Source organism: Hemitrygon akajei, unplaced genomic scaffold (genome assembly GCF_048418815.1).
Source record: "Hemitrygon akajei unplaced genomic scaffold, sHemAka1.3 Scf000058, whole genome shotgun sequence".
NCBI lineage: Eukaryota > Metazoa > Chordata > Chondrichthyes > Myliobatiformes > Dasyatidae > Hemitrygon > Hemitrygon akajei.
In genome coordinates, this window is record NW_027331944.1 from 2463152 (window position 1) to 2535240 (window position 72089).

At 45.1% G+C, this 72089-nt stretch overlaps 1 protein-coding gene across 1 annotated transcript; it reads left to right on the top strand.

Annotated features, from left to right (window-relative positions):
• Nucleotides 1–11765: 11765 nt before the first annotated feature.
• Nucleotides 11766–43712, top strand: LOC140721617 (cell adhesion molecule CEACAM3-like). Its single transcript, XM_073036429.1, has 7 exons — nucleotides 11766–11817; nucleotides 12020–12340; nucleotides 24112–24429; nucleotides 32708–32994; nucleotides 36222–36260; nucleotides 39190–39241; nucleotides 43627–43712. Exons 1-7 carry the CDS (start codon nucleotides 11766–11768, stop codon nucleotides 43710–43712), a joined length of 1155 nt encoding a protein of 384 aa, XP_072892530.1.
• Nucleotides 43713–72089: the final 28377 nt, after the last annotated feature.

A 72089-nucleotide genomic window follows, 5' to 3' on the forward strand; every position in this document is an offset into this window, starting at 1 on the left:
GACTTGTTGGGGAGAGATGGTGTTTTGGCCACCGAGAAAGAGTTCGGGAAGGCAGTGTTTTACCTGAGGAATGATGAGTTGGTGCATCGGGCCCTCAGTAGAGGGATCACGGTGGAGAACATCTTTCTACAGATGGAGCTAGTGACAGCTCCCACACAACGCATCGTCCTCGGTCACGTACAGCCTTTCATCCCCAACGAGGACCGCACTGGCCCGCTTGGGGCAAGTACGGTCAGAAATAACTGCCATCAGGCACAAGTTCAGGAGGCGCACCCTCCGGACCGTAATCTCTTTCCGGCGACAGGTGTTCATGAAACTGGAAAGGGAGGACGAAGTTGAGGGCCGGTTTACTGTCCGGCACGAGGGGGTAGATTATCAGGTGTATTGGAGCTCTGAGCGCCCACGGTGCCATGCGTGCGGGGAGGTGGGGCACTTTCGGAGGGATTGTCCGAACACCCGAAAACCCAGGGAGTCCACTTCGGGAACTAGTGCCCCAGCTACCTCTGCCCCTGATCCTATTCCTGCTCCTACATCTGTGCCGGCCCTTGCTCCTGCCCCTGACCCTGTCTCTAACCCTGGCCCTGTTCCTACGCCTGTTCCAGTCTCTGCTCCTACCCCTGTGGTTCAGGCGACTGTTCCTGAGGCTACTTGCAGGGAGGTTCAGGCGAGGGACGGGGTGGAGCCTGTGCGGGGAAAGAACGTGAGGAAGAAATCCAAACACATGAATAAGTCGGCCCCCGAGACCGCAGAGTTCACGCCCATTTGCCCTGAAGTGGAGCGGGAGGCTCGGGGAAGTGCACAGTCGGGCGGGGTGATGGAAGCGGAGAGTAACGCTCCATCGGTGAATCCCGCACCTGTGTGCTCCTCCGGCTTGAAGAGGAGAAGGGAATGTTCCCCCAAGAGGGCAGAGAGTGTAGATGAGGGGGAATCCCAGAAAGGGGTGGGAATCCGGGTGGAAGTTGAGTCTAACCTTGAATCCCCGGATGTAGCCACCAGTCCCGTGGTGGGTGGTGTGGTTGTGCAGGAAGCTAGTGCTGGGCCTGTTTGCACAACTAAAACAGACCTGGAGCCTTCCACCCAGGACTTAGCAGTAAGCGCCTCCCTGGTGGCAAATGTATCAAATAGGACAAGCGGAGAGGAGACCAAGCTCTCTCACTGTCAGCATCAGGCAACCGGTGAATCCATTGGACCAGAGCTGCTGGGGTCCCCTTCATGCCTGTCTCCTGGGGAGGGTGATATACCCTGCATGCCGACCCCATCAACTAATGGCCTGCAGGGAGTCCCTGGGGACTTTCCCTCCATCGTCGCAACTGTGGATAAGACTGATGCGACGGTGGAGCGGGAAGGTATGAGGTAGGTACCCGCTGTCCAGTGTGGGTTACAGGGGCAGCCACCTTATACACCACATGAGGAGGAAGATGGGGGATCTGTCTGCAGTGAGGGGTTGGAGGGAGATTCTATTGATAGCGAGACAATGGACATTCTCACCCCTCCTGAAAAATCCCCATTGATAACTGTGGAGGAGATCAGAGAGTTTATTCACTCCTCCGTGGGTGCAAAGCATCGGCCTAAACTAGCCTCGCTTCGCTGGCCTAGCGTGCCGAGGCTGGTGAAGTCCCTACGAGTCATCCTCGGACGGAAGTGGAAGGGGAAAGGGAAGGGGAGGAAGAATGCTGTGTCGGGGAATGACAGACGGCAGCTGAAATACTTCCTGGATGACCTGGTGAGGGACATCAGGGTGAGAAATAGCCTCGCTCCTTCGGGAGATGGGTCACAGGGTAGCGATGGTAGCAGTCGGGCCCGGAAAGCAAAGAATGCTCTTGGTTTTCTTCGGGATAGTGCGGCTGAGGGCGCCACCGCTCTCAGTGGGAAGGGGACAGGTGCTGAGGCCCAGTGTGCTCCCGATATGAAACCTACCATAGCTAGTTTGAATGTAAACGGTAGCAGGGGCTTTCTCCGCAGATATAACAATCTCTCAGTCCTCAGGGATGGGAGATACGCGGTGAGTTTCCTGCAGGAAACCCATACCACCCCGGGGGACGAGTCCGCTTGGCTCCTGGAGTGGCAGGGCGGGGTCTACATGAGTCACCTTAGCTCCAACTCAAGCGGGGTGGCGATCCAGTTGGCCCCAGCCTTCCGGCCAGAGATCGTTGGGGTCCAAGATGCTTTGCCCGGCCGTCTGCTCCACCTGGCTGTGCGCCTCGATGGGGTGCCGCTGCATTTTATCAACGTGTATGCTTCGAGGCGCGGGGTGATGCAGACGCGCCTATTCTGTCAGCTGTCCACCTTGCTGAGTTCCATCGATCCTGGGGACTGCATCATCCTCGGGGGAGGCTTCAACTGTACACTCGAGGTGGAGGACCGCTCGGGCCTCCAACGCGACCTAGCATCGGCGAAAAAGTTAAAGGAGCTGGTCGGCTCCTTTGACTTGGTGGACAGCTGGCGGAATCTTCATCCCGACTCTAGCACCTTCTCCAGAACATCTAGAGAGGGGGGTTCCCGGATAGACCGCCTGTATATCTCTCGGGCTTATGTCTCCCGCGTGTCGGCGTCCTCCATGCGGCCGGTGTCGTGCTCGGATCATCACCTTGTGTGCATGGAATTTACTCCTCTGCACCCTCGGGTGGGATCCGGGTATTGGCACTTTAACAACCGGCTGCTGGAGGACAGCCGATTCCAGGATTCATTCTGAGCGTTCTGGGCCACCTGGAGAGAGAGACGGAGAGAGTTCAGCTCCCTACGGCTGTGGTGGGATGTGGGCTAGGCCCACATCCGGTTTTTATGTCGGGAGTACACTAGGGGGTCGACAAAGAGGCGGGGCTCTGAGATTGAGCGGCTTGAGAGAGCGTTGCTTGACCTGGAGTCCCGTCTTGGTCCGACCGGTGGAGACAATCAAATGTGGCAGGAATACCAGGAGAAGAAGGACGCACTCAGACATCTGCAGCTTCAGCAGTCCCGAGGTGCATATGTGAGGTCGTGGATCCAAATGCTGCAAGATTTGGACCGCGGCTCACCCTTCTTCTACTCGTTGGAGAAGTGGCGGGGAGTTCAAAAGCAGCTGGTGGAGCTACTGGCTGCTGATGGCTCCTCCGTCACGGATCCTGAGGAAATTATCAAAGAAGTCCGCACTTTCTATCGGTCCTTATTCTCCAAGACATTGGAACCTAGGCCTACGTAACAAGAAAACATTGAGCAAACATGACCAATTGGGAGAACATTGTTTTGGTGGTCAATGGGAATAAAGGTAAGGAGGTATGAACATTGCTACTACACTCAGAACAAGAGCTGACCTGATTAGTCAGAGGAGTCATCATCCCGTTCAGTCAAATTCAACAAGTCCTTCCAGTCAAACTGACAATTCCAAGAATAATCATATGCAGCAACCAGCTAAGATAAGGATCTATACGTAGAATAGATTAAACAGTTTGTTATAGTTAGTGAGGGTACTGACACGACTTGCTGAATGTTGCAATGCACAACTCAAAATAAAATTATTCTGCCCCTTTTTCCCCAGTCCTGATGAAGGGTCTTGGCCCAAAGCGTACACTGTTCATTCCATTCCACAAAAGCTGCCTGACTTGCAGAGTTCCTCCAGTATTTTGTGTGTACTGCTCAAGGTTTGCAGCACCTGCTGAATCTTCTGTGATTGTATTTGATTACTGGATACAACTTGGCTGCGTTTTGTAAAAGTATAAAGTTGAAATTCTAAAATGGTTAGGTTAGCGAGGTAATACTCAGATGAAGATAGATAGATAGATAGATAGATACTTTATTCATCCCCATGGGGAAATTCAACATTTTTTCCAATGTCCAATACACTTATTGTACAAAAACTAATTACATACAATACTTAACTCAGTATAATATGATATGCATCTAAAATCACCCTCTCAAAAAGCATTAATAAATAGCTTTTAAAAAGTTCTTAAATAGTTTACTAAAATACATTGAATGGTAAGTTAAGCTCAGTCCTAACCCCGGCACTTTAACATATCCTACCCCTGGCACAATAGCTCTGTGCTGACACACTCCTTGCAGATGAAAGGTAAAGACTGCGCGTGGAGCTTCAACTTCTGTCAAAGGTATCACCACTGATAATAGTTATTTAAAAATTATTGTAAATCAAATAATAACTTCTTTAAATATTTTGAGTTGCTAACGGGAACAAATTAAACCATTTGCAAATAATTAAATATATTACACTGAAGTAAAATAATTAAAATAAAAGCCTGCTTCTTTGCTTATGAATCTGCAGGCAAAGACTCTTCACTGAAATCAACGGAGCCTCCAATTTTATACCAGATCTGAAATAACCTAGGATCCGAGAGGTGATGCCCCAGCACAAGATGATGCTCTTCAGTTAGATACCCCATGGAGTGGCATATGCAGTACCGTTAGTGATTCAGTAACTCTTGGCTTCTACCCTTGATAGTGTAAAAGCTTTGAAGAATTCTCAAGTTTAAACGCCCGTAATTCCAATCAGCAAAACTTAACTATTGCACTAAGCTTATAGAGGACTGGACGATACTAATCAATATCCCTGAAGGTTTGGTTTGTCACCCTGAGTCAGCTAGTAGCAGTCGCACCTCTAGATCTTAAGTCCCACTCCAGTGCATCTATGCTGCCTCCCCAGGGTAACAGTCAGACTCTGTTAGATGTCCATCTATTAATCCAAGGTTTACGCTGCTCTCATACGAACATGAAGACTCAAACATCATGGTGTAGCATGATGAGCGCAGTACGATGCCATTGTACTGACTGCTACTTATGAGTCTATCACTGCAAATGGGGCAGTTTAGACATTGCTGAATCGTCACTTCTTGAGCCCTTTTGTGCAAAGCTGACTACATGAAGGCTGGATACTTAGAGATGTGGGCAATTAGAGAAGGCTCCCACACCCAGTCAGAGTCTGTGATCGGCTTGGCTTTTGGAGTTTTGATCAATGGAGTATTTGGGCCTTAGGACATTGGAAAATGGTTATTATGTGGCATTCCGAGGAAAGCGCACTTTCAGTTGCTTAGCACTGAATCCTACAGCACATCAGCACTACAGTACATCAGCTCTCTAGGCCGAAGAGTGTCATGGACTCGCTTCAATGATGAAGCAGGAGCTGTCCCAAGTATCCCACAGACATCATCATCATCATCATCAGGTGTCGTGTCCAGTCTGAGCTTTGACTGTCATGGCCCACACACTCCTGTTCCGGTCAAGTGGATCAATTCATTGGTATTCATTTCCAGTTCTCTGGCTGCTGTCTCCATCATCATTTGTCTTTGCTTTCCTCTTGCTTTCTTCCCTTCAATCGTTCCCATAGTTATCGTGCATTCTAACTCCTCTTTCCTAATCACATGTCCAATGAATCCCACAGACAACTCTAAAACGCAACTACCTATTCATTATCACATTTTGGTCTGGAAGAGCTTGATAAGCACAAATATGAAAATGTATTTCCTGCATTGGAAATTGTGGCTACACTTCAGAAGTACTTCGTTATCTAGGAAAGCATTTTCGGACTTCAGGAAAGGATGTGAATAACTAATTTTTTTTCTTGAAACTGGCTTAATTCAACCTGCCTGGCTGAAGCAATATGACGAGACAAATGGGAGAAAAGGTGAGAGTTGTGCACATAAATAAAGCCTTAAGTTAAAAAAAAAACACCAACCTATCCAAAGAGGGAAAATGAAACCCCGCTTTATGGGTTAAGTAAAAACGTCTGCAATGGTTAGAAACATACTGACTGGCTGATAAATATCACATCATTTTAGTTTTCTAAGTTTGGGTTGGGAGAATCTGAGATAACAGAACAGCTCAAATGTCATCATGTGCACAAATTAATAACTTAAACCAGCTTAATTTAAAGTGGATAATTTATCTGGTTGGATGTAACCAAATATCAAGTGAAAATAGGATGATCCTTCTGATATGAGACAGGTCAGGGATGGCAGGGCAGATGTTTTTGGAATTTCAGTGTGTGGTAGCTAGTGGAGACCAGGAACAACCTTCAGTAATTTGCTTTATAACTCTAGCAGTAGTGCAGTCAAGGACCCAGGAAGAGTGAATGCTGCAACCGAGATGTCAGGGTTCAGTTTTCGACTTGGAGAGTGGTGAGTGCGTGGAATGGGCTGCTGGTGACAATGGTGGAGGCGGATGCGATAGGGTCTTTCAAGAGACTCCTGGCCAGGTACATGGAGCTCAGACAAATAGAGGGCTATGGATAGCCCTAGGTCATTTCTCAGGTGAGGACATGTTGGGCACAGCTTTGTGGGCCGAAGGGCCTGTATTGTGCTGTAGGTTTTCTGTGTTTCTATGAACCTTACAGGTGGTGAATCCTCATAATCCAGGTACCAGTATCAGTAGCCAGGATGCACTGCGTCATTACTCTTCACATCTTCTTCATCCCACTAAATATCATCTGAGGAGGATATCATTTATTTGCCTCGTTTCTCCTGCGCGCAATTTCAGCTCATTTGCGGTGCAATTATGTTAAGATCATATAATGTTGGACAGTTCAAGGTTTATTCAGGCATCTTTGTCATTCCTTTGACCTGTTCAGTCACACTTCATTTTAACACTGACCACCTATTAACGCCGTCACTCTATCATAGTCCCAAACCGAACTACACAACGACAATTCACAACCTCATGCCCCAACACAGTCCCCTCACCCCAATTTCGGGCAACGCACCCGGTTATACTGAACTTTCCCGCCCCCTGACCCTCAGCAACACCGAATGATCTTCAGGACCCTGACCCACTCCGCAAATGTTCCAACACATATGCAATTCCAACATAAAGCCAGACCCGATCCCTCCCCCACCCTCGGGACCACAATTGTCAGCTCATTGGTTATGGGACGAGCATGAAGAGAATATGTGCCGTTATTCCATTTTGTTCAAGCGTCCGATGGTTGAGGGTGAGTAACCATTCTTGACCCCGGCGCTCCGAGCCCTGAGACACTCGTGCCTTCTCCCTGATGGCAGCAGCGAGCAAAGAGCGTGTCCTGGCTGGTGAGCGCATTTGCTGATGGTTGCCACCTCTCCAGGGCAACGTTTCAAATAATGTTCTCAGTGGTTGGGGGGGGGGGGGGGGGTGGGCTTTCCCCGTGATTTACTGGGACAAATCCACTGTCTTTTGCAGGGGTTTCCGGTCAAAGGCATTGAGTTCCCCACACCAGGCCGGAATGCAGACAGTCAGCACCTTCCTGCCGCACCCCTGCGGATATTTGCCAAGGTTTTCGATGACATGCCGAATCTCCACAGACCCCTGAGGAAGAGGAGGCGCCGTTGTGCTCACCTTGTAATTATATTTATATATTTGGGCCAGGGCTGGGCCTCTGAGATGGTTACATCCGGGAACATAAAGTTACTGAACCTCTCCACCTCTCGCTCTCTCTCTCTCTCTCTCGCTCTCTACCTCTGTCTCTCTCTCCCTCTCTCTCTCTCTCCCTCTCTCTCTCTCTCCCTCTCTCTCTCCCTCCCTCTCTCCCCCTCTCTCTCTCCTCTCTCCCCTCTCCCTCTCTCTGTCTCCCCCTCTCTCTCCCTCTCTCTCTCCCCCTCTCCTTCTCTCTCTCCTTCTCTCCCTCTCCCCCTCCGTCTCTCTCTCCTTCCCCCTCTCTATCTTTCTCTCCCTCCCTCCCTCTCTCTCTCTTTCCGCCCCCTCTCTCTCCCTCTCTCCTTCTCTCTCCCCTCTCCCTCTCTCTGTCTCCCCCCTCTCTCTCTCCCTCTCTCCCTCTCTCTCTTTCTCCCTCTCCCTTTCTCTCTCTCCTTAATGCAAAGACGCGATAATGCAGAGGTGTCTCTCATTTATAGCCCAAATATAATTTCCTGCATATGAGAAGGGTATTTCTGTATCAGGCAGCTTCACTTCGAAGAATTTCAGCAGCTGGGCATGACAAAAGGAGAAACACAACTGCACCCGGCGATAAATGACACCGGCGGCAATACAGTGACGGCCAGACTTTCACTGGCAAGGTCCTAAGGGCATCAGTGCAGAAGTCAGACAGGACGCTGTCACCACCAGGGGGCAGTGTGGGAGATACAGACTCGAGGTGAGAATGGATGCATTGGTCATGCGCGTCCCTGAGCCGCTCCACCAAGCAGTCTCCTTCAATCTCGAGTGTCTTTTCTGTGTCCTTAACATCGCCCGTCCGATTTAAAAACATTGCACCACTGGCGATATAGGGCGACAATTTCCGTCAGCTCACTGATCTACAAGACGTACATTTTCTGCACTGTTATCGCCGCAGTCTTCTGCCAATTAAGTACAAAAACAGACACGCGAATTCTCTACATGCACCAGCGATCATACGAACTCCACGTGAACAGTAACGACTCGTCGAAGATAAACTCCCGGCAATGCAACCATTGCACCTGGAAGAGAGGGGAATTCCGCCAGAGAAGCGAGGTCGACCAGGGGAGGACGGAGTGCGGTGGGTATCAGTCCAGAGTGAAGCTACGGGAACACGACCACTGTTCCATCGCATCTTCCTGGCCAATGTACATTCACTAGAGAGCAGAGCACAGGGCGTAAGGACAAGATTGCTGTTTCGAAGGGGCACAAAGGATTTCTGAGTCCTCTCTTTCACCGAGACGGCTCGCTGCCACACTCTGAATGTCGCGCTCCAGCCCAAAGGGTTCTCAGCCCACCAGGCAGACCGATAGGCTGCATCAGATAAGAACAGAGCAGCGGCGACTTCTTCATGATAAACCATGGATTCGGAGCGCAACTGGGTGTCTCTTCCATGTCCACTGAATATGCGTTCCGATCCTCTAATTGAGGATCCCCAATCGCTATTGCACTCCCCTTTCACCATCCCCTTCTGGGCCACAGAGCCGGTCTCAGTACCTTCCTTCTCGTAATCTCCACAACCGGCAAACCCACCAAATGCATCTGAAGCGGTACACCTGTTATTGAGGGTATGGCCACAAGGGGACACTGTTCTGGCGGTCTATCTGCTTTGCCTCTCGTACAGGTCACTTGTGATACGGTCGCCTTCATCTCGGGTGGCTGCCTCCCTGTAGCTTCTACCTATCACCTCCTCATTGTCCCGTGTGAATCGAAGCTCATGGACCAGCAGCTCCCGTTCTTTAACATGCTCCCTCAGGAGCTGCACCGGATGGACATTGTGCGGATCTATTTATGCGGGACAGAGGCGGTGTCTCAGTTTCTCTAAATCTCACACATGACACTGACTCGGCAACTACTCTCAGAGTGGACTACTTGACAGATAGACCTCAGTATGTGCGGTTGGGAGACTGTAGATCTGACACGGTGGTCAGCAGCACAGGAGCGCCGCAGGGAACCGTACTCTCTCCGGTCCTGTTCACCCTGTACACATCAGACTTCCAATATAACTCGGAGTCCTGCCATGTGCAGAAGTTCGCTGATGACACGGCCATAGTGGGGTGTGTCAGGAATGGACAGGAGGAGGAGTATAGGAAACTGATACAGGACTTTGTGATATGGTGCAACTCAAACTACCTGCGTCTCAATATCACCAAGACCAAGGAGATGGTGGTGGACTTTAGGAGATCTAGGCCTCATATGGAGCCAGTGATCATTAATGGAGAATGTGTGGAGCAGGTTAAGACCTACAAGTATCTGGGAGTACAGTTAGACGAGAAGCTAGACTGGACTGCCAACACAGATGCCTTGTGCAGGAGGGCACAGAGTCGACTGTACTTCCTTAGAAGGTTGGCGTCATTCAATGTCTGTAGTGAGATGCTGAAGATGTTCTATAGGTCAGTTGTGGAGAGCGCCCTCTTCTTTGTGGTGGCGTGTTGGGGAGGAAGCATTAAGAAGAGGGACGCCTCACGTCTTAATAAGCTGGTAAGGAAGGCGGGCTCTGTCGTGGGCAAAGTACTGGAGAGTATAACATCGGTAGCTGAGCGACGGGCGCTGAGTAGGCTACGGTCAATTATGGATAACTCTGAACATCCTCTACATAGCACCATCCAGAGACAGAGAAGCAGTTTCAGCGACAGGTTACTATCGATGCAATGCTCCTCAGACAGGATGAAGAGGTCAATACTCCCCAATGCCATTAGGCTTTACAATTCTACCGCCAGGACTTAAGAACTTTTTAAAAGCTATTATTAATGCTTTTTGAGATAGTGATTTAGATGCATATCATATTTTTTACTGAGTTAAGTATTGTATGTAATTAGTTTTTGCTACAACAAGTGTATGGGACATTGGAAAAAAGTTGAATTTCCCCATGGGGATGAATAAAGTATCTATCTATCTATCTATCTATCTATCTATCTATCTATCTATCTATCTATCTATCTATCTATCTATCTATCTATCTATCTATCTATCTATCTATCTAATTACAAAAAAAATATCAACTTACTTGGAACTTCACTCCTTACTTCGAGCATGCGGCTGTGTTTGTCCAAGCGTGTTCTCGCCTAAGCCTGTTTCACAAAAGCCGGACCACTCTAACGATTCACCACTCCAGCAATGGCCGTTCCAACAATGGAGAATCCTTCTATATCTGGCTGGCCAATTCAGAGAAGTCCCGTCATTACTGTCATAACCGCCAGGTGGCGCATCGCGTACTCAGATCATTAATAAGTAATATATGCATAAAAGATGCAAAGTATTTAGGTAAATAAACAAACGAATGAACGAATAAATTAACTAATGAAAAAGTAAATGAATTTGCAAATAAAAAATAAATTATGAGGTCGCTTCCATGGGTCCATGGACCGTTCAGAAATCTGATTGCAAAAAAGTTAGGTAAATCTCTGAGCCTGGGTTTTCAGAGTCATGTACCTACTTCCGGATGGTGGTAAGGACACGAGAAAATATCCTGGATGGCAGTAATGAGACAATAGCATGTCTCGACTGGTAGTAATGAAACGAGAACATATCCCGGATGGTACTGTTGGGAAGAGAGCATATTCAGGATTATACTAATAGGAAGGGTGTATATCCCGAATGGTTGTAATGAGACAAGATCATATACCTGACGGTGATCGCCCTTAATTATTGACCTGGTATTCCTGAGGAACCACCTTTTGAAGATTTTCTCGATTATGAAGAGGCTTGCACTGTGACGAATGTGATTGTTGTACACAAGCCTCTGCAATCTGTGTCGATCCTGTGCATTGCAGCCTGCACACCAGACGGTGATGGAAACAGTCAGAATATTCTCCGCCTTGCATGTGCGAACATTTCCCGGTTTTTGGTGACATACCGATACCAAATCACTTCAAGCTTTGTGGGTCGAAGGGCCTTTATTGTGCTGTAGGCTTTCTCTGTTTCTATGTTTCTATCACCTAATGGAATACAGCCGCTGACGTGCCTTTCTTTGTGAATGTATAACTATGTGAGGCCAAGCAGAGATTCTCTCAGAAGGAGCTTAAACCTGCTCACCCTCACCACCGCCGACCCTTCAATGAGGACTGGTGTGTGATCTCCCGACTTCTCCTTCGCGGCGTTCACAGTCACATCCTTGGTCTTGCTGTCCTTGTGTGCAAGATTATTGCGGCGACAACACTCAGCCAGTCTACCTATCCCGGAGGGAAGTAGTTTCGAGGAAATTTCCACGTGATCTGGCGGAGGACGACGCCAGAGTATCGAGGGCCGAATAGCCTTCTGCTTCTCCAGCGTTTTAGGTTCGTTCATTCTCCGCCTTCTCGCTCTGCGCTCCAGTCAGCTCCGGCTTTTCAGATAACGGGCTCTCGGGATCTCTCATGGACACCAGGAAATGAGGCTCACTCTCCGAATGTAACAGAGACAGGCGCCGCTCTCTCGGGATGTCGGGACTGCCCTTCGCAGCTCTCGTTCTTTGTCTCCTCATAACGGCGGGTGAGTGTCACTCTCTCGAACCCTCAGAGGTCGGATAACCATCAGACTGGCGGGTGTAGGAGGCATGAAGATCAGGTTATAATGATCGATCTTACTGAGCTGAGAACAGATCCCGGGTATCTGTACAGATTGAGTTAAGTGCAGTTCCCAAGTCTATCCGCGTCTGTCGCTTTTCCCTCATATGATTTTTTTTCTTTCTCAGGTGAGTCCCAGCAGTTTACTATTATCGTTGAGCACAGCCAGATAAATGTCACCGCTGAGACTGAGGCGCTTTTTTCAGTCCGGCCGTCGTCGGATAATGTCAGCAGTGGAAGCTGGAGTTTTAATGGGAGAACAATCGCCCAGTGGATCGGTCAGACCGGGATTCTAGATGATGAGTACCGAGCACGGGCAGAGCTATTTCCACACAACGGGTCGTTTCTGCTGAAGTCGTTGAACGTGTTGGACAGCGGGGAATACCGTGTGAATATGGTTCCAATTAGTGGCTCCCAATCCTCAGCGACCGTCACTCTGCGTGTCACTGGTAAGTGAGATAGAGTCATGTGATGTCGGACTATACCTTTCATTTTATTACTATGGTGAAAGAATACAATACAACCTTTACGGTGGTCGCAGAACCTGGACTCCAGTGAACTCTGCCAGACCTGCTCTCGGACTGTTCAGTTCTCACTGTTGAGCGTGGCTGTGTATCGCCGATTCTGTTTGCGGGCTGCTCGCTCTTGTCTGTGCCGGATGTCAGTTCCGTCTTCAAGGCCATCAAGTAATCATTTGTGCTGTATTTTACTCTATTTTTGAAAACGACTGTTTCACAAGTCAGCTGGAAATGATTAATTCTAAATCATCTACTTGAATGTTTAACGATGTTCCCCTCCCCAGTGCCACCTACATGTCTATGACAGTATAGAAACATAGAAAAACTACGGCACAATACAGGCCCTTCGTTCCACAAGGTTCTGCCGAACATGACCCTACCTTAGAAATTACTAGGCTTACTTATTGCCCTCTATTTTTCTAAGCTCCATGTACCCATCCAAAAGCTTCTTAAAGGACCCTATCATATCCGACTTCACCAAAATTGTCAGCAGCCCATTACTCTCTGAGTAAAACACTGACCCCTGACATCTCCTCTGTACCTACTCCACTGCACCTTAAACCTTTGTCCTCTTGTGGCGACCATTTCAGCCCTGGGAAAAGCTTCTGACAATCCACATGATCAATGCCTCTCATCATCTTATACACCTCTATCAGGTCACCTCTCATCCTCCGTCGTTCCAAGACGAACAGCCGAGTTCACTCATCCTGTTTTCCCTCATCCAGGCAATATGCCTATGAATCCCCTCTGCAAACTTTCTATGGCTTCCACATCCTTGCTGTAGTGAGGCGACCGGAACTGAGCACAGTACTCCAAGTGGAGTCTGACCAGGGTCCTATATAGCTGCAACATTACCTCTCGGCTCTTCAACTCAGTCCCACTATTGATGAAGACAATACACTTTACGCTTTCTCAAACACAGAGTCAACCTGCACAGCTACTTTCAGCGTCTTATGGACTCGGAGATCCCTCTGATCCTCCACATTGCCAATAGTCTTACCATTAATACTATATTCTGACATCATATTTGACCTACCAATAAACCACTTCACACTTAACTGGGTTGTATTCCATCTGCCACCTCTCAGCTCAGTTTTGCATCCCATTATTGCTGACTGCTCTCTACACTATATTGACAGCATTCTGTAGTTTTATATCTGATCTGTGCATCTGTAGTAATTTGCTTTAAGCAGAATATATCTCCTTGGAGCCATCATTTCAGCAAGTACGTTACACGTGATACATGATCTGTGGTATTTTTACAGAAGCCGTATCCAGGCCCAACTCCACATCGAATGACGCTGACTCAGTAGAACGCAATGACACTGTTAGTTTGGAGTGCACGGTAAGAGGGGATTATGCTTCCTATTCGTGTTTAACGGAAAGCAGGACAGTTAGCTCTGACGTTAGGATTACCGTGAGCAGCACATTGACTGAAAGTTTACCGCCAGTATCACTGTATTAGCCCATGTCTCATTGACACTGATTATATTTTAAATGGAGAAAATACAGCAATAAGAAAATGATGTGCAAAGGAACTTGGCAGTCCTTTATCTACGATAGCCTAAAGGGTAATTTAGAGGTTGAGTCTGATGTGAGGAAGGGAAAAGCGATGTTAGCATTCATTTCAGGGGGACAGGAATATAAAGGTAAACATGTAATATTGGAAGTTTATGAAGCATTACTGAGGCCTCATTTAGAGTATTGTAAACAGATTTTGGCCCCTTACACAAGAATGGATGTATTGAATTTGGAGAGGGTTCAAAGTGCGTTCACGAAAATGATTCCGAGATTGAAAGACTTGACATATTAGGAGCCTTTGATGTCACTGAGCCTGTATTCACTAGAATCCAGAAGAGCTGAGAGGAAGGGTGACATCATTGAAACCAGTGGAGGCACAGATAGAGTGGATGTGGAGAGGATGTTTCCTATAGTGGGGGAGTCTAGGACCAGAGGACACAGATAGAGTGGATGTGGAGAGGATGTTTCCTATAGTGGGGGAGTCTAGGACCAGAGGACAGAGATAGAGTGGATGTGGAGAGAATATTTCCTCTAGTGGGGGAGTCTAGGACCAGAGGACACAGATAGAGTGGATGTGGAGAGGATGTTTCCTATAGTGGGGGAGTCTAGGACCAGAGGACACAGATAGAGTGGATGTGGAGAGGATGTTTCCTATAGTGGGGAAGTCTAGGACCAGAGGACACAGATAGAGTGGATGTGGAGAGGATGTTTCCTATAGTGGGGGAGTCTAGGACCAGAGGACACAGACAGAGTGGATGTGGAGAGGATGTTTCCTATAGTGCGGGAGTCAAGGACCAGAGGACACAGATAGAGTGGATGTGGAGAGGATGTTTTCTGTAGTGGGGGAGTCTAGGACCAGAAGACACAGATGGAGTGTATGTGGAGAGAATGATTACTGTGGTTGGAGAGTCAAAGACAAGATGACACAGCTAACTATAGGGAGACCTCCTTTTAGAACGGAGCTGAAGAGTTATTTCTTCAGAAGAGATGGTGAATCTTTGGAATTGTTTGCCGCAAGCATCGGTAGAGAACATGTCTTTATCTATATTTAACGCAGAATTTGACAGATTCTTGATTGGTCAGCGCATCAAGGGATAGGGGGAGAAGGGAGGATGTTGAACAAATTAGGATTTTATTCTTTGGATCGTAAAAGGGTGTGGGGTACTTGACAGAGGTTTTTTAAATAATGAGGGGATAGATCCAGTTGACGTGGATAGGCTTTTTCCATGGAGAGAAGGGGAGATTCAAACAAGAGGACATGATTTGAGAGTTAGGGGGCAAAATTCTAAGGGTAACACGAGGGGGAATTTCTTTACTCAGAGAGTGGTAGCTGTGTGGAACGAGCTTCCATTAGAAGTATTAGAGGCAGGTTCGGTATTGTCATTTAAAGTAAAATTGAACCGGTATATGGGCAGGAGAGGAATGGAGGGTTATGGGCTGAGTGCGGGCCAGTGGGACTAGGTGAATGTTATCGTCGACACGGCCTAGAAGGGCGGAGAAGGCCTGTTTCCGTGCTGTAATTGTTATGTGGTTATATGGTTATTCGGGCGCAGAGGAAAATGGGATCAGTGATGATGAAATGGCGGCGTAGGCGCCATAAACAAAGTAGCCGAAATCTGCCCCTATACTGTCTGATCCTATGGTCTTATAGAATCAAAATCCAGTTTAATATCACCTGCACAGTTCGTAAAATAAGGGTTTTTTTTAATGGCAGCTTGCAGTGCGTTACTCAACAGTAAAACTATAAATTACACATTTAAAACATTTTCCCATCTAACCTGTGGATAACAGCTGCCATTTCATTTTTCTGTTTGCGCCTTTGAAACTGGTTCCTGAATTCCAGTGGTATGTTAATGGCTCACATTTTATTAACAAAACGAACAACGCCTCACCCTTGTTGACGTGTCATCTACTGACACATGCAAATAAAGACATTTATCAGGATAACCAGAGGATCGAGTTCAGCAACACAAAACTCTCCCGTATTAGGTGTGCTTTGTATGCAAAGGCTGTGGAGGTGTCGGATTTTTCTACGTTTCAACAGCGAAGTTGTGTTTGTGTTTTCTTGATGAGCAGCTGGTGTGGTGCAGTCTCCTATCGAGTAAGGGATCCTCGTTGATTATTAAGCTCGGTTAGGCTTGCAATGCACGGTCACAGATATTGCCCGACAGGTCGTTACCTGCTGATGGGCGTGACGAGTGTAATTTTCTCCATAGTACCAATGACGACACTGAAGTTTGTTTCCTTGCTGGGAATGAAAGAATGTAGACAAGTTCAGACCATAGCGGGTGTGTCTGGAATTCCCCTCATGCTCCCCGTGTTTATGTAATTGACCCTTGGCTCAGTGGAACTGGTCAATATTTCCTCTTTCTCTACTCCACTTTTGTGACACTCTCTTCAGTTTGTTCATGAATTGTGGGCCTTGACTGAGTCAGGGATGTTGATCACGGAAACAGATTCTGCCGCCCACCTGCTCCCTGATAACGCCACAGCTTCTTTATTGCTTGTCCCAGTTTCGTCTATTTGGGCAATAACCCTACAAGCTCCTCCCACCCATGTCGCCTCCCAAATGCCTCTTAGCTATTGTAATTCTTCCACTTCTTTGGCAGTTCACCCCAGAGGCATACACCCATCGGTGCAAATAAATGGCCTCTTAGTTCTCCTTGGAATATCTTGCTTCTCTCTGGTCCCTGCAGGTTTAGACTCCGAATCCCGTCGGAAAGCACACAACTGTCTACGGTATCCCGAGATTTCATCTGTCACTCCGTATTAGCTTGCGTTCGAATGGAATATCCTCGAAAATCTCTTCTTCCCTGTCTCCAGGTTGACATGTGTCTACGCTGTTGTAACTGTATCACTTCTTCAGGCAGCTCATTCCAGAACCAGGTGTAAAGAAATCCTCCATTATTTCTCCTTGCAATATCTTCCCTCTTCGTTTGTATCTGTGCCCTCTCGATTTAGAATCCAAACCCGTCCCAGAGATTACAGCTGTCTGCCATATCCCGCGCATTCATGGTTCATTCCATATTCGCCTATATTCGAATATGATAAATACTTCGCTTGGCCAACCTTTCCCTGTAATTCATGCTTTTATTCTCGGCAATATCCTGGAAAATCTCTTCTTCTCTGTCTCCAGGTTGACAACGCCTTCTCAATAACATGGTAGCCACACCTGCTGACAATTCTCCAGTTGTGGTCTCACTGAGCCATAATGTCCCGCCTCCATGAAATCTAGCGTGCTAAACTTCCTCCTCACCACCCTGCCTGAATGTGCGCCAGCTTTCAGCGAGTTCTGCAAAGGATCTCCTATCCCTCCGTGCCGATGTCCAAAATACATCTCCTCATGTTAGTATATTTTGATACCAATTTGTAATTCCTCGGATCGCCTCCCAGTCAGATTAAATCTCTCTGTCAATCAATCAATCAATCAAACCCGATGCACTCTAAACAAGACCACCTTAATTTCGTGTCGTCACTAAACTTACTAATTGAGCCATTTGCATTCACATCCGTGTGATTCAGATAAAGAAGGAATGACAGAGATCCGAACTGATCCTGTGGCATCCCGCTGGTCAGAGGCTTCCTGTCGGAGAATACACCTCAGTCATCGCCCCCTATCACTGAGCCAATTCTGAGTCAAACTCTCTCCTTGCCATGAATCTCAGAATGACTAAACTTTCGGAACAGTCTGCCGTGCGGGAGTTTGTCAATGGCCTTATTCAACTTCACTGAGTTAACTTCATACCTCCCCATCGTTACCAATACAAAAATAAAAATAAACTACAAAAGTTTCGAATCAGATTCACACACAAAAAAAAACAATCATGATAATTATTATAAATGATTATGACCTCATCCAGGTCATTAACAAAAATCAAAAAGAGCAGGATTCTCTGCTCCGTTTCTTGAACAAGGGAGCAACACCCTCAACCGGTCAATCCTTCCGGAACCTCTCCTCATTGATAATGCAAAGATCGTCGCCAGAGGCTCAGCAATCTCCTCCCCGTCGCCGCCCGGAGCAGACGAGGGTGCATCCCGTCTGGTCCCGGTGACTTATCCAGCTTGATGCTTTCCAAAAGCTCCAGCACATCCTCTTCCTGAATATCTACACGCTCCATGTGTTGTGGAGTAAACGTTGCAAGTGGATAATGCTGGCGGTGCATTGCCCAGCCTTATGAGAATCTGCTTTAATATCCTCACTTAAATTGTGCAAATGAGTTGGGCATTTGTTTTAGATGTTCCGGGATATCTACATCTCTCAGCCCAGATCTTGCCGCGTCTAGATCAGTGTCAAATGAGATTTCATTTTTCTGTTTGCGCCTTGGAATCCGGTTCCTGAATTTCAGTGGTATGTTAATGGCTCACAGTTTTTAACAAAACGAACAACGCCTCACCCTTGTCGACGTGTCATCTACTGACACATGCAAATAAAGACATTTATCAGTATAACCAGAGGATCGAGTTCAGCCACACAAAACTCTCTCGTATTAGGTGTGCTTTGCATAAAAAGGCTGTGGAGGTGTCGGATTTCTCTACGTTTCAACAGCGAAGTTGTGTTTGTGTATTCTTTATGAGCAGCTGGTGTGGTCCAGTCTCCCATCGAGTAAGGGATCCTCGTTGATTATTAAACTCTGTTAGTTAGGCTTGCAATGCACGATCACAGATATTGCCCGACAGGTCGTTACCTGCCGATGCGCGTGAGAATTTAATTGGCTCAGTGATAACACTGCGAACGCTGAACTTTGTTTCGTTGCTGGGAATGAAAGAATGTAACCGAGTTCAGACCATAGCGGGTGTGTCTGGAATTCCCCTCATGCTCCCCGTGTTTATGTAATTGACCCTTGGCTCAGTGGAACTGGTCAATACTTCCTCCTTCTGTACTCCACTTTTGTGACACTTTCTTCAGGTTGTTCATGAATTGTGGGCCTTGACTGAGTCAGGGATGTTGATCACGGAAACAGACTCTGCCGCCCACCCGCTCCGTGATAACCGCACAGTTTCTTTATTGCTTGTCCCAGTTTCGTCTATTTGGGCAATAACCCTACAAGCCCCTCCCACCCGTGACGCCTCCCAAATGCCTCTTAGCTATTGTAATTCTCCCACTTCTTCGGCAGTTCATCCCAGAGCCATCGGTGCAAATAAATTGCCTCTTAGTTCTCCTTGGAATATCTTCCATCCTTCCTTGTATCTGTTTCCTGTAGGATTAGACTCCCAATGCCGTCGGAAACTTTACAACTGTCCACTGTACCCCAAGCATTCATCTGTCACCCCGTATCAGCTTACGTTCGAATGGAATATCCTAGAGAATCTGCTCTGCTCTGTCTCCATGTTGACAATGCCCTCACTATAACCCGGTAGCCAAACGTGCAGACGATTCTCCAGTTGTGGTCTCACCATTGGCTTATATAACGGAACAGTCATGTCCCGCCTCCTGAACACCGATCCCTGACTGATGAAATCCAGCGTGCTGAACGCCTTTTTCACCACTCTGTCTGAGTGCTTTCGACAAACTCCGTAACGAATCGCTCATCCCTCCGTTCCACAGCGCTGATCGGTAGCCTGTCATTCACTGTATTGATTAAACCATGGCGTGAATGTCCAAAATACATCAACTCACTTTAAAATAATTTGATATCAATTTGTAATTTCACGGAACGTCTCCCTGTCAGATCAACTCTCTCTGTCATTCAATGTAACCTGATTCGCCCGAAACAAGACCCCCTAAATTCGTGTCGTCATCCAGTTTACTGACTGGGTGATTTACATTGACATCCATGTGATCTAGATAAAGAAGGTATTACAGAGATTCCAATGGATCCCGGGGTATCCCTCTCAACACCGGCTTCCTGTCGGAGTATCCACCTCAGTCATCACTCCCTATCACTGAGCCAATTCTGAGTCCAGCCCTCTCCAAGCCATGGATCTCAGAACAGCTAAACTTTCGGAATTGTCTGCCGTGCGGGACGCTGTTAATGGCCTTATTGAAATCCACTGATCAAACATCGTAAATCTCCTTCGTTACCGATGTCAATAATAAACAGAAAACAACTCCAAATGATTTAAATTAAATTACCACCCACCCACGCAATCCTGGTAATTACTGCTGAACAGGCCTCCACTATCCGAGCGATGGTAGCTCCAGCCCCTCGGGATTCTCAATAGCAATATCGCTACAACTGAAATCATACACACGGTCCTGTCCTTCCCGTGTGACCTGTGGAAGAATTTATGCTTCCTCCTGTCTCATAGAACTTCACAATAGGTGACGGTGAATCAAAATCTTCTCTGTACTCTCTCTCTATTTTGTTGATATCTTTCCTATAATTCGGTGAACAGAACTGCACGCAATAATTCGGCCTCACCAATGCCTAGTACAATTTTAACATTACATCCCAACTCCTGTACTCAATACTTTGATTTATAAAGCCCAGCATACCAAAAGCTTTCTTCACCACCCTGCCCACATGAGATTCCATCTTCAGGGAACTGTACACCATTAATCCTAGATCACTCTGTTCTACTGCATTCTTCAATGCCCTACCATTTATCATGTATATCCTATTTGGATTATTCCTACCAAAATGTCGCACCTCACAAATATTAGCATTAAACTCCATCTGCCATCGTTCCGCCCACTCTTCTAACTGGCCTAAATCTCACTGCAAGCTTTGAAAACCTACTTTAGTATACACAACACCACCTGCCTTAATAGCATCAAGTACATAGGATAGGACTGGACCAAGGGTTGAGATTTTTGATTGGAGAAAGGCTAACTTTGAGGAGGTGCGAAAGGATTTAGAATGAGTGGATTGGGACAATTTGTTTTATGAGAAGGATGTAATAGAGAAAGGTGAAATTTTGAGGGTACATAATCTTTATGTTCCTGTTAGGTTGAAAGGAAAGGTTAAAAGTTTGGGAGAGCCATGGTTTTCAAGGGATATTGGAAACTTGGTTCGGACAAAGAGAGAGGGATCTACAATAAATATAGGCAGCATGGAGTAAATGAGGTGCTTGAGGAATATAAAGAATGTAAGAAGAATGTTAAAAAGGAAATCAGAAAAGCTAATAGAAGATACGAGGTTCCTTTGGCAAGTAAGGCGAAAATAAATCCAAAGGGTTTCTACAGTTATATTAATAGCAAAAGGCGAGTGAGGGATAAAATTGGTCCCTTAGAGAATCAGAGTGGACAGCTATGTGTGGAGCCGAAAGTGTTGGGGGAGATTTAGAACAATTTCTTTCCTTCGGTATTCACCAAGGAGAAGGATATTGAATTATGTAAGGTAAGGGAAACAAGTAGGGAAGTTATGGAAACTATGACGATTAAAGAGGAGGAAGTACTGGCAATTTTAAGGAATATAAAAGTGGATAAATCTCCGGATCCTGACAGGATGCTCCCTAGGACCGTGAGGGACGTTAGTGTAGAAATAGCAGGGGCTCTGACAGAAATATTTCAAATGTCATTAGAAACGGGGATGGTGCTGGAAAATTGGCCTATTGCTTGTGTAGTTCCATTGTTTAAAAAGATTTCTAAGAGTAAACCTAGCAATTATAGGCCTGTCAATTTGGGTAAATTAATGGAAAGTATTCTTAGAGATGGTATATATAATTATCTGGATAGACAGGGTCAGATTAGGAATAGTCAACATGGATGTGTGCGTGGAAGGTCATGTTTGACAAATATTAATTTTTTTGAAGAAGTTACTAGGCATGTTGACGCGGGTAAAGCAGTGGATATTGTCTATTTGGGCATCACTAAGGCCTTTGACAAGGTTCCGCACGGAAGGTTAGTTGGTAAGGTTCAATCGTTAGGTATTAATATAGAAGTAGTAGAATGGATGCAACAGTGGCTGGATGGGAGATGCCAGAGAGTAGTGGTGGATAACTCTTTGTCAGGTTGGAGTCCGGTGACTAGTGGTCTGCCTCAGGGATCTTCACTGGGTCCAATGTTGTTTGTCATATACATTAATGATCTGGATGATGGGGTGGTAAATTGGATTAGTAAGTATGCAGGTGATACTAAGATAGGTGGAATTGTGGATAATGAAGTAGGTTGCAGATTGCAGATGTTGTTCCCTTATTCAAGAAAGAGAGTAGAAATAGACCCCGAGATTATCGACCAGTGAGTCACCTACACCTACAATGTTTGGAGGAGATGCTGAGAGGCTGGATTTATGAACATTTGGACAGACATATTCAGGATGACTTTGTCAAAAGCTGATCCTGCTTGATTGAGTTCCTTTGAGGATATGACCAAACACATTGATGAATAGATAGATAGATAGATAGATAGATAGATAGATAGATAGATAGATAGATAGATAGATAGATAGATAGATAGATAGATAGATAGATAGATAGATAGATAGATACTTTATTCATCCCCATGGGGAAATTCAACTTTTTTTCCAATGTCCCATACACTTGTTGTAGCAAAACTAATTACATACAATACTTAACTCAGTAAAAATATGATATGCATCTAAATCACTATCTCAAAAAGCATTAATAATAGCTTTTAAAAAGTTCTTAAGTCCTGGCGGTTGCATTGTAAAGCCTAATGGCATTGGGGAGTATTGATCTCTTGATCCTGTCTGAGGAGCATTGCATCGATAGTAACCTGTCGCTGAAACTGCGTCTCTGTCTCTGGATGGTGTTATGTAGAGGATGTTCAGAGTTTTCCATAATTGATCGTAGCCTACTCAGCGCCCTTCGCTCAGCTACCGATGTTAAACTCTCCAGTACTTTGCCCACGACAGAGCCCGCCTTCCTTACCAGCTTATTAAGACGTGAGGCGTCCCTCTTCTTAATGCTGCCTCCCCAACACGCCACCACAAAGAAGAGGGCGCTCTCCACAACTGACCTATAGAACATCTTCAGCATCTCACTACAGACATTGAATGACGCCAACCTTCTAAGGAAGTACAGTCGACTCTGTGCCTTCCTGCACAAGGCATCTGTGTTGGCAGTCCAGTCTAGCTTCTCGTCTAACTGTACTCCCAGATACTTGTAGGTCTTAACCTGCTCCACACATTCTCCATTAATGATCACTGGCTCCATATGAGGCCTAGATCTCCTAAAGTCCACCACCATCTCCTTGGTCTTGGTGATATTGAGACGCAGGTAGTTTGAGTTACACCATATCACAAAGTCCTGTATCAGTTTCCTATACACCTCCTCCTGTCCATTCCTGACACACCCCACTATGGCCGTGTCATCAGCGAACTTCTGCACATGGCAGGAAGAGTAGTAGATGTAGTGTATATGGATTTAATCAAGGCAATTGATAAGGTACCTCATGCAAGACTTATTGTGAAAGTAAGGAGGCATGGGAACCAAAGGGACATTGCTTTATGGATCCAGAATTGGTTTGCCCACAGAAGGCAACGAATGGTCATATACGGGTCATATTCTGCATGGAAGTCGGTCCCGAGTGGTGTGCCTCGGGGATCATTCTGGGACACCTTTTCTACGTGATTTTTTTTTTAAATGGCCTGGATGAGGAATGGCTAGTAAATTTACTGATGACAGAACTGTTGGGTGTGTTGTGAATAGTGTGGAGTGCTGTCAGAGGTTACAGCGGGACATCGATAGGATGCAAAACTGGGCTGAGAAGTGACAGTTGGTTCAACCTAGATATGTGTATGGTGGTTCATTTTGGTAGGTCAAATAAGATGACAGAATATAGTATTCATGGTAAGTCTTGGCGGTGTGGAGGATCAGAGCGATCTTAGGTTCCGGGTCCTTAAGACACTTAAATCTGCTACCGTTAGTGGCCGGATAATGAACAGAATGACGGGTGCTTGTAGGAAGGAAGATTAGAGCCAATCAGTGCTGCCGTTGAATACGACGGCATCCAGTTATCTGATCCGCAGACCCGGAAGTGCGGCTCAGTCTTGAGTGTAAGGGAGATCGGCGCTGCTCTCTCGGGGTGTCGGGGCTGCCCTTCGCTGCTCTGGTTCTTTGTCTCCACATAACGGCGGGTGAGGATCCCTCTATTGGACCGTTAATGGTCAGTTAATCAACAGAGTGGTGGGTCGTTAAAGGCATGAAGATAAATTTATAAGGGACGACCTTACAGAGCAATGTAGAAACCCCTAGTATCTGTAGCGATTGAGTGAAGTGCCGTTTTCGATTCTATCCGCACCTGTCGCTTGTCTCTCATACGGTTTTCCCTTCCTCAGGTGAGTCTCAGCATTTTACCATTTTCGTTGAGCACAGCGAGATAAATGTCGCCATCGGGGGAGATGCGCTCTTTTCCGTGCGGCCGTCAGCCGTGGTCAGCAGTGGAAGCTGGAGTTTTAATGGGAAAACAGTCGCCCAGTGGATCGGTCAGACCGTGGCTGTACAGAATGAGTACACATCGCGGGCTGAGTTATTCACCTCCAACGGGTCGCTTCTGCTGAAGTCGGTGAACATGTCGGACAGTGGGGAATACCGTGTGAACATGGTTCCAAACACCGGCTCCATGACCTCAGCGGTCGTCACTCTGCAAGTCCTTGGTAAGTGAGATTTTACCGGATTTATTAATGGATTCCCAGTAGATTGCTTCCACTTGTGGGAAGCCTCTGGCCCCATACTGTATTTTCCCGGATTCTTTCTGCAAATCCTGAGCTTGTTGTCTCGTTCCCGATCACCAGCCCTGAATACTACAGCTCTAGTCTTCAGCTCTAGTTCCTGAGCCGCTCAAATCTTGCAGTCTGATCTCGCAACTCGTCTCCTTCTGGTTCCAAGATATTATCTGCCTCCTTAACTTCGCCCTGTCCGATTTGAAAACATTGCACATAGCGTGTATAATAATTATATAACCATTTTACCATATAACAATTACAGCACGGAAACAGGCCATCTCGGCCCTTCTAGTCCGTGTCGGACGCCTACACTCACCTAGTTCCACTGGCCCGTACTCAGCCCATAACCCTCCATTCCTTTCCTGTCCATATACCTATCCAATTTTACTTTAAATGGCAGTAGCGAACCTGCCTCTACCTTTCTACTGGAAGCTCGTTCCACACAGCTACCACTCTCTGAATAAAATGAATTTCCCCCTCGTGTTACCCCCTAAACTTTCGCCCCCTTACTCTCAATTCATGTCCTCTTGTTTTTGAATCTCCCTTACTCTCAAAGGAAAAAGCCTGCTCACGTCAACTCTATCCATTCCCCTCATAACTTTAAATACCTCTATCAAGTCACCCCTCAACATTCTGCGCTGCAAAGAATAAAGACCTAACCTGTTCAGCCTTTCCCTGTAACTTAGCTGCTGAAACCCAGGTAATATACTAGTAAATCTTCTCTGTACTCACTTTATTTTGTTGACATATTTCCTATAATTCAGTGAGCAGAACTCTACACAATACTCCAAATTTGGCCTCACCAATGCCTTGTACAATTTGAAAATTACATCCCACCTCCTATACGCAATGCTCTGATTTATAAAGGCCAGCATACCAAAAGTTTTCTTCACCACCCTACCCACATGAGATTCCACATTCAGGGAACTACGCCCCATTATTCGTAGATCACTCTGTTCTACCGTATTCTCAACGCCCTACCATTTACCATGTATGTCCTATTTGGATTATTCCTACCAAAATGTTGCACCTCACACTTATCAGCATTAAACTCCATCTGCCATCGTTCAGCCTACTCCTCTAACTGTCCTAAATCTCTCTGCAAGGATGCAGTTGGAGAGGTTTTTAACATAGTGAGGCAATTAAGGGTTATGGGTAAAAAAACACGCATGTAGAGCTGAGTTTACGGACATACCAGCCGTGATCTTATTGAATGGTAGGGCAGGCTCGATGGGCCAGAAGGCCTACTCCTGCTCCTATTTCTTGTGTTCACAACGCTGATCAGTTCCCAGTCATTCACTGTATTGGTTAAACCCTGTTGCGAATGTCCAAACTATATCACCTCTCATTAATATAGATTGGTATCAATTTGTAATTCCTCGGAAAATCTCCCTATCACATCAAATCTCTTTGTCATTCAATGTCACTTGCATCGGCCGAAAACAGAATTACAGAGATCCCAACTTTTCCTAAAAAAAGACACTCCCATGTAATGTCGCCACTCAACTTACTAACTGAGCTATCTACATTAACATCCATGTGATCCAGATAAACTAGGAATTACAGAGATCCCAACATTTCCTGGGGCATCGTACTAGTCACAGGCTTCCACACACATGTTTCCACTGTCACACCTGATTTGTCCAATTCTCACACGGCTCCTCCTCCTGCTCTTCACATACTTGTAGAATGCCTTCTCATGGCTCCTTTTGGCTCTCCTCATTTCAGTCTTAGGCTCCTCCCTAGCAACCTTGTAATTTTCTGGAGCTTTAACAGTACCTGGTTTCTTGAACCTATCGTAAGATTTCTTTTCTTCCTAACTAAGTTTTTTACATACTTTGTACACCATGGTTCTTTAACTTTACGATCCTTTCCCTGCTTCAAATCAACATACCTGTGCTGAACTCCATAGAAATGTTCCCTGAACATTTGCCACTTTTTTTGCCGTGCATTTACCCGAGAACATCTGCTGCCAATTTATGCTCTCAAGTTCCTCCCTAACAGCATCATATTTCCCCCGAACCCAATTAAATGTTTTCCCAAATTGTCTGTTGCTATCCCTCTCCAGCGCTATGGTGAAGGACATGGAGTTGTGGTTCGGATTCAGGGAAATATATCTACTTCTCTAAACACCTGAAGCTTCACTCCACAAAACGAATGGGACTGCCACAGTGAAGAACGGATGTGAGCGATCCTGTTCACAAGCGTCGGCACAGAATGTCCCTCGGGTACTGAGGCTGCTGAGCCGACGTGGTTCTCCATAATTTTAACTGAAAAGTTCTACCTGTTGTTTCGTTCTGGGAATCAGGGAATATTATTCGAAATAGACTTGAATGAGCATTTTAAATTTTCGGCAGATTGAATTACAAATAAATCCCTTCAGACCCTCCATTATATCTGTTACTCTGCTTCATATTCACTCTCCCTGAGAACACTACCTATTTTTCCCCTCTGTTGACCGAAGTGGACAGAAGAGCACGGCGTGAAAATTGCAAAATAATTTAAGCGGTCGACTGAAGTGGAATGCAGACAGAACTTTTTTTATTTACACGGGAAGACGATCTTTAGAGACAGGCTGCTGTGTTTCACCGTTACTTTGCTGTCGATCTGACAAGTATAATTGTCAACGTTGATGACTAACTGGATGACGTAGTCCTGTCCTGAATGCATATTATTTGCCCCATGTCGCCATCTATAGTCAGCATTCGGAACTGCATGGGCAAAATTAATTTTTAAACATAGACACTTTGAAACATGGAAAACCTACAACACAATACAGGCCCTTCGGCCCACAAAGCTGTGTCGAAACTGTCCTTACCTTAGAACTACCTAGGCTTACCCATAGCCATTTATTTTACTGAGCTCCATGTATCCATCCAGGAGTCTCTTAAAAGACCATTTCGTTTCGTTTCTGCCTTCACCACACCGCTGGTAGCCCGTTCCACGCACGCACCATTCTCTAGGTAAAAAACAAAATCTTACCTCTGACATCTCCTGTGTACCTACTTCCAAGCACCTTAAATCTCTGCCCTCTCAAGCTAGACCTTTCAGACCTGGGAAAAAGCCTCTGACTATCCACACGATCAATGTTTCTCAGCACCTTATACACCTCTAGCAGGTCACCTGTCATCCTCCGTCGCTCTGAGGAGAAAAGGCCGAGTTCACTCAACCTACTGTCAGAAGGCATGCTCCCCAATCCAGGGAACAACCTTGTATATCTCCTCTGCACCTGTCCTAAGGTTTCCTCGTCCTTTCTGTAGTGAGGAGACCAGATATGAGCACAGGACTCCAAATGGGGTCTGACCAAGGTCTTATATAGCTGGAGGAGTTTCACAATTAAGAAGGTTAACAGCTTCCGATCATAAATGTTTTGGGACTTTCCATCCATAGTGAGTTGTGGAGATCTAGTTCCAGTCTGTTCAAGATCGATGGGCGAACGGGGAAGCGAGGGTTCTGAGAACATGGAGGAGTGATCGCGTCATTCACTGACAGAACAGGCCTGAAGGGATGAACGGCCGCAACTGAGGAATGGTAAAATTTATGATCAAGAAAGCCGTCAGTGTATTGGTGAATTTTCAAATCATACAACAGGGAGATGGATCGATCATTTGTCAGAGTAGGAGAGATCGATCGGGGCATCAGCTATGAAAGAAAGTTTTCTGGTCATAACCAGTCGTGGGATCATGGGTGCTTGATTTTTTCTCCATAAACACTTTTATCCCCAATAGACATCAAAACCAAGCACACGGCTTAAATTCCTTTGTGACAACAAACTCACAGCCGAATCAGATCGGCAACAGAGCTGCAGGGCCACACAACACGGAGAGGGGAAATTCGGCTCGTATTGTCTCTAAGATGCTCATTGAATATTTGCTCTGTGGCGGAAAATACTGCAGTCCATTGTATTTCCCTCCTCATCCTCAATCAGTATCTCTGGCTGAAAAAGAAATCTCTCCTTTTCATTCCACATGTTCTTCTAACCCGTCCCTGAATGATATGGTGTCTGGTTATAGATTAACCCGTCTGTTTACTTCTGAGACGATAAAATAAAATAAATCAGCTTAAGAAACTTTGCTAATGTCGCCCCGATCAGAAATTCGCCTTCTGGATATTCTTTAATAGGAAAAGCGTTCACAAATTGAGATCTATGCTTCCTTAGAAATAGCTCTATCGTTGTCTAGTGGATAAATGTATTGTCCGATAGATATATAAAAGTCACTCAGTTCATTCAGGCTGCAGCCTTTGGTTGGAGTCAAGAGAGAGATTTTTAGAAACTTGCCGGCTTTCCTTTTTATGATTTCGATCCTTCGGGAGTCCCGTTGGGGTGGCCGTTCACTTGCGGCCTCTCCTTTAGCTAAAGCCGTTCTTCCGTGGCGAGCCCGCCAATTCCCAGGCAAGGGAAAAGGACGCACGAGAGCCCCCCATCGGCTGTCGCTATTAAACGCTGTCACGGGATTTCTAGCGTTTCTCCTGGTGCGTCTAAAGGGGTTGTTCCCCAGACCCTCTTTTATCCTTACTCACGGGGTCTCAGATGTCAATCAGGTTGGGATGATGCAATCCCTCAACCAGCCCACTCTGGTCATCCCCTGAGGGGCTTCAATGAATAGTACAGTACTCAATACACAATTCCGTCTCCAAGAGACAATGGCCGTTATCCGTGGCTTTGGCTCGCTGAGGCCAGGACACATTCCAAAACCTTGAGAATTCTCTCTCATTTCCTGGGTCCCAGACCCGAAATAATAGCGATCTTGCGATTCTCAAAAAGGAAGGGGCCACTTTGTACCTTCGGCCCCTCAGAGTTGTGGCACATTCGTAGCACTCCCTGTAGACCTGCACTGCCTTGTGAGGCAGGGCATTCCATAATCCACATCCCTCTGGGTGAAAACCCTGTTATTGTTCCACCTTTCAAGAATCTGTCTCCCTCTCTGCTCCTCTATGACCCCGTTAGTATCAGTATTAGTATTAACCCCAACCCTAAAAAAACGCCCAGTAGATTTATTAACCCCTTTGTTTCTCTAACCTCTACCCACAGGGACTCAGTAGACAATTCCTCCATGACTTATTCCTGACGAAGAGTCTCGGCCTGAAACGTCGACCGTGCTTCTCCTATAGATTCTGCCTGTGTGTGTTGTTTGAATTTCCAGCATCTGCAGATTTCCTTGTGTTTCCTCCATGACTTCCTCCTTTCCTGCAGCCGTGACACGATTTCTGATCAGCAGTCCCTCGCCCCCACCTCTGTGGCCTCCCCCCCTGTCTGAAACATCTGAAGCCTGTACAGCAAGTAACCATTCCTGCCCCTGAGCCGTCCAAGTCTCTATAACGGCCAAGACATCATAGCTTGAAGTGCTGATCCACGCTCTAAGCTCATCCGATTTGTTCATGATGCCTCTTGCATCATCTCAAGCAGACACATCTCAAACCATCGGTCTGATCGTATCGCTTTTCTATCACCTGCCCATCTTCCCCTTCGCACTCTCTCCAAGCTTCCTCCGTCTCTTCAATCTGGATCATACCCCAGCGATTCCAGTTTAATCTCTCCCCAATAGCCTTTGCAAACGCTTTGATTGGAGGAGTATCTATCCGACAATGGATTCAAACCTCTATTCACTGTCAACTCCAACGCCAGTTTTAGATCACAGATGTGTGTGTGAGGGGCCCTTACTGATCCAATGTATCTCCCTGTTTCCCTCTTGGAGACTCTGCAAGCATAAACACCAGTGTGATTCAAGGTCTGGGCAGCGATGGAGAGTGCTGCGCAGTTTTCTGAATTGTTGAATTAACTGAAAAGGGGGAAGATATGAAATTGAGCCGCAGGATTTCCTCTTGCGACAGAAACGGTGACGGTTGACAACACATGAATATGAATCAAACTTTGGGATGCAGGACCCTCTGATGCATTAGCCCCCCTTCGGAAAAGGGCTGCCAAAGTTATGCCAACATGTCTCATGCTCCACCAGAGGCCCGAATATACTCGAACACTGCTACACAGCAGTCAAGGATGCCTACCGTTACGCCTAACGACCTCACTTCGGAAAATCGGACCATCAGGCCGTACTCCTCCTCCCGGCTTACTAACAGAAACTGAAGCGGGAGGACACGGTGTCAAAAGTAGTGTCGCGTTGGACAGAGGAAACGGATGAGATCCCCCGTGACTGCTTCGAATCGGTGGACTGGTTAGTATTCAAGGACTCGGCAGCTAACCTCGATGAGTGTGCCTCAGCTGTCATGGACTTTATCTGGAAATGCACAGAGGACTGTGCGTCTCGCAAGAAGATCCGGGTATTCCCTAACCGGAAACCTTGGATGGATTATGAGGTCCAGTCCCTTTTGAAGGCTAGAGCTGCGGCTTTTAGGTCCGGGGATACCAGTCGCTACACGGAATCCAGGCGTGAACTCCGGAAAGCCATTAAGTGCGCCAAGAGGCAATATCGTGCCAAGTTGGAAGCCTAGGCTAACCAGAGGGATGTCAGTACGCTATGGCAGGGTCTAAATCAGATTACTGGGCGCAAAGAAAAGGCTGGGAATATCAATAACTGTAGCGCTCTCTTCCTGATTAACTTAACGTATTCTACGCAGGATTCGAACAGAAGAGGAGCGTCCCGCCTCCTCCGGATGAACCGGACCTGGTGGCATTGAGATTCATCGTCACCGAGGAAGACATTAAAAGAGCCTTCCTGAAGATAAATCCCAGGAAGGCGACGGGCCCAGATGGCGTCCCGGGACGGGTTCTCCGGGCCTGTGCAAGCGAGCTAGCTGGAGTGTTTGCTGACATCTTCAACTGCTCCCTGTTTCAGTCTAAGATACCCTCATGTTTTAAGAAGGCAACGATAATGCCGGAGCCGAACAAAAGCAAGGTGGTGTGCCTGAATGACTACCGACCTGTGGCTCTGACATCAATTGTTATGAAGTGCTTCGAGCGATTGGTTATGGCACACATCAACCATAACCTACCGGTCAACCTCGACGCTTTGCAATTCGCCTACCGGAGCAACAGGTCAACGGAAGATGCCATCTCTCTGGCACTACATTCCTCCTTAGAAAAGCTGGAGAATAAAGACTCATATGTAAGGCTCCTTTTCATCGACTACAGCTCTGCCTTTTATACAATCATTCCAAATAAACTGATTCCTCGATCTTCATCTTCCTCACAAACAGGACCCAGGCTGTAAAAATAGGGGAAAAGCTCTCCTCTACAATCACTCTGAGCACCAGTGCCGCACAAGGCTGTGTACTCACCCCCTGCTGTACTCACTGTACACCCATGATTGTGTAGCCAAGTTTTCATCAAACTCAATATCTAAGTTTGCAGATGCCATCTCTCTGGCATGTTGAGATGGGTTGTTGACTTCAGAAGGAGTAGCGGACCGCACAACCCCACCTACATCGGTGGTGCGCAAGTGGAACAGGTCAAAAGCTTTCAGTTCCTCGGGGTGAATATCACAAATGACCTGACCTGGTCTAATCAAGAAGAGTCCACTGCCAAGAAGGCCCTCCAGCGCCTTTACTTCCTGAGAAAGCTGAAGAAATTTGGCCTGTCCCCTAAAACCCTCACTAATTTCTATAGGTGCACCGTAGAAAGCATTCTTCGAGGGTGCATCACAATCTGGTATGGACGTTGTCCTCTCCAAGACCGGAAGAAGTTGCAGAAGATCGTGAACTTCACACAAATCAATCTTCCATCCTTGGACTCACTTTACACCGCACGTTCTCGGAGCAGTGCTGCCAGGATAATCAAGGACACGACCCACCCAGCCAATATTCTTTTTGTCCAGGATTTTGAAGATTCGTTCGGCCAGATTTGGGAACAGCTTCTTTCCAACTGCGATAAGACTACCGAACGGATCCTGACCCAGATCTGGGCCGTTCCTTCCAAATATCCGGACCTGACTTGCACTACCTTACTCTCCCTTTACTATTTTCTAATTATGATTTCTAATTTAATTTTTTATTATATTTAATTCGATTTGTACTTCAGGGAGCGCAAAGCGCAGTAACAAATATCACTGTGATGATTGTACGCTCTAGTATCAATTGTTTGGTGACATTAAAGTAAAGTAAATTTCGTTCAGTCTGCGAACGGATCTGATATCGAAACACATGGGGATGAGAGATAGGAATGGCGACGATATTGCGTTGGAGACACACAAATACTGTGAAGATGTAGATAAAAACAAGCTTAAAACCATTTTTATTTTAATTGTATTTACAGAACCAGTGAGTGGGGTTGCCGTGGTGACCAATAATTCCACTCCCCTGGAAGACCTCGATACCATCGCACTGAGTTGTGACGCGTCGGGCACTGTTGAGACACGGACATGGTTCAAGGATGACCAACCCATCCAGGAAAACGGCAGAATATTTACATCTCCCGACAAGGCGAAACTGACTATAATCAGTGTGAACAGAAACGACGCAGGCACGTACAAGTGCATCGCCAGCAACTCTTTCAGCAGTGGCGCTGGAGAGACCTACGTGCAAGTTTACTGTAAGTTCACAGTTAGTCAACGGCGTTAATTTGTATCGGATAGTACATTTAACAACATGTGTCCTCATTGTATAGATGACCAGAGAAGGTTAGAATATCCCGGATCCAACAGGATATTACTCTAATCAACATAACTTTTTTTCATTTTATGAATGGACCGGAGAAGGACCATATACGTGTCTATTTTTTTTTTAATGACAAACAATAGATAGGTGTATGGACAGGAAAGGAATGGAGAGTTATGGGCTGACTGCAGGTAGGTGGGACTAGGTGAGAGTAAGCGTTCGGCACGGGCTAGAAGGGCCGAGATGGACCGTTTCGGTGTTCTAATTGTTATATTGTTATATGGTTATAAGGTCAGAATTGTACCGGAGCGTCCAGTTCTGTCCAATATTGTGTCAAACCAGACATTAACTTGCTTTGCTCTGTCAGTCCCCTGGGGTATGTGAGCATGCTACAACTGGAGCAATCTCCTGCAGACAGGGCAGGAACTCACCATTGTGTCAGTGAGCTCGGTTAACGTTGGGAGTTACACGTTTCGGGTTACTAACTGCGTAACCAAGAGGAGCAGTAACCTCACTGTCCATGTTACCGCACAAGGTGAGTGAATGAGTCTCTCATTCGTCCGTGTAAACCCGATGATCAAAGATCCAAACCATTTCCCTCTCACGATCTCCTCACGCCATACATTGTCTCTTACTTGTAAATGGCTGACCAGCCCAGCAGAAGGGACTCGGCACAAAACGTAAACGGGTTAATAAATTCTATTAATGCTGCCTGACACATTGAGTTATTTCGGCATTTAGAACGTAGAACATGGAACAATACAGTACTGTACAGGCCCTTCGGCCCACAATATTGTACCGACCCTCAAACGCTGCCTCCCATATAACCCGCCCCCACCATAAATTCCTCCATATACCTGTCCAGTTCTCTCTTAAATTTCACTGGCGCATCTGCCTCCACCACAAACTCGGGCAGTGCATTCCACGCACCAACCACTCTCTGAGTAAAAAACCTTGCTCTAATATCCCCCTTGAACTTCCCACCCCTTACCTTAAAGCCATTGCACTTACATTCTTGACGACCTGCCAGTTAAACTTCACTGAATCCTGCACTGGGACGACTGGGTTGATAGTTGAACACACAAAGTGCTGGTGGAACACAGCAGGCCAGGTAGCATCTATAGGGAGAAGCACTGTCGACGTTTCCGGCCGAGACCCTTCGTCAGGTAATTCCAAATTACCCGGTGATTGACAGATGTGAGACACGTAACACTGTAGGACTGGCGACAGGCGTCGACATTCAGCAAGTCATTGCATTCAGAGGAACAACTGTCATGGGCCTGTGGCCTTATGAAACAGATAAATAGCCTACAAATTCTCATTGACACGATGTCTGACGCCGAATAAGTAAATCTCGCCCGCATTCGGTCTCACCAACATAATTTCCTTCCGGTTGCAAAGGTAATCCACATGAATTGTGTATTGTTTCCTCAGATGACGGCCCTGCTAAATAGAAGAGGACGGTTGACAGGGAATTCACACATGAGAAGGACAACCATCGTTGAAGAAGCCACCGCTCAAAACATCTCTTACTTTTTATTTATGTAGAGGGTTTCGTATGTCACTGCGTATGTTAATCAAAATGGCTTCTTTGTAATCAAAATGGCTTCTTTGTTATGTAACTGCAGAGAGAGAGCTTTCTCTGGCAGCTTATTTGGGTTATAATTTCTGATCATGAGAACTGTATTCATTTGTTAAGCAATTGGGATAGATGTTATTGTTTCTTGTGGGTCTGCGAGCTGTGGTTTCGCGGTATTTGGGGAGTTGGAGAGGAGATCGGGAGGAAGGCGGACGGTGCTGGAGGCGCTGTGGTCGATCACTGCCGGTGGTCCCAGGCGCGCGGGTCGTGGAGGTCCGAGAGGATCGAATAGCGGACCGCAGACTTCGATGGTTGAGCTCCAACGACTGTGCACTGAACCCTGATAAGTTCTGGCGCCTTTTCTTTCTTTTCTTCTCTTTGATATATATTGTATCGCTATTAAACACTTGAAATTGTAAGATATATGAAGGGTATTCTGTAAAAGTACCTGGTGTGCGGTTTGATTGTGTGTGTGCGAGATTTTGCTCAGGTGCACGTCACAGCATCCACGTACACGGGAGGCGCGGTCTGGCGGGTGGACGGAATTTCCCCGGGACATACACCAGCCGATTGCGTAAGGGTTACATTTACAACCGTTTTCCATGTCTCCCCCATATGCCTGCCAGAGGTCACATCTTCACTCCGGGATATCACTGAAGATCGAGACTCATTTTGTATCGAAGCCGCTGAGTTCTCTCACCTCAATCCAGACTCCTGCATCCAATGACGTCACCCTCATGGGTTCACCACCCTCATGCTTCCACCCACATTCGCCCTCTCAACTTTGCCCTGCGATATAGAAACATTGATACACAGAAAACCTGCAGCGCATTGCAGGCCCTTCGGCCCATAAAGAATGAACGAGAGTTAAATGTTAGAACCCCAAAACCCCCTCCCCAGCTCTCCCCCCCACCCTCCCCATAAGCGGCAGCGCGCAACAATCACCTCTCCGCCCCCACCGGCAAAAATGACATCGGCACCCCACCGATCACCGATCAACAGCAAAGACACAGACTTGCAGTTACCCCCAAGAGTTCGCCTTTCACCCGGTATTCGATATTCCACAGGTTCTCTCCCTAATCAGGGAGGAAGAGGGGCGAACATTTTCCCACCTTGGCGGGAGTGGCCACCCCGATGCCCGTGTCTACAGCCAGCAGTTGCCAGGAGCCACTTCCTCGCCCTCCGCCGCACACCGCGGTCACAGAGGTACAAGGTGCATTTGGTCTGCGCGGGAGGTGCGGGTGTGGGGGGTCCAAACATGGGCTTGTAGAAGGGATTTTCCAGGCACTGGGAAATACAGAGTTAGCGGTCGGGTTTGTGAAATAAACAACAATGTGACGTAAACTAGGGGTCTTGGAAAGAATGATAACACTTTGTGGTGACAAATTCACAGAGAATTTCAAAATTCTGGCCCAGACCGTGACCGTGAGTAGAACATTAATACCAGGATGACGGATTTGAGGTGTCTGAGATATTGACAAAATGCAACACTCGGACGGTGATTGAATAAACACGCGGGTGTCTGGTGGGATTGCAGAAGGTGCATCCTTTGTTGTTGAACACGTGTCTCTTCAACGCTGTTATTCTCATGCAGTATAAGCGGCTGGTGCGTGGATGTGTCAAGGGCGCTCAGGTAAAATGGCTCCGAGTTAGAATCGCCTTCCCTTTCCGCGTCCATGGTTGCTATCTGACCAATTGACTCTGTCCTGGATTATATATTTTGCATCAGAAAACATGTTAAATCCTATTCAACTCAGATGCTCCACCATAGCGCAGCTGGTTGCAGTTAACTGGCCATTTTCAGATCATATTGAATAGAAACTTCAGATCACCATTTCCCCCGTACCCTGACTAACCCATCACTCAAAAACCACGCCAGAAGTTCCGGATTGGCCAGAAGCTTTGATGCCATTTTCCAACCTCTCTCCTTAGTGTCCAAAGTTCATTCAAACTATTCGACCTGAATATCGTCTGAATTTCAAACCCACTATCTCTTCATCAGAAATTAAAAGAAAAAAGATTGGCAACAGACGGTCTAAGGAACGTGTTCCTTCTTTCTGACTGACTCCCTGTGCTGAGGACCGTGAACCCTGTCTGCAGTGCAATCAGGAGCTGTACATCTGTGCTCTTGTCCAACCAAGTCCCCGCAAGTCACCACGTGGTTCACTGTGGTGACGTCATCATTGGCAAATCCTAACTGCAGCTGACAAATACTCATCAGTTAATTGCTCCCAAACCACGTTTATACGAGTTGCAATTTCTTTAATGACTTACTTTAATCCATAAAGGATATCGGGCGGACTGTTGAAGTTAACGCACTTACATTTCCAAAGTGAACTCAGGTCGGCCAGTCGGCAGGTAGAGCCTGTTCCCCTGCTTCAGGAGATCTCGGCCGATCAGACTGCAACCTCAGACTTACAGTTGGTGGGCATCAGAAACGGGCGGACACGACTGCACTTTGTGATAACTAACACCGTAACTGCCATATCTTTGCCAGCTTGCAGAAGTGAATTGGAGACGTGATCCAGAAATCGTTTACGTGGAGTTTCTATGCTCTCGTCTAAGAGACACCACACTGAAACAAAAAAACAATCTGTTCTGAGATTCCCAATCTGTTTAATCAGTGCTTGCATTCAATGAAAGGCAGCTTTGCAAATATGGATATTTCGAAGACATTGTCAAGGGTTAAACGAGCTCACAGAGGTAAATTGAGGAAGAAAGCAAATGGCAGAGGAAGTTGGCGAATATTGTTTTGTACTTGTGGGAGAGCAGGTGTGGAGAGAAAGCATTTATTTATAAGCACGACTCTTGGATGTGAACCAGAACTTGTTTACTCAGAGAGTTTCCATGTTCCAGTTTGAGAGAGACCACACTGAAAAAAAATCTCCCTACAGCTAAAGTTCTAAAGATTCCCAATCTATATAATCTGTACTGCCTTCAACCAAAGCCGGCTTTGCAATTGTGAATGTTTAGAAAAGATTGTCAAGGGTTAAAATTCGGTTCTTTGCAAAAGGGCGCACAGAAGTAAAATGAGGAAGAAGGTAAATAGCTAAGGAGGTTGGCGCATATTGTTTTGTACTTGTGGAGAAGGCGGAACTTTGTGGGGGAACAGGGGCGGAGAGAAAGCAGAGTCTAAAGGAAATTGACATATGTTTACAAGCTCGACTCTTGGATCTGAGTATCTGCAACAGGAGGTTTCACAAGGTCTGACAACGGAGTGTGTTGAACCTTTGGTTTAGTGTGAGTGTGTGTGTAATGCAAGATGGAGTCACAGGCGGGAGGGTAATTAAGCTTAGTAACAGGGGGAGGAGTGTTTGCTGTGTGCAGGCGGTTCTAGGTAGCTCCGAAGTAGATTGCAGGTGGAGCTCATGTGTTTTGTTTTGAGAATTACAGAAAAGAAATACCCCTTCAGCATACGTCATGAAATCTTAGCGGCAGCAGTACAATGCAATGCAATATGATATTGAAAAAAATACATGGGGATAAATAATTACAGACAGAATATATATAAATGTTTATGTATATATATGTATATATATGTGTGTGTGTGTGTGTGTGTGTGTGTGTGTGTGTGTGTGTGTGTGTGTGTATTTAAATTTAAATTATAGAAAAGCACAAATAATTTAAATAGTGAGGTAATGTTCATGGGTTAAATGTCCAATTAGTAATCGTATTGCAGAGGGGAAGGATCAGTTCCTGAAGCGTTGAGGGTGTGACTTCAGGCTTCTGTACCTCTAACAGATGGCAGCAGTGAGAGGAGGGGATGCCTTGAGTGCCGGGTTTCCTTTCCGATGGACGCCCCCTTTCTGCGGCACCGCTCCTTGAAGATGTCTTGGAGACTGCGAAGGCTGCTGTCGATGAAGATTTTACAACTTCCTGTAGCTTCTTACGACCCTCCGCAGTTTGCAATCATCCTTCCACCACCTCCGATATGGCACTGCAGCCTGTCAGAATCCTCAGCACGGTGCATCTGTGGAGGTTTTCCAGTGTTTTATGCGACAAAGCAAGGATCTTCAAACTCCTTATAAAAATATAGTCGCATCAATGTGTTGGGACCAGGTTAGATCCTCGGAGATGCTGACGCCGAGGAATTTAAAATTGCATACTTTCTCCACTTCTGATCCCCCTGTGAGAATTGGCCCGTGTTCCCTCATCTTACCCTTTCTGTAGTCCACAATCAGCCTTTTGGTCTCCCTGACACGAAGTGCAAACCTGCTGCTGTGACATCACTTAACCAGCAGGTGTCGCAGCAGCAACACCTCCCTGTATTTCCCTGCATTCATTTGACCCTCTAATATCACAAGCCTTTCATGGCGCGCTGCAGCGAGACATCCCCACAGCGTAATATAGCGACCACCATGATTCACGGTAGGGATGGTGCATTTTTGATGATGTGCGGTGTGTGGCTTTCGGCAAACACAGCATTATGTCTGATGGGCAAAAAGCCCAGTTTTGGTTTCATCAGAACATAGAACCTTCCCCTAGCTGACGTTAGAGTCTCCTACATACCTTCTGGCAGCTCTATGTGCGATTTGATGTGGCTATGTCTTCTTTTTCAACAGTGGTTTTCTCTGTGTCGCTGCCCCATAAAGCTGCGACCGGTGAAGCACCTGGGTAACAGTTGTTGTGTGAGCATTCTCTCCCATCTCAGACACTGAAGGTTGCAACTCCATATGTCTCTTGGTGGTCTCTTTCCCTTGTCCCCTTCTTGCGCGGTTACTGCGTTTCTAAGGACGGCCTGCTCTAGTCAAATTTATAGCTGTGCCATATTCTTTCCATTTCCTACGTTTGACTTAACTGCACTCCAAGGAATATTCAGTGACTTGGAACCCATTCCTGACATGTGCTTTTCCATCTCCTTTCCGTGGACCTGCTTGGAGTGTTCATTTGTCCTCCTGGTGTAATTTTTTGCCAGGGTCCATTCTAACAGCAGCTGGACCTTCCTGATGCAGGTGTATTTGTTCAGCTGGACTGTATGGAGGTCTCCAAAAACTTATCTCCGTTTAACTAATTCTGGGACTTCTGTAGCGAAGTGACCGCATCAAAATGATTCGGTCTGTCCTATTAACGGTGGGGGAGGGGAATATTCATGCAATCAATTATTTTGTGTTTATCTTTCTTGTTAATTAAGATCCCGTTGTGGAGATCGGTTTTCACTTTAACCCGAACACACACACACACACACACACTCACACACACACACACACACACACACACACACACACACACACACACACACACACACACACACTTGTTGATCTGTGTCAAAAATGCCGAATTAATTCAAAGATTCTGTGATTCAAAGCTGTACAGCAATAAATCATGAAAGCCGGTGAAGACTTTAATTGGACACTGTAGTTGGTTGATTTTATATTTTTCCCATGAGATTGAATGAAACCTGTAGCGAACGAGTGTAGTTGATGTTCTTATTTCCAGATTCATGATTCAAACGTAAATTAGTGTAACTCCATATTTTCTATGTGATTTTTTTTCCTTTTCTTTTTTTTTTGGAGAAATTCCCCTGATTCTCAGTCGGGGAGAATGGAAGATATGGTTCCATGGCCGCCATCTGTTTGGAACAGTCGGTCCAACCCCAAATCCTCCAAATCACGATAACCATGTACAATGAATATCCTGGCGGGGTGGTTTGTTAATGCTATTGGGGAGGGCTTAAGCTACATATACAGGGGCGGGGGAGCGAAAAGAAGAGGCAGAAGATCGGGCGGTCGGGGCACAAGTAGAGACAGTATGCAGGGAGTTTGTGAGGGAGGACTGGCTGATGATAGAACAGGGATTCACTCAGCCTGATGGTCTGAGATGCGTCTATTTTCATGCACGGAGCATCATACACAAGGCGAAAGTACTTAGAGCGTGGATCAATACGTAGGACTATGACGTTGTGGCCGTCACAGAGACGTCGATATCTCAGTGGCCGGAATGTGGAGCGTGCCGGGCTTTAGACATTTGAAAAAAGAAACGGAAGGAGGCAACAGAGATGAGGGCGTGGCATTGCTAATCAGGGATATTGTCTAGGTTGCAGAAAAGGAGGAATTCATGGAAGGGTTATTAACTGAGTCAGTGTGGGTGGAAAGCAGAAACAGGAGGGAGGTAAATGCCCTACTGGGTGTTATTGTAGACCCCCCACCCCAATCGGAACAGGGGCATCGAGGAGCAAATAGAGAAACAAATTGTGGAGCAGTGAAATAATAATGGGGTTGTTCTAATGGGAGATTTTAACTTTCCTAATATTGACTGGCGTCTCCTTCGAGCAAGGCGTTTAGATGAGGTGTAGTTTGTTGGATGTGCTGGGGAAGTTTTCCTGACGCAATATGTAGATAGGCTAACTGGGGGAGAGGCTGTACCTGACCTGGTATTGGAATATTAACACTGTGAGGTGTCAGACCCCTCGGTTGGAGACCATTTTAGAGCTAGTGATCACAATTTTGTCTCTTTGACATTCTGCTCGAGACGGATGGAGCAGACAATTTGGGAAAACTTGTAATTGGGATAGGGGGTAAATATGATGCTATCAGGCAGGAACCTGGGAGCATAAATTGGGAGCAGGTGTTCTCAGGGGAATCCATAGCAGAAATGTGGCAAATGTTCAGGAAACATTTACTCTGCAGAGGTGTGTTGCATTGAGCCAGGGAACGGATGGTCCAGCTAAACAACCATGATGTACAAAGGACGTAGAAAGGGGAGCGTAAAGGAAACGGGGTGCTGTCAGAGCTCTAGAAAATTACAAGGATGCCAGGAAGGAGCCTACAAATGAAATTAGGAAAGCTAGACCAATTGACTATGTCGTGGATTGTGTGCTTTGTATCAGAAAGCATTTCAAAACCTTTTCCTCTGAGGTGCGCCACCACAGTGCAGCCGGTCGCGGGTCGCTGGGCCAGCAGGTCCATTGACCATTATCAGATCATATTAAATAGTAACGTCAGATGACCATTTCCCCTCCACCCGCACGGTAAATAAAACATCACTCAAGAACCTCGTAGCTGATTGGCCAGAAGCGTTGATGTAACGTTCTAAATCGCCCCGTCAGTGTCCAGAGGGTTTTCAAACTATCTCTCCGAAATATCTTCATAATTTAAAGTCCTCTATCTCTTGGTCGGGAATTAAAAGAAAAAAAAATCAGATAGGGAACAGTGTAAAGAACTTATTACTTCTTTCTGATTGGGTCCCTATATTGAGGGCCGTGAACCCTGTCTGCAGTGCAATCTGGAGCTGTACATCTGTGCTCTTGTCCAACCAAATCCCCGCAAGCTCCCACGTGGTTCACTGTTGTGACGTCAGTCTTGGCAATTCCTCATTGCAGCTCACAAATGCTCCTTTGTAAACTAATCACAAAAGCATGTTTTTACGAGTTTCAATTTATTTAGTCACTTATTTTAATCCGGACTGAATATCGGACGAACTGTTGAAGTTAACCCGCTGACAGCTCAAACATGAACTCAGGTCGGCCCATCGCCGTATAGAGCCAGCTCCCCTACTTCAGGAGATCTCGGCCGGTCTGACTGCAACCTCAGACTTACAGCTGGTGGGCGTCAGGAATGTACGTGCACAACTGCCTCGGTGAAAACTGCTATATTTTAGGCATCAGTGATGGGAATTGGAGTCGTGAACCAGAACGTGTTTACTTAGAGAGTTTCGTTGTTCCAGTTTGAGAGATATTGCACTGAAAAACAAATTCTCCCTGCAGCTAAAGTTCTAAATATTCCCAATCAATATAATCTGTGCTTGCCTTAAACCATAGAACCATTGAACCATAGAACATTACAGCATAGAAAAAGGCCTTTTGGCCCTGTTGGATGTGCCAAACTATTTTTCTGCCTACACCCACTGACCTGCACCTGGACAATATCCCTCCATACATCTGTCATCCATGGACCTGTCCAAGTTTTTCTTAAAAGTTAAAGTGAGCCCACATTCACCACTTCCTCTGGCAGCTCATTCCACACTCCCACCACTGTCTGTGTGAAGAAACCGCACCCCCAATGTTCCGTTTAAGCTTCCCCCCTCAACCTTAACCCATGTCCTCTGGTCTTTTACTCCCCTAGCCTCAGTGGAAATAGCCCGCTTGCATTCACTCTATCTATATCCGTCATAATTTTATACACCTCTATCAAATCTTCCCTCATTCTCCTACACTCCAGGAAATAAAGTCCTAACCTATTCAACCTTTCTCTATAACTCAGTTTCTCAAGTCCTGCCAACATCCTCGTAAACCTTCTCTGCACTCTTTCAACCTTATTAATATCTTTCTTGTAATTCTGTGACCAAAACTGCACAAAGTACTCTAAATTCGGCCTCACCAATGTCTCATACAACCTCACCATAACATTTCAACTCTTATACTCAATACTTTGATTTATAAAGGCCAATGTTCCAAAAGCTCTCTTTACTACCCTATCAACCTGTGACGCCACTTTTAGGGAATTTTGTACCTGTATTCCCAGATCCCTGTGTTCTACTGCACTCCTCAATGCCCTACCATTTACCTTGTATGTTCTACCTTGGTTTTTCCTTCCAAAGTACAATACCTCACACTTGTCTGTATTACACTACGTCTGCCATTTATCAGCCCATTTTCCAGCTGGTCCAGATCCCTCTGCAAGCTTTGAAAACCTTCTTCAGTGTCCATTACACCTCCAGTATTTGTATCTTCAGCAAAGAAAAGCCAGCTTTGCAATTGTGAATATTTAGAAAAGACTGTCAGGGTTAAAATTCGGTTCTTTGCAAAAGGGCGCACAGAAGTAAATTGAGGAAGAAGCAAATAGCTGAGGAGGTTGGCGCATATTGTTTTGTACTTGTGGGGAAGGCGGAACTGTGGGGGGACAGGTGCCGTGAGAAAGCAGAGTCTAAATGAAATTGACATATGTTTATAAGCACGACTCTTGTATCTGACCATCTGCAACAGGAGGTTTCACAAGGTCTGACAATGGAGTGTGTTGAACCTTTGGTTGTCCTCTTCTCCAACTCCTGATGTTTTACCAAAGTTACTACAGAGCGCGGTGAAGGAGACTTCGCTATTTCACGAAAGCGGAAGAAGGAGAAACGGAGAAATGAGGCGAGGAAAGTTTGACCTCTAGCTTGGGGAATTTGCAGCGGTCTATTATTGAGGAAACAGAACATGCACCGGCGAAATTAAGACTACAGCAGGTCACGCACAAAGTGTATTACTGGAAAGGACAGGAGAGAGAGTGTGGAAATTATGGACACAATAAATGTTGGGATATCGGCGGTCATGCAAAACCTGTGGAGGGCAATGAGCCGTCACGGGTCGTGTCGAGACCCTGCAGCGATACTGAACACCACCAGGGCAGTGAGATAGTTTACAAAGTCGGCTGGTGCAAGATCTAGTGTGGGATAAGTGATCCAGCTGCGAGGCTTTGATGGGCAGTTGCTACGGGCAGAGAGTCGAAATGGTGTTAGAAAATGTATCAATGAATTCTCCACTGTCATCGCCTGTCATCTTCTGAATGATAAAGAGGGAGATATTTATATAAAGAGTCGAGCGTGGAGGGTGCGATGGGAGCTGACACGTGACAGAGGTGTCCAGTTAAGCGCGGCTGATTGGAAGATGGGAGTGACGTCAGATGTGTAAACATGGAGACCACGGCAGGGGTTGAGAGGTGATGGACAATGGCAACAAGGGGTGGTGGATATGTAATTTGACAGTAAAACCATGATAAACCATGGGACCCCTGGAGGGTGAAAAGGAGAGCAAATGCGCACTTTGAGCGAGAAGACACTGTGGGTGTGTGTGTGTGTAATGCAAGATGGAGTCAGAGGAGTGAGGGTAATTAAGCTCAGTAACAGGGCGCGGGAGTGTTTGGTGTGTACAGGAGGTTCCAGGTGGCTCAGAAACAGACTGCAGGTAGAGCTCACCTGCTTTGTTTTGTGATTTGCAGCAAAGAAACTGGCTGAAACAAATCAATAAACCAGGAAATTAATTACTGTAATGAAATATATTCATTTTCATTTAAAAATATTTTTATTGATACATAATCTTCGACAGCTATAAAATGATACAGAGCTTCAGCAATAAATATAATTATTAAATATGAAGAAAAAAGCTTATCAAACAAGGATAACATATGATAATGAAAAAACTTATATAAAGAAACCCCACTAACTACAAGAGAAAGAAAAAGCAATAAAAAAATTAGGAAACAACTCCTGGAGCAATACGACTTACCATCGTCCATATACATAGAAAATAATCATCAATTGCCAATTCATGTTTATTTTAAATAAAATTGGAAGGAAACCATATAAAATAATTCAAATTAAATGATAATATTTGGCAAAAGAGCCCCATCCTCTCTCAAAATCAAATCGAGGATCAAAAGTTCAACTTCTGATTTTTTTTTTCCAATCTTAGATATAACATTACTTGAGAAAACCACTGAATTAATGTAGGGACAGAGGTGTCTTTCCATTTTAATAAAATAGCCCTTCTTGCCAACAATGTAACAAATGCAATTGCATGTTGTTCTGAAGATGAAATACCCTGAATATGACGCGGAACTATTCCAGATAGAGCAGTTAATGTATTAGGTGGTAAATTAATTTTCGAGCTTTAGCAATTGTATGAAATAAAGATTTCCAAAAGGATTTTAATGAAGGACATGACCTGAACATTTGAGACAAAGTGGCTAATTCAGTTTTACACCTATCGCAGTCATTGACTATGTTAGGAAATATTTTAGATAGTCTCTCCTTTGTTAAATAATAACGGTGAACAATTCTAAATTGAATTAAACAGTGATTGGCACAGATAAAAGAAGAATTGACCATTTTTACAATTCGCAACCAATCTTCGTTAACAAAAGTCATATTAAGTTCTCTTTCTCAATCTTGTTTAATCTTTAGTGAGAGGTTATCTTTTGTAGTAAAAGTTCTACGAATATAACCTCTTACTAAAGGATTCATATTCAAAATAGTAACCAGCAAATCAGATTCGTGCAAATATGGAAGCTCAGATAAGTATTATTGTAAAAAATGTCTAAACTGAAAATATTGCAAAGAGTGTGTATGAGAGAGAGAATATTTACTAATTAACTCTTCAAAAGTCATCAATCGACCATAACAACATAAATCTACAAAAAAACAGACCCCTTATTTCTCCATAACAGAAACATGGGATCAGTTATTGAAGGATTAAATTTTGAAAATCGATATAGAGAGCTAGACAACTTAAATTGTTTATTTTTTTTTTTTGTAAAAATTGCGAAACTGAAACCAAATTCCTACGGACTGTTTAATAACAGGGTAGAGATTACACTTGGAATTTTAGAGAGATGTAAAGGTAATGGAGTTCCGAATAGTGAGGTTAAATGTAATTGTTTGATGTCTTTTAATTCCAAATCAATCCAAGCTGGTTTTTGGCTCTTGTCGTGCAAAAACTGTTGAAGTTAACCCACTGACATTTCAAACATGAACTCAGGTCGGCTAATCGCCATATAGGGCCGGCTCACCTGCTGCAGGAGATCTCGGCCGATCTGACTGCAGCCTCAGACTCACAGTCGGTGGGCGTCAGGAATATACGGGCACGAATGCCTGGGTGATAAATAATGACGTAACTGCGATATTTTAGGCATCCGTGATGGGAATTGGAGGCGTGAACCAGAACCTGTTTACTTAGAGAGTTTCTTTCTTCCAGTTTGAGAGACATTACACTGAAAAAACAAATTCTCCCTGCAGCTGAAGTTCTAAATGCTCCCAATCCATATAATCTGTGCTGCCTTCAACAAAAGCCTGCTTTGCAATTGTGAATATTTCGAAAAGATTGTCAAGGGTTAAAATTCAGCTCTTTGCAAAAGAGCGCACAGAAGTAAATTGAGGAAGAAGGCAAATAGCTGAGGAGGTTGGTGCATATTGTTTTGTACTTGTGGGGAAGGCGGAACTTTGTGGGGGAACAGGTACCGTGAGAAAGCAGAGTCTAAATGATACTGACATATGTTTATAAGCACGACTCTTGTATCTGACCATCTGCAACAGGAGGTTTCACAAGGTCTGACAATGGAGTGTGTTGAACCTTTGATTGTCCTCTTCTCCAACTCCTTATGTTTTACCGAAGTTACTACAGAGCGCGGTGAAGGAGACCTCGCTATTTCATGAAAGCGGAAGAAGGAGAAACGGAGAAATGAGACGAGGTAAGTTTGACCTCCAGCTTGGGGAATTTGCAGCGGTCTATTATTGAGGAAACAGAACATGCACCTGCGAAATTAAGACTACAACAGGTCACGTACAAAATGGAAAGGACAGGAGAGTGAGTGTGGAAATTATGGACACAATAAATGTTGAGAGAGGTCAGCGGGAGACGCTCATGGAGTGAGTACTGTTTCAGATCCGCTCCATAACCTTTACTTTTTTTAACCTTTGATCACCCTTATTCAACTTATTGTTACCTACACCGAAAGATTTTTACTACTTTCTCGGGCTTATCGTTAAGATTTTATTGTGAATTTTGGAAGATATGCAAACAGAAATGGCTCTTAGATCCAAAGGACGAGAACCGGGGCGAAACCCGAACGGTAATGGAAAGAAGCCAGCTCAACCGCAACGCACTGAGTTAACTTATGAACTGCTTATGGAGCTTTTGGATAAAAAATCTGAGGAACAACATCAGGCTTTTCAACGAGATATAAAGGCTTTTCAAGATTATATGGTTAAGACGGATTCAGTAATTAACCAGCAGCAAGCGCTTATCGCGTCTCTGCAACATGAAGCGCGGAAACGAGATTTGACAATTGAAAAATTGCAACAGGATTTAATTTCGACTATTAAACTGGTGGAGACACTTAAAGCCAAGAGTGTCGATTTGGAGAATCGGTCCAGAAGACAGAACCTACGCATACTTGGTCTCCCAGACGGCATAGAACAAGGCGACCCTTCGAAATACTTTGCTCAATTTCTAAAAGATGCGTTTCCGTCGGTTTTTCCAGTAAACCCTCCGCTACTTGACCGAGCACATAGAATTTGGAGTCGTTCACCGACGGTTTCAGATAAGCCCCCGGTGGTAATCGTCCGATTTCATTACGTACACGACAAAGAACAACTCATTCGTGAAGCTCGAAGGGCTGGGATGATTAAATTTCGTGATTATTGCTTTCGTTTGGTGCAAGATTTTAGCCCAGAAGTTATGAAAAAAAGGCTACTTTTTAAACCTCTGATGTCTGAATGTTATGAGAAAAATCTAAAACCTGCGCTGTTATACCCGGCGAAGCTCAGGATCTCCCCCCCCCCCCCCGAATGCTCCGCGTAAAGTATTTTTGTCTACCTTTGAAGCGAAAAAGTATTTGGAGGAGAACTTCCCTACTGATACAGTTACTACTCTCCATTAAATGAGTGATTCTGATTGTGAAAGATGGTTTTCGATTTCTTAAACCAGGGTTAGTCTCTGGTTATTGGTGTAGGTTTATCCTATACTTCATATTTAAGTTAAAGTGTGTTTTCGTTATATTAATCGCTTTGTCTTATACACTTTAACTACTATACTATATTTTTGTCTATTATTTTTGTTCCCTTGAAGGTATATTTTTAACCTTTCGAAGTGAATTTTTTGTTTAATATCAAGATAATGGTTTTTTGCAAAGTATTGGTTTAGTTTAAGATGGCGTTATAAATGTTGAGAAATCAGCGGTCATGCAATATCTGAGAAGGGCAATGAGCCGTCACGGGTCGTGTCGAGACCCTGCAGCGATACTGAACACCACCAGGGCAGTGAGATAGTTTACAAAGTCGGCTGGTGCAAGATCTAGTGTGGGATAAGTGATCCAGCAGCGAGGCTTTGATGGGCAGTTGCTACGGGCAGAGAGTCGAAATGGTGTTAGAAAATGTATCAATGAATTTTCCACTGTCATCGCCTGTCATCTTCTGAATGATAACGAGGGAGATATTTATATAAAGAGTCGAGCGAGGAGGGTGCGATTGGAGCTGACACGTGACAGAGGTATCTAGTTGGATAAATCAGAGGTATCTGATTGGATGATGGGAGTGACGTCAGATGTGTAAACATGGAGACCACGGCAGGGGTTGAGAGGTGATGGACAGTGGTAACAAGGGGTGGTGGATATGTAATTTGATAGTAAAATCAGGATAAACTAGAGGACCCCTGGAAAGCGAAGAGGAGAACAGGTGCGCACTTTGAGCGAGAAGACACTGTGGGTGTGTGTGTGTGTGTGTGTGTAATGCAAGATGGTGTCAGAGGGGGGAGGGTAATTACACTCTGTAACAGGGCGAGGGAATATTTGGTGTGTAAAATAGATTTCAGGTGGCTCAGAAACAGACTGCAGGTAGAGCTCACCTGTTTTGTTTTGTTATTTACAGCAAAGAAACAGGCTGAAACAAATCAATAAACCAGGAAATAAATTTCAGTAATGAACTATATTAATTTTCATTTTTAAAATCTTTTTATTCATACATAATCTTCGACAGTAATAAGATGATACAGAGCTTCAACAATTAATAAAGCTGAAGAAAAAATATCAAAAAAAGGATAATGTATGATAATGAAATAAATTATATAAATAAATGAAGGATAAAGAAAAAAACGAACAACAAAACATTAGGGATCAACTCCCGGAGCAATACGACTTACCATCGTCCATATATATAAAAAAAATGAATCATCAACCACCAATTCATGTTTATTTTAAATGAAATCGGAAGGAAACCATATAAAATAATTCAAATTAAATGATAATATTTGGCAAAAGAGCCCCATCCTCTCTCAAAATCAAATCGAGGATCAAAAGATCTACTTCTGATTTTTTCCAATCTGAGATATAACATTACTTGAGAAAACCATTGAATTAATGTAGGGGCAGAGGTGTCTTTCCATTTTAATAAAATAGCCCTTCTTGCCAACAATGTAACAAATGCAATTACATGTTGGTCTGAAGATGAAATACCCTGAATATGACGCGGAACTATTCCGGATAGGGCAGTTAATGTATTAGGTTGTAAATTAATTTTCAGAGCTTTAGAATTTGTAGAAAATAAAGATTTCCGAAAGGATTTTAATGAAGGACATGACCAGAACATTTGAGACAAAGTGGCTAATTCAGTTTTACACCTCTCGCAGTAATTGTCTATGTTAGGAAATATTTTAGATAGTCTCTCCTTTGTTAAATAATAACAGTGAACAATTTTAAATTGAACTAAACAGTGATTGGCACATATTAAAGAAGAACTGACAATTTTCAGAACTCGCAACCAATCTTCGTTAACAAAAGTCATATTAAGTTCTCTCTCTCTCAATCTTGTTTAACCTTTAGTGAGAGGTTATCTTTTGTAGTAAAAATAAATTATAAATTCTACCAATAGAACCTCTTACTAAAGGATTCATATTCAAAATAGTATTGAGCAAATCAGATTCGTGCAAATATAGAAGCTTAGATAAGTATTATTGTAAAAAATGTCTAAACTGAAAATATTGCAAAAAAGTGTTTGAGAGAGGATATTTACTAATTAACTCTTCAAAAGTCATCAATCGACCATCACAAAATAAATCTGCAAAAAAACAGACCCCTTATTTCTCCATAATAGAAAAATGGGACCAGTTATTGCTTTAATTAAAACATCGATATAGAGAGCTGGACAATTTAAATTGTTTAAAATTTTTAAAAATTGCGAAACTGAAACCAAATCCGTAAGCACTGTTTAATAACAGGGTAGAGATTAAATTTGGAATTTTAGAGAGATGTAAAGGTAATGGAGCTCCGAATAGTGAGGTTAAATGAAATTGTTTGATAGCTTTTAATTCCAAATCAATCCAAGCTGGTTTTTGGCTCTTGTCGTGCAAAAACATAATTGTCGAGTATTAACAGCCCAATAATACAGTCTTAAATTAGGAAGTGCAAGTCCACCATCTTTTTTAGATTTTTGTAAACGGTGTTTATTAATTCTTGATCTTTTATTATTCCAAATAAAGGGCGAAATAATACATTCAATTTGATCTATTTTTTTTTAATTTAAAAAGATAGGTATATTTTGAAAAATTTATAAATGTCTGGTTAAAATCATCACTTTCACGGCATGGATACGACCTATCAAAGAAAGTGTGAGTGGTTTCCATCCAGAAAATAATTGATTCATAATTTACATTAATGGAACTACATTAACTTTTTAAAAATCATTATATTTTTAGTAATTATAATACCTAAATATTTAAAAGAATCAACAATTCTAAATTGAATATCGTTATATATGGAAATAGAAGCATTTAGTGTAAACAATTCACTTTTATTTCAGTCAAGTTTATATCCTGAAAATTGTCCAAAATCATTTATTATGTCCATAAGATTAGGAATGGATTCTTCAGGGTTCTAAATATAAACCAAAAGATCATCTGCGTAAAGAGAAATCTTATGTATAGTCCCATTTATAGAGATACCATGAATATTTTTAGCTTCACGAAGTATTATGCTCAAAGGCTCCCGTACAAGATTAAATAATAAAGGGCTTAATGGACATCCCTGTCTAGTACCTTGTGAATGTGAAATAAAGAGGACCTAAGATTATCCGTAATAACAGTAGCAGTAGGGTTCTTATGGATCATTTGAATCCTTCTATTAAATTAATACCAAAGCAATTTTTTCTAATACCTTAAACAGATATGCCCACTCAACTCTGTCAAATGCCTTTTCTGCATCAATAGAAATAACACATTGGGGTTTCTTAGATAATGATGAATATATAATTTTAATCAATCTCGGAACATTGGGCAAAGAGTAGCGGCCTTTAATAAAGCCTGTTTGGGCCATAGAAATAATTTTGTTATAATTTCAAAACGGTTAGCCATATCTTAGAGAGAATTTTTGCGTCTACATTTAATTTTGAAATATGTCTATATGATGAACATTCAGTAGGATCTTTTTTTTCTTAAGGATTACGGAAACAGAAGCTTCATAAAAAGAAGAAGGTAAAATGCCCTTCTCAAAAGATTCATGAAATATTTCCAATAGATATGGAGAGAGTAATTGTATTTTGTAAAATCCTACCGAATAGCCATCAAGTCCAGGAGCTTTACCTGATAGCATTGACAACATAGCTTTCTGAAGTTCATGCTCAGTGATTGGAGCATCAAGCATCTGTTGATCTTCATCAGTAATTTGAGGAAATTAAATCTTATGTAAAAAAGCATTCATGTTAGAGGAATCTGCTAGAAACTGAGATTTATAAACATCAGAATAAAAATCCTGAAAAATATTATTAATGTCTTCATGGCTACTACCTAAATCTCCATTATCTTTACGAATCTTTAAAATCCGTCCTTTAGCTCTAGCTGCCCTTAATTGGGAAGCTAAGTGCTTATTGTTTTCTCCACAGAAATATAAAACTGAATTTTCAATTTAAGCAAATATCGTTCAATAGGATAAGTTAACGATAAGTTATATTGTAGTTGTAATTCCACACTTCTTTTAAACAAATCGATATTTGGAGAGGTTGCATTGGTGTAATCTAAATCTTTAATTTGTTTAGAAATTTTATCCGATTCCATTCTTGTCTGTTTCTTCAGCATACCTTCCTACGAAATAATCTGATCACGTAAATGAACTTTTAATGTATCCCAAATCACTGACTTTGAAACGTTTCCTGTATTATCAAAGATTAAAAAAAAACTATTTTATCTGAGTTTCAATAAACTCAACAAATTCTGAACTTTGTAACAAATGTTCTGGGAGGCGAGAAAGTGGTCTTGTAGAAGCAAAATTTTTCGGTTCAAATAACTGGTTTAAAGGATATTGATTTTAAATAGTGAAATTAAAATAGCAGAAAACAGAAATGATATGAAAGGGTGAGGTAATGTTCATGGGTTCAATGTCCATTTATAACCCGACGGCGGGGGTGGGGTGGGGTGAAGCTGTTCCTGAATCCCTCAGCGTGTGTCTTCAGGTTTCTGTTCCTCCTTCCCGATCGATGATGACGTTGAGAGGAGGGGCTGTCCAGGGTGAAGGTGTCTTGGATAAAAAGGAGGATGGTACCCATGATGATTTTACAACATTCTGTAGCTTCTTTCGATCTTCCAGAGTTTCCAACCTACCCCCTACCCCCCTCCACCATCGCACTGCAGCCAGTCCGAATGCCCCTCACTGCACACCTCTAGACCTTTTCTAGTGTTTTAGTTGAAAAACCAAATTTCCTCAAACACTTTAGGAAATACTGCTGCATCAATGTTTTGGGACCATTTTAGATCCACAGACATCTTGACGCACAGGAACTTGAAATTACTGATTTTCTCCAGTTCTGATCCCCCTGTGAGAATTGGCCCGTGTTCCCTCATCCTACCCTTTCTGAAGTCCACAATCAGCTTTTTGGTCTTCCGGACACTAACAGCGATCCTGCTGCTGTGACATTACTCTACCAGCAGGTGTCTCTACAGCAATACCTCACTGTATTTCCCTGCATTCATTTACCCTCTAACTTCACAAGCCTTCCAGGGCCTGATGTAGTGAAGCATCCCCACAGCATGATGCAGCGACAACCATGACTCACGGTTTTTGATGGTGTGCTGTGCTTGGTTCATGGCAAACATAGCATTTATTCTGACGGCCAAAATTTAGGTTAGGTAATGCTAATGGAGAGATATTAAACATCATTTCGGAGGGGCGAAGAGAAGAGACGGAAGGTGGGGCGGTTGGCGAACAAGTAGGGGCAGCTTTCAGGGAATTTGTGAGGAAGGATAGGCAGGTGACAGAACACGGAAACACTCAGCGTGGTGATTTGAGATGAGTCCACTTTAATGTAAGGAGTATCTTAAACAAGGCAACTGTTCTTAGAACACGGATCAATACGTGAGACTGTGACTTTCTAGACATTGCAGGGACTTGGATATCTCAGTGGCAGGAAAGTTGAGTGTACCGGGCTTTATATATTTCAGAACGGACAGGAAGGGAGGTAAAAGAGGGGGAGCGTGGCATTGTTAATCAGGGATATTGTCTGGTTTGCAGAAAAGGAGGAAGTCATGGAATTATTCTGCACTGAGGGAGTGTAGGCGGAAAGCAGAAACAGGAAAGAGGCAAAAACTCTCCTATAGACCCAGCAATCCTAACAGGGATATCGAGGAGAAAATACAGGGGCAGATTCTGGAACAGTGAAATAATGGTTCTTCTGATGGGAGATTTTAATTTTCCTGATATTGACTGGACCTTAGTGCCAGGGGTTTCGTTTGTTTTGTCTGCTCGTGAAGTTTTCTGGTCTCAATATGTCGAATGCGTGGTCGCTTTTCCCGCGCCCATGCTGATTCAACAAATTCATCAACTTCGCTTCAAAATTCCAACTGTCCTCAACTTTGCTGTTGAATTTCTGACACTGCTCTGATCCCTTCTCCTTTAACATTCCCCATTCCCCTTTCCCTTTCTACCTCCTTACCTGCCCGTAACCTCCCTCTGTTTCTCTTCTCCCTTCCCCTTTCTTCCGTAGTCTTATTTCCTCTCCAGTTAGACAGCCTCCCTCTCCTGCCCTCTATCTCTTCCGCAAACCAAGTGAACAGCTCCTGACTTCAGCCCAGCCCCTTACCCTTTGTCTGCCTACCACATGCCACCTTGTTCTTCTTCCTCCACTTCCGGTACTCTCTTAGTCTGACTCCTTTGAACCTCCTTTCCAGTCCTGATGAAGGGACTGGGGCCCCGAAATGTCGAATGTTTAATATATACCAGTTCTACCTTCTGCTGCCTAGCTTGCTGAGTTCCTCCGGCATTTTCTGCGTCTGACGTACACGCAACGCTGTGAAAGCATCAGCAGCAATGGAACACACCCGGAGTCTGGTTTTACTGTTAACAAACCACTATTTTATTAGTAACTACGTCATCTAGTAACCTAAACCAGGTAAATCAAGAGTTAACGGTGTTGAGCATATATAGGTGTAAATATATAAATCCACAAAACTTCATCAAACTCAGGTGGTAAGTGATACAGTTTTGCTATGTTGTGTTAGACAGTTCAGTTTAAATGCACAGGTTAATTAATGCGAGCTGTTTGTCATCCAAAGGCGAATGTTGTGAGACGGCAATTACATCGATATGCTACAGATTCCAAGACAGCAATACGAAATAGCAATTGCAGTAGGTTTTATCTTCGAAGTTGTTCCACTCCACACACGAAATATCACCGACAGTGATCTTCAACGAACATCCTTTCAACACATGTGGTACCACACCCGGATTCAGCTGCGGGAAATCCCAATGTGGTGGCGACACTCTCTCTTGTCTTCTCTGCAAAACATCTTGTTGCAGATCTTGTGAGAGTCATTTGTCAATACTCAGCATCAATCTTAATTCACAGCCTTTTGGGCTACTGATAGTTTAAACCAGCGACCGACTCACTCCTGTCTTCCATTGACCGAATCCATTGTGACTCTGAACTGTGTGAGTCTGTGTGTCCGTGACTGTCCCTGTGAAAAGTAAACAAGCTGCAGAGAAACTGTAACATCGTTTGTCCATCAAATAACTCCACCTCTCTCTCTCACGCGTGTCTCTCTCTCTCTCTCTCTCTCTCTCTCTCTCTCTCTCTCTCTCTCTCTCTCTCTCTCTCTCTCTCTCTCTCTCTCTCTCTCTCTCTCTCTCTCTCTCTCTCTCTCTCGCTCTCTCTCTCTTTATCTCTCTTTCGAGCATCACAAACAGTGTCCGAAGGTCAGTCTCATTCACCCGGGGTTTAAAACTGACAGCCCACAGAAAAACTGAACCCTAGGAGTACATAGCATGTGTTACTCTATATTTCCCGCATTCCCAGCTTTTCTCGGGGTCCCCATTTCTGCTGCGTGTTTGCTGTTACTAAGGATTTATTCATTTCCTGTAAGATCCTGCATCGGTCTGTCTTGGAGATTGACGAGGCAAATAATTCAGCGTGAGTGTTCATGACATTAAAATGCAGTCCTGGAGGTGTTTGTACTGACGGGGTATTGCCGACCCTTGGAATTCTCTATCATTGACAGCTCTAAGGGTGGTGATGGTTCTGGGGGAATAGTGAGCGCTGGCAAATTGCGGCTGTCCTTGAATATGCCCTGTTTAGAGATGGAACAACCAGTCATTGGACATTTTGGAGTTGATAATGTACGGGTCGGGACATGGATGTGACACCAAGATCAGATTGGACGAGATCTTCACGCTGGGTGGAGCGGAAAGAAGGGGTCAGACGGTCTGTTCCACGTCTCGCGTTTACCGAATTATTAATGACCGGTTAACGTGTCCAGTTTGCGAACTTGAAAGAGAAATGGAAATCTGAAGTTTCAGCTCCTACCTTGTCAATCTCCCTCACCGTTCTTTCATAACGATTGTTTCGGGAATCGCAAATTCGACACATCTTCATAGATCTCTGGTGGCGTGAGATCGCAAGGCATTTTGACCTAACCGGAGTGTAATGTGCTCTCGACTCCATGTGTAATTTCCTTCAGACACTGCGAGTTTGAAACAATGTTTCGCACCTTCATTATCCAAAGTCTTTGTTATAAACCCACAAGGTCTACTTGTCTTCAGAGCATCTCACAGTTACATGCCAAAGTAACGGTGTTCCCCGCATTGCCCAACAAAATCCTCCCGAATATCAGCATTAACAAACCAAATGCCATTGAATCACTATTTGTGCAAAGTAGCTTTTGTTCAGTGTATCACCGAGAACAGCGGCTGTTGTTACAAAATGTCCTCTTGAGGATCAGCTCTAACAAACAACAACGAACAAGCGAAAGACATGCCTCCCGTTTGCAGGACACATGTAAAGGCGTGGTAATTCAGAGGGATCCCTCATTTATAACCCAAATAGAATTCCCTACATATGAGAAGGGTATTGCTGTATTCGGCAGCTCAGCTCAGGAATTTCAGCGGCCGGGCATGACAAAAGAAGAAACACAACTGCGGCGGCGATAAATGACACCGGCGGCAATACAGTGACGCCAGGACTTTCACTGGCAGAGTTGAAAGAGCATCAGCGCAGAAAACAGGCAGGACGGTGTCACCACAAGGGGGCAGTGTGGAAGATACGGACACGATATCAATATGGGAGCAACGGTCACACGCCGCCCCGAGCCGCTCCACCTTGCGCCTCGTCTCCTTCAATCTCCAGGATCTGTTCTGTCTCCTTAGCATCGCCTCATCTGATTTTAAAATTCTGGTCCTGCGCCTGAAAGTGACCAGAATTCGACGGAGAAGCGAAGTCGACTGGAGAAGGAAGGGGCACAGTGGATAGCAGCCCGGAGTGAAACGACGGGGAGCAGTGTAAATGTTCTGTAACACTTTCGAGGCCAATGTACTTTCAATAGAAAGCACAGCACAGGGCCGAACGGCAAGAATGCTGTTTCGCAGGAAAGAAACATAGGAAATCAGAGAAGCAGTTAGACATTCAAAGCCTCAAGACTGATCTGTCAGTCAACAAACTCAAGGCAGATCGATATCGTCCAATTCCTTTGATGACGTGTAATATTTTAATTCAGTCAGGGATGGGCACTTCACAACCCTCCAGTGTATTTAATTCCGGAGATTCACCACTTATTGAATGTAGAACCCATCCCTTATTTTTCTATCCGTGCTATTTCCATAATATTGTTTGCACAATTTGTTTGTATTTATTTATTCATTTATCTAGTTGTCTATTTATTTGTTAGTTTGTTTGGTCACCACAAGGGGCAGTGTGGAAGAAACAGACCCGAGGTGAACATGGGAGCAACGGTCGCACGCCTCCCCGAGCCGCTCCCCCCCCCCCCCCCGCGCCTTGTCTCTTTCAACCTCCAAGGTCTTTTCTGAATCCTTAGAATCGCCTTGTCTGATTTCAAAACATTGCACCAAGCGTGTAAAATAATTAAAACACCTCTTCAGATATACAGCAGCAATTTCCAGCATCACACAAATCTGTAAGACGTTCATCTTCAGAGCCGTTATCGCTGCAATCTTCAGACAATTAAGCACAAAACAACACGCGAATTGTCTACATGCACCGGCGATCACGCGAATTCCACATAAACATTAAAGATTCGTCCAACAAGCCTGCCAGCGGTTCAGGTCCTGCTCCTGGAAGTGCACGGAATTGGCCAGAGAACCGAAGTCGACCAGAGGAGCAAGGGGTACGGTGGATATCAGCCCAGAGTGAAGCGAGGGGGCACAGTGTAACTGTTCTGTAGCATTTTTCCGTCCAATGTAGTTTCATTAGAGAGAAGAGCACAGTGCTGAAGGTTAAGATTCCTGTTTCGAAGGGAAACGAAGGATTTCAATAAGAAAACGATAAGAACATCGGAAATTGGAGTATCAGTTGGACAGTCACAGCCTTAAGCCTGCTCTGTCAGTCAACAAATTCAAGGCAGATCTATGAATTCCAATTCGTTTGATGACGAGTAATCTTTGAATTCAGTCAGGGGTGGGCACTCCACAACCCTCCAGTGAAGTGAATTCCAGAGATTCACCGCTTATTGAATGCAGAACCTGTCTTTTATTTTGGTATCTATGCCATTTGTTTACATTTGTTTTCACGGTTTGATCTTTTTTCCTGCACATGAGTGTTTGACGGTCTTTTAATGGGGTCTATTTGGGTTCTCTGTGTCACCGAGACGGCTCACCTCCCACACTCTGAATGCCGCGTTCCAGCCCAAGGAGCTCTCAGTCCACCAGGCAGACCGCTTGCCCGCGTCAGATAGCAACAGCGCAGCGTCGCCTCTTTCATGATGAAATCATCATGGTGCTCGGACGTGTGACTCGGACAGGAAGCGGGTATTTCTTCCATGTCCACAGGATATGCGTCCTGATCCTCTAACTGGGGAAATCCCCAATCACCATAGCACCCCTCTTTCACAATTCGCTTCTGGGCCTCAGAGTCGATCGCAAAATCTTCTTCCTGGTCATTCCCAAGCCCCGGCACCCCACCAACCCCATCTAAAGCGATATACTTATTATTGAGGGGTATGGCCACAAGGGGGCACTGCTCTTGCTGCATATTCCGTTCCACTCTCCTGCCGGTCACCCACGATACTGCCCCCTTCATCTCGGGCGACTACCTCCCTGTTGCTTCTACCTATCACCTCCTCATTGTCCTGTGTGAATCGAAGCTCATCGAACAGCAACTCCCGTTCTTTAACATGCTTCCTCAGGAACTGCACCCGATGCACATTGTGCAGATGTGTTTATGCGGGATAGAGGTGGTATCTCAATTTCCCTAAATCTCACACAAGGAACACGACACTGACTCCACATCTATTCTCAGCATGATAGCAATGTCATAACACTGAAAAGAAATCAAATTACCAGAAACTTCATTCCTTATTTCGAGCATGCGTCTGCGTTTGTCCAAGCGTGATCACGCCTAAGCTTGTTTAACTAAAGGCGGCCCACGCTAACAATTCCCCACTCCAGCAATGGCCGCTCCAGCAATGGGGAATCCTTCTCCATCGGGGAGACCCATTCAGAGAATTGCTATCACTGCTGTCTTAAACGCCAGGCGGCGTAACATAAATACATAATAAATGCATAAAATGTACAAATTATGTAAATACGTAAACACCTGAATGAACGAATAAATAAAGGAAATAACAAAATAGTAAATGAACAAATAAATAAAAGAGGAATTATGATGTCGAATTCATGGATCAATGGATCGTTCAGAAATCCGATTGCAGAGACAGCAGGTAAATCATTGAGCGTGGGTCTTCAGAGTCATGTACCTTCTTCCGGATGGTGGCATTGAGACAAGAGCACATTCCGGATGGTAGCAACGTGACAAGAACATATACCGATGGTAGTAATGAGAGGAGAACATATCTCGGATGGTAGTAATGAGACAAGAGCATATTCCGGATGGTAGTAATGAGACAAGAGCATATCCCGGATGGTAGTAATGAGACAATAGCATATCTGGGAAGGTAGTAATGAGAGGAAAGCATATCCCAGACTGTAATAATGAGAAGGGAGCATTGAGCGGTTCTAACTAATGATAAGTGAGCATATTCCGGATGCCTCTAATGGGAAGGGCTCATATTCCGAATGCCGATGGCGAGGGTCTTTAAATGGGGACCTGGACTTCTGGAGGCGCAACGTTTTCAAGATGTCCTGGATTATGATGAGGCTTGTACCGTGATGGGTGTGATTGTGTACACAACTGTTTGCAGTCTGTGTCGATCCCGGGCATTGGGGCCCGCACACCAGACGGTGATGGAAACAGTCAGAACGCTCCCCACCTTGCAGGTCCGTACATATCCCGGTCTTTGTTGACATACCGATACCAGATCTCCTCCATCACCGTATAGAATCCAGCCGCTGACGTGCGGCGACAACACTCAACCATTCTATCTACTTCAGAGGAGTGCAGTTTTGAGGAAAGTGCTACCTCAGCTGGTTAAACATGACAGCAGATTTTCGAAGGCCGAATAGCCTTTTGTTTATTCAGCTCCTTAAATTTGTTTATTTTCCTCGTTTCTCGTTCTGCAAACCAAACAGCTCTCACGCACTCTCGACATCTGCCACGGAGACCAGGAAATGAGGCTCACTCTCCGAATGTAACAGAGACAGGCGCCGCTCTCTCGGGATCCCGTGGATGATGTTCACTTTAATCTCTCTCTTTCTCTTCATGTCGGTGGGTGAGAGAAACTCTCTTTGAGATCAGTATCGAATTCCACACAACAGCAGTTATTTGTAGAACAGCACACAGGATTTGATGTAGATTTGAGCAAAGTACAGACTCTCTGATCCAATCAGCGCTGCCGCTTGTGACGTCAGAAACCAGATATCTGACCCGCAAACCAGGAAGTGCGGCTCAGTCTCCGAGTGTAACAGAGATCGGCGCTGCTCTCTCGGGATGTCGGGACTGCCCTTCGCAGCTCTCGTTCTTTGTCTCCTCATAACGGCGGGTGAGGGTCACGCCCTTAAACCGTTGGTGGTCGGATAATCAACAGAACGCCGGGTGGTTGGAGGATAGAAGGGCAGGTTATAAAAGACGATCTCATTGAGTTAAGTACAGCTGTCTGTACTGATTGAGCGAAGTGCAGTTCTTGTATCTATCCGCGTTTGTCGCTTTTCCCTCATCCGATTTTCTCTTCCTCAGGTGAGTCTCAGCAGTTTATCATCAAGGTGGAGGAAAGCCAGATATCGGCCACCGTCGGGGATGATGCGTTATTTTCAGTGCGGACGTCGGGAAAAGTCAGTCAAGGAAGATGGCTTTTTAATGGGAGAACAGTCGTCCGGTGGATCGGACAAAACGTGTATATTGACGATGCCTACTTATCGCGGGCTGAGATACTCATCTCCAGTGGGTCGCTTCTGCTGAAGTCGGTGAACCTGCTGGATAGTGGGGAATACCGTGTGGAAATGGTTCCAGTGAGAGGCCCGCAAACCTCAGAGACCGTCACTCTGCGTGTCACTGGTAAGTGAGACAGAGTTACACGGAGTCACGCTATCTCTTTCCCTCCGGTGATAAATACAATATAACCCTGACTGTTCTTTGGTATGCTTGCAGAGAGATTTAGGCCAGTTAGAAGAGTGGGCTGAACGATGGCGAATGGAGTTTAATGCTGATAAGTGTGAGGTGCTACATTTTGGTAGGAATTATCCAAATAGGACATACATGGTGAATGGTAGGGCATTGAGGAATTCAGTAGGGATCTAGGAATAATAGTGCATAGTTCCCTGAAGGTGGAATCTCATGTGGATAGGGTGGTGAAGAAAGCTTTTGGTACGCTGGCCTTTATAAATCAGGGCATTGAGTATAGGAGTTGGGATGTAATGTTAAAATTGTACAAAGCATTGGTGAGGCCGAATTTGGATTATTGTGTACAGTTCTGGTCACCGAATTATAGGAAAGATGTCAACAAAATAGAGAGAGTACAGAGGAGATTTACTAGAATGTTACCTGGGTTTCAGCACCTAAGTTACAGAGAAATCTTGAATTCTTTGGAGTGCAGAAGGTAGAGGGGAGACTTGATAGAGGTATTTAAAATTATGAGGGGGATAGATAGAGTTGACGTGGATGGGCATTTTCCATTCAGAGTAGGGTAGATTCAAACAAGAGGACATGAGTTGAGAGTTAAGGGGCAAAAGTTTAAGAGTAACAAGAGGGGGGCTTTCTTTACTCAGAGAGTGGTAGCTGTGTGCAACGAGCTTCCAGTAGAAGTGGTAGAGGCAGGTTCGATATTGTCATTTAAAGTAAAATTGAATAGGGCTGAGTGCCGGTCGGTGGGACTAGGTGAGAGTAAGCGTTTGGCACGGATTAGAATGGCCGAGATGGCCCGTTTCCGTGCTGTAATTGTTATATGGTTATATTGTTAACATGAAAGGACAAGATGAAGTGCCCTTGAAGTGAGATCGTTGGTTGTTGGAACATATCACTGGATGGGCAAGTGAGTGTAGTTATCAGCTTTGTTCAAGAGCCTGATTGCTGAAGGACAGTAACTGTTCTTGAACCTGGTGGTGCGAGTCCTGAGGTTCCTGTACCTTCCACCTGATGGCAGCACCGTGAATAGAGCATGTCCTGGGTGGTGAGGATATCTGATGACGGTGCTGCTTTCCTACGGCAACCCTTCAGGTAGAAGCACTCAATAGTGGGGAGGACTTTACCCGTGATGGACTGGGCCATATCCATTACTTTTTGGAGGATTTTCCATTCAAAGGCATTGATTTTCCTCATACCCTGCCGTGTGGAATTCCCCTCCGGGCAGTCTGTGTCTATGTATCACATTGCCAATTAACCCTTTGCTCATTTAAACTGGACCGTACTTCCTCCTTCTGGAATTGCATTGAGTGGGTGGTGAGGAAGGCAAATGCAATGCTGGAATTCAGTTCAAGAGGTCTGGGACACAAGAGCCGGGATGCGCTGCTGAGGCTCTACAAGGTACTGCTGACGCCTTCCCTTGGGAACGGTGAACACTGTCGGGCGCCCCATCTGAGAAACTGTGTGCTGGCGTTGGAGAGGGTCCCAAGCAGGTTCATAAGGGTGACTTTCGGAATGAAATGATTTTCATACGAGGAGGGTTTAATGCTCCTGGATTTGTATTCGCGGGACTTCAGAATTATGGAGGGAGAAGGTGGCATTGAAACTCCCGAATGTGTAAATGCTGACCTACGAGATGTGGAAATATATTTTCCCATGATATTGAATCTGGGACAAGAGGGCACCGCCTGGGGATAGAGGGTCGTCCATTTAAAACAGAAGTGCCGAGATGGTGGGGTGAACTTGTTGAATTAATTACCACAGGAAGTTGTAGAGGCCATCTCGTCGGGTATGTTCAAAGCTGAGCTCGACAGATTCCTAGTTGGGCACGAGATCAGAGGTTGCGAGGAGGAGACCCTGGAGTGGGACTGGAGAGGGGAAAATAAGGATCGGCCATGATTAAATGGCGGACCTAATTCGATGGGACAAATTGTCTAATTCTGCTCCTATGACTTTGGGTTTTATGTTCTGATGAATCCTGAGCGAAGATATCAGGCAGAGCACTTTCCAGGTACACCTGGGTCAGTTTGCACGCAAAGGTCTTCAGTTGTGTAGCAAAATGTACAGAACTGGACTTACAATGACTGGGGCATTGACCTGTGTGAGTTAAGTGGTGTAGGGTCTGAAACAAAGTATAAATTTGCGTTATTTCTGTGGCACGGCGATAAACATTAATACAGAGGAGATGTCAGGAGTAAGGTTTTCACGCAGAGGGTGCTGAGTGCGAGGAATAGGCTGCCAGCGACGGTCGTTGAGGCCCATACAATAGGGTCTGTTAATTATTGAAACACCCTAGAGATCTGGGGTCGTAGTGCGCGTGAATTTGTCAGTGAAGCTGGAGTTTTCGGAGACCGATGTGGGAGCGGCTGAGACCCTTGATACAGCATCGCTAATTTGCCCGGACCCCGTTGATAAGGGCGGCGTTTCAACTCTTGTGGGGACCAGCAATCCTATTAGAAACATAGAAAACCTACAGCACCATACTGGTCATTCGGGCACTATACTCTGCCGAACATTGACCTATTTTAGAAATTATTTAGGGCTACCCATAACCCTCTATTTTTCAAAGCTCCATGTAACTGACAAGGAGTCTCTTAAAAGACCGTCGCCGGTCGCCCATTCCCCGCACGCACCACTCTCTGCGTTAAAACACTTTCCCCTGACATCTCCTCTGAACCTATTTCCAGGCACCTTAAAACTGTGCCGTCTGGTATCAACCATTTCAACCCTTGGGAAAAGCCTCTGGCCATCCACACAACCAATAACTCTCATCAATTTCTGCAGCTTTATCAGGTCTCCTCTCATCCCCCGTCGCTCCAAGGAGAAAAGGCCAAGTTCACTCAACCTTATCTCACAAGGCATGTTCCACAATCCAGGCAACATCCCTGTAAACCTCTTTATAGCATCCACATCCTTCCTGTAGAGAGGTGATCAGAACTGTACACAGTACTTCAAGTGGGGGCTGAGCAGGATCATATGTCGCTGTAACATTACCTCTCGGTTCTCAGACTCAATCCCACGTTAGATGAAGGCCCATGTATCGTATGCCTCTTGATCACAGAGTCATCCTGCGCAGCAGAATTGAGTATCCAATACACTCGGTCCTCAAGATCACTCTGATCCTCCGCAATGCCAAGAGTTTCACCATTATTACTATATTCAGCAATCATATTTGAGCTGCCAAAATGAACCACGTCTCACTTCTCTGGGTTGAACTCCATCTGCCACTTTTCATCCCAGATATGCATCCTATCGATGTATCCGGTAACTTCTGTCAACTCTCCACAACACCCCCAACCTTTGTGTCATCAGCAGATTTTCTAACACATCCCTGCACTACCTCATCCCGGTCATTTTTAAAGATCACGAAGAGAAGGAGTCATAGAACAGATCCCTGAGGCACACCACTGATCACAAATCTCCATGCAGAATACGACCCGTCTACAACCACTCTTTGCCTTCTGTGGTCAAGTCAGTTCTGGATCCACAAAGCAAGGTCCTCTTCGATCCCATGCCTCCTTAGTTTCTCAATAAGACTTGCATGGGGTACCTTATCAAATGTCTTTCCGAAATCCATATACACTACATCCACTGCTGTCTCTTCATCAACGTGTTTAGTCACATCCTCGAAAAATTCAATCAGGCTGGTAAGGCAGGACCTGTCCTTGACAAAGCTATGGTGACTACTCCTAATCATATTCTGTCTCTCCAAATGTTCATAAATCCTGCCTCCCAGGTTCCTTTCCAGCCACTGAAGTAGACTCTCTGATCTATCTCTTCCCGGGCTATCTCTACTCTCTTGTTGAATAATGGAACAACCTCTGCAAACCTCCAATCTTCCACAACCTGTCCCGTCCCCATTGATGATGCAAAGAACATTCCCAGAGATTCAGCAATCTCCTCCCTCACCTCCCACAGTACGTAGGAGGACATATTCTCCGGTCCCGGAGTCTAATCCAATTTGATGTTTTCCCAAAGCTCCAGCACATCCTCTTTCTCAATGTTTATATACTCAACCTCTGCAGTCCGCTGTAGCTCATCCCTACAATCGCCAAGATCCTTTTCCGTAGTGAATACTAAAGCAACGTATTCAGTAAGTACCTCTGCTATCTCCGCCGGTCCCATACACATTTTTCCACTGTCACACTTGTTCTGTCTTATTCTCTCACATCTTATCCTCTTGCTCTTCACATACTTGCAGATTGCCTTGGGGTTTCCCTTAATCCTGCCCGCCAAATTCTTCTCATGGCCCATTCTGGCTCTCCTAATTTCATTCTTATGCTCCTTCCTCCTTCCTACCTTTAGTAAGTTTTTCCTTTCTTCTTCACTAGATTTTAACAGCCTTCGTACTCCACAGTTTCTGTAACTTCCATCCTTTCCCTTTCTCGTTGGAGTGTACCTGTGCAGAAAGACAGGAAAATATCCCCTTGAGCATTTGCCACATTTCTTCCGTACATTTTCCTGCAAACGTCTGTCGCCAATCTATTCCAGGTTGTTGCCTGACAGCTTCACATTTTTCCTTACTCCAATTAAACGCTTTCCTAACATGTCTGTTCCTATCTCTCTCCAATGCTATGGTAATCCAGATAGAATTGTGATCACTATCTCCAAAATTCTGTCCCGCTGCCAGACCCGTCTCCTGACCAGGTTACTTTCCCAACTCCGCATCAAGTACAGCCTCTCTTCCTGCACGCTTATCTACATGATGTGTCAGAAAACCTTCATGAACAGATCTAACGAACTCCACACCATGTAAACCCCTTGCTCTCGGAAAATGTCACAATGGGGACATGGAGACTGGACCCGAATGCAGGCCGCAGGCACTGAAGTACTAGGGGCAGGACAGGAACAACTAAATGATAGTACAAGATGGGGAGACCGTGGCGTGCGTGAGGGACGTGGCGTTCAAGGTGATTCTGGGGTTCAGAGATAGTTCAGGCAAGGCAGGAGGATCCTGGAGTTCAGGCAAGGCGGATTCCGGAGTTCAGGCAAGGCAAGGCGGATCCCGGAGTTCAGGCAAGGAAGGAGGATCCCGGAGTTCAGGTAAGGCAGGAGGATCCCGGAGTTCAGGCAAGGCAGGAGGATCCCGGAGTTCAGCCAAGGCAGGACGACCCCCAACTAGACTCAATCCCAGAGCCCCTTATATATACCTGCCAGCCGATAGGCATCAGGTGCGCCTCCTTAAGCCAAGATGATCCTATTTGGGCTTAAGGGTGAAAGGAGGGACGGCTACAAGACCCGGAGTCCGGGTTCCGGACCGGACCATAACAGAAAATGCCTACCAATATTTGGGGAGTTAAAATCTTCCAGCATGACAATCCGGTTATTGTTACACCTTTCAAGGATCTGTCCCCCCTCTGCTCCTCAATGACCCTGTTAGCTTTGGGTGGTCTATAAAAAACATCCAGTAGATTTATTGACCTCCTTGCTGTTTGTGACTGCCACCCACAGTGACTCATTAGTCCCTCCATGACTTCCTCCTTTTCTGCAACCGTGACACTATCTCTGATCAGTAGTGCCACATCCCCACCACTTTTGCCTCATTCCCTGTCCTTTCTGTAACATCTAAAGCCTGGCACTCTGAGCAACCATTCCTGCCCCTGAGATATCAGAGTCTCTGTAATGGCCACAACATCATAGCCCCAAGTGTTTGAACCACGCTCTGAGCTCATCTGCTTTGTTCATTATGCATCTTGCGTTAAAATAGACACATTTCAAAACATGGGTCTGAGCGTCCGCCTTTTCTATCACCTGCCTATCTTCCCTCTCGCACCGTCTCAAGCTTTCTCAGTTTGGGAGCCAATCGCCCTTTCCTCCGTCTCTTCAGTTCCGTTCCTACCCGACTTTAAATTCTACTTTAAACTCTCCCTAATAGCCTTTGCAAACCCTCCCCCCACCCCCCGCCCCAGGCCAAGATATTGTTCCCCAATTGCAACCCGTCCTTTTTATACAGGTTACGCCTGTCCCAAAAGAGGCCCCAATTATCCAGAAATCTGAATGCCTGCCCCTGTTCCAATCCCTCAACCACGCGGTTTTCCCCCACCTCACACTATTCCTATATTCCCTGCGGCGTAGCACGGGCAGTAATTGCGAGATTGCAACATTTGAGGTCCTGCTTCTCGACTTCCTTCCAAACTGCCTGTAGTATGTATCCAGGACCTCGTCCCTTCTCCTACCTGTGCCGTTGGTACCAATATGTTCCACGACCTCTGGCTGTTCACTTTAACACTTCAGGATATCGTGGACGCGATCAGAAACCTCCCAGACTTTGGCACCTGGGAAGCAAACTACCATCCGCGTTTCTTTCCTGCGACCACAGAATCGTTTGCCTGACCCCCTAACTATAGGGTCCCCTATTACTGCTGCCATCCTCCTCCTTTCCCTGCCCTTCTGAGCCACAGGGCCAGACTCTGTATCAAAGGCCACTGTTGCTTCCTCCATGTAGGCTGTCCACTCCACAACAGTACTCAACAGAACTTATTTTTAAGGACACAAACGTAAGGGTAATCTCTTGCATCTGACTCTTGCCCTTCCCTCTCCTGACTGTTACCCCTTACCTGTCTCCCGACGCCCCGGTGTGACTACTGGCCTATCGCTCCTCTCTATCACCTAATAACTTTCCCTGACCAGACGAAGGTCATCGAGCTGCATCTCCAGTTCCTTAATGCTGTCCCTAAGGACGCACCTGGAGCAGATGTCGCCCTCCGGGAGGCTAAATTGAAAATGACTCAAAGGCGGGTAAATGCTAGAATATTTGTTGGGATAAATCAGTCCTGTTTGACTCTGACAGTGTCTTTCCAGAACCAACTGGTGATTTGTACAAATTATGTATGTTGAGGTGCAGGAAGCAAGGATTTATATTCTTGGACCACTGGGATCTGTTTTGGGGTAGGGATGAATTGTACAAAAGGGACGGGTTGCACCTTAATAGGCGGGGGACCAGCATTCTGGCAGACAGTTTTGCCACTGCAACACTGATGTGTTTAAACTAAGTAGTGGCGGGGGGGGGGGGGAGGGGAAGGGTATGAACTGGAAATATAAGGATGGAGTTTAAAGAGAAAGTGAAAATAAGAAAAGTTAAAAAGGACAACAGAATCAATGGAGTAGAAAGCTGAAGAAGAGATCATACAGTATGGCCAAGTGAAATAGGAATTGATATGAAAGGAGAGGGGAGTAACGAATTAAAAATATTATGTATGAATGCACAAAGTATAAGGAATAAAGTAGATGAGCCTGAAGCTCAGTTGGAAATTGGCAAGTACGATGTTGTGGGAATAACTGAGACATGGCTTCAAGCGGACAGGGCCTGGGAAATGAATTTTCAAGGATATACATCTTATCGAAAGGACAGACTGACTGGCAGAGGGGGTGGGGTGGCTCTGTTGGTGAGGAATGATATTCAGTCCCTTGCGAGGGAGGACATAGAATCAGGGGGTGCAGAGTCAGTATGGATAGAACTGAGAAATTCTAAGGGTAGAAAGACCCTAATGGGAGTTATCTACAGGCCCCCAAACAGTAGTCTGGATGTAGGGTGTAAGTTGAATGAAGAATTAAAATTGGCATGTCGCAAAGGTAATGATATAGTTGTCATGGGGGATTTCAACATGCAGGAAGACTGGGAGAATCAGAATGGTACTGGACCCCAAGAAAGGGAGTTTGTGGAGTGCCTCCGAGCTGGATTCTTAGAACAGCTTGTACTGGAGCCTACCAGGGAGAAGGCAGTTCTAGATTTAGTGTTGTGCAATGAACCGGATTTGATCAGGGACCTTCGAGGTAAAGGAACTATTAGGAGGTAGTGACAATAATATGATATGTTTTAACCTACAATTTGAGAAGGAGAAGGGAAAATCAGATGTGTCGGTATTACAGTTGAACAAAGGGAACAATGGAGCTATGAGGGAGGAACTGGCCAAAGTTCAATGGAAAAATACCCTAGCAGGGAAGACAGTGGAACAACAATGGCAGGTATTTCTGGGAATAATGCAGAAGGTGCAGGATGGGTTCATTCCAAAGAGGAAGAAAGATCCTAAGGGGAGTAAGGGGCGGCCGTGGCTGACGAGGGTAGTAAAGGGCAGTATAAAAATAAAAGAGAAGAAGTATAACATAGCAAAGATGAGCGGGAAACCGGAGGACTGGGAAGCTTTTAAAGAGCAACAGAAAATAACAAAAAAGGCAATACGCCGAGAAAAAATAAGGTACGAAGGTATACTAGCCATGAATATAAAGGAGGATAGCAAAAGCTTATTTAGGTATGTGAATAGCAGGAAAAAAAACAGTTAAGACCAAAATTGGGCCATTGAAGACAGAAACAGGTGAATTTATTATGGGGAACAAGGAAATGGCAGACGAGTTGAACAGGTACTTTGGATCTGTCTTCACTAGGGAAGACACAAACAATCTCCCAGATGTCATCGTGGCCAAAGGAACTAGGGTAAAGGTTGAACTGTAGGAAATTCATATTAGGCCAGAAACGGTGTTGGATAGACTGTTGAGTCTGAAGGCTGATAAGTCCCCGGGTCCTGGTGGTCTGCATCCCAGGGTACTTAAAGAGGTGGCTCTAGAAATCGTGGACGCATTGGTAATCATTTTCCAATGTTCTATAGATTTAGGAACAGTTCCTGCTAGATTGGAGGGTGGCTAATGTTGTCCCACTTTTCAAGAAAGGAGGGAAATAGAAAACAGGGAATTATAGACCGGTTAGCCTGACGTCAGTGGTGGGAAAGATGCTGGAGTCAATTATAAAAGAGGAAATTACGACTCATTTGGATAGCAGTAGAAGGCTCAGTCCGAGTCAGCATGGATTTATGAAAGGAAAATCATGCTAGACTAATAGACAATAGACAATAGGTGCAGAAGTAGACCATTCGGCCCTTCGAGCCTGCACCGCCATTTTGAGATCAAGGCTGATCATCTACTATCAATACCCGGTTCCTGCTTTGTCCCCATATCCCTTGATTCCCCTATCCAGCAGATAACTTTCTAGATCCTTCTTGAAAGCATCCAGAGAATTGGCCTCCACTACCTTCCGAGGCAGTGCATTCCAGACCCCCACAACTCTCTGGGAGAAGAGGTTTTTCCTTAACTCTGTCCTAAATGACCTACCCCTTATTCTTAAACGATGCCCTCTGGTACTGGACTCTCCCAGCGCCTAGAACATATTTCCTGCCTCTATCTTGTCCAATCCCTTAATAATCTTATATGTTTCAATCAGATCCCCTCTCATTCTCCTTAATTCCAGCGTGTACAAGCCCAGTCTCTCTACCTTCTCTGCGTAAGACAGTCCAGACATCCCAGGAATTAACCTCGTGAATCTACGCTGCACTTCCTCTACAGCCAGGATGTCCTTCCTTAACCCTGGAAACCAAAACTGTACACAATACTCCAGGTGTGGTAATCTTCTGGAGTTTTTGAGGCTGTAACTATTAAAATGGACAAGGTAGAGCCAGTGGATGTAGTGTACCTGGACTTCCAGAAAGCTTTTGATAAAGTCCCACATAGGATATTAGTGGGCAAAATTAAGGCACATGGTTTTGGGGCAAAGTACTGACATGGATTGAAAACTGGCTGGCTGACAGGAAACAAAGAGTAGCGATTAACGGGTCCCTTTCGGAATGGCAGGCTGTGACCAGTGGGGTACCGCAAGGTTCGGTGCTGGGACCGCAGCTGTTTAGAATATACATTAATGATTTAGATAAAGGGATTAAAAGTAACATTAGCAAATTTGCTGATGACACAAAGCTGGGTGGCAGTGTGAAATGTCAGGAGGATGTTATGAGAATGCAGGGTGACTTGGACAAGTTGGGTGAGTGGGCAAATGTATGGCAGATTGAGATTAATGTGGATAAATGTGAGGTTATCCACTTTGGTGGCAAGAACCGGAAGGCAGATTACTATCTAAATGTAGTCAAGTTAGGAAAAGGGGAATTACAACGAGATCTAGGTGTTCTTGTACATCAGTCAATGAAAGCAAGCATGCAGGTACAGCAGGCTGTGAAGAAAGCTAATGGCATGCTGGCTTTTATAACAAGAGGAATTGAGTATAGGAGTAAAGAGGTCCTTCTGCAGCTGCACAGGGCCCTGGTGAGACCACACCTGGAGTATTGTGTGCAGTTTTGGTCTCCAAATTTGAGGAAGGACATTCTTGTTATTGAGGGAGTGCAGCGTAGGTTCACAAGGTTAATTCCCGGAATGGCGGGACTGTCATATGTTGAAAGATTGGAGCGACTGGGCTTGTATACACTGGAATTTAGAAGGATGAGAGGGGATCTGATTGAAACATATAAGATTATTAAGGGATTGGACACGCTGGAGGCAGAAAACATGTTCCCGCTGATGGGTGAGTCCAGAACTAGAGGCCACCGTTTACAAATAAGGGGTAGGCCATTTAGAACAGAGATGCGGGAAAACTTTTTCACCCAGAGAGTGGTGGATATGTGGAATGCTCTGCCCCAGAAGGCAGTGGAGGCCAAGTCTCTGGATGCATTCAAGAGAGAGTAAGATAGAGCTCTTATAGATAGCGGGGTCAAGGGATATGGGGAGAGGGCAGGAACGGGGTACTGATTGTGTATGATCAGCCATGATCACAATGAATGGCGGTGCTGGCTAGAAGGGCCGAATGGTCTACTCCTGCACCTATTGTCTATTGCCTACTGTCTGTTGTCTATTGAGATCAGAAGCAGAGATGCTAAAACACCAGGTCTTATTATAGCTTGCAAACCGTTGCCTGTTTTGGTCAGAGAAACCTGATGTAGTTTCCAAAATTGCACAACCTATGTCCTGACCATGTCTTTTTCTCGGAACCTGTGACGACGTTGTCCGGAAATGCGCATCTGTCATGCAATGAATTTCAACAGAAAATTGATGGCATACTACCCGCAGATTCGTGTGGCCTTGACCTCGTTTCGTGTTCACAGAAGGCAGCGGAAGTCTGGAACGCTTTGATTAGAAAAACAAACATAGAGACACAGAAAACCTACAGCACAATGCAGACCGTTCGCCAACAAAGCTGTGCCGAACATGTCCCTACCTAAGAAATTACTAGGTTTACCTATAGCTC

Excerpts from the sequence above, each read along its gene's own strand:
- LOC140721617 (XM_073036429.1), top strand. The coding sequence starts at position 11,766 with ATGTCGGGACTGCCCTTCGCAGCTCTCGTTCTTTGTCTCCTCATAACG. Across the intron at positions 32,995-36,221 it reads AAGTTTACTGTAAGTTCACA|TATAAGCGGCTGGTGCGTGG; the intron begins GTTAGTCAACGG and ends ATTCTCATGCAG. Across the intron at positions 36,261-39,189 it reads GATGTGTCAAGGGCGCTCAG|TGGTTTTCTCTGTGTCGCTG; the intron begins GTAAAATGGCTC and ends CTTTTTCAACAG.